The sequence below is a fragment of the Papilio polytes genome, unplaced genomic scaffold (assembly GCF_000836215.1).
Source record: "Papilio polytes unplaced genomic scaffold, Ppol_1.0 DF824146.1, whole genome shotgun sequence".
NCBI lineage: Eukaryota > Metazoa > Arthropoda > Insecta > Lepidoptera > Papilionidae > Papilio > Papilio polytes.
Window position 1 is genome coordinate 2089367 of NW_013525058.1, and position 70069 is coordinate 2159435.

Genomic DNA, 70069 nt, shown 5'->3' on the forward strand with positions numbered 1-70069 from the left:
CCAAGAGGGTTCGGGTACAAAATGCAATTTCCTTTGTAAAGGCCCTAAGGTTAAGGCGAAAGTACGCGCGATTGGAGCGTTTGGCCGACATGAGCACTTCAATGTATTCCTATTTCAATGTTATTTGCTTACCATTCGCAATATATTTTCAAGCATCCACTTCTTATATGGAATATACTTTCGTTTAACCTTTTGTGTACTGTAAAAAGTTAAATCTCTAGCTAACAAATTCATAATTATTTAGAAATTTTAATCTTAGTCTGTCAAGCCTCGGAAATTTTATACATCATCGCGTAGTGATTTAATGATTAAAGAGAAAACTTAAAATTAAAGCACTTAAACTGTTGAAATATTAATTATAAAATATGGGTAAATATCCATTTTAATTTTCAATTTCTAATTCAACATTAAAACATGCTTCTTATTCAATGGCTACTTTCACTTATTTACATAGAGAAAGCGTAAACTTACAATATTTTAAATTACGCGTTAGGTTAATGTAATGTTTGCAATTAGGTCTTCATTTGACGACAACCAGGTGAAGTCGTGGTTAAGCGTTAGTTTATGTTAAAAAAAGTTATAATATCATCCAGAATATGTAACTACAAAACTAAATTACTTTGTGTATATACGAAGCAGTTTATAGCTCGATTGAAATAATTCGTCACCTATCGGCAGGCAATCCCTCAATGAAGGCAATCAGCGGTTATTGAACCCTAGCGGAAGGGCTCTCTGATCAATATTTCGGCTTTTCATTGACAGACACCTATAGGTTAAGGGTCACATCTATTTACTATCTCCCTGCTTTATTTCTTAGTACGAGTACATAAAATTTGGTTTAAAATATTAAATAACATCAACGAATGCTGTTTTTTAAACTTATTGTCTATCGTATAATTATTAGGTAAAGATAGAAACGCGTTTCGAATTTACTAATTTTAATGAGATAAAAGAAATGTATGAATTTATTTATATGAAAAGACAACTGCTCTATTTGATAATTCTCAAGGTGAAAATGGGTTATTAACCATTTTGATTACAGAATTATCCATGTTTAAACATTTTTTATTATTAAAAAAGCTGCTAAAAGTATGATACAATGTTAATGAAATCCTGATAAATTATAATACGTACATAACCCATTGCTTTAAAATAATATAGTAGCATCAAGTTAACCTCTTTAAAGTTGTCAACTAAAACTAGGTAAGGAGTGTGAGTTTCGTGGAAGGAACTAAATCCGACTGTAGGATGTTGAACAAGTTAAAGGCGCGAACTAGTTACAAATGAAAAGTTCTGTTATAAAGGTAGAGAGCGAGAAACTGAATCTTTGAGGACTTTCTTGAATCGTTGAAAATATCAACGAAGAAATGTTTAGTACATTTAAAACAAATTGACATTTCTCGTTTTAAGTAGTGTTACATGTCTAAAAAATAAACCTTCGCAGAGTTACGAGGTTTGAAATTGAAATCTTAAGAAGCACATTCAATTTATAAAAATAAACCTAAGCACACTCTATCGAGCTAAGTACGTCCGCAAATATTGCCTTAACACACACTTTTCTCTTATACCAAACAAGTCTAGACATGACCATTTTATGTTGACCCTTACTTTTCATTATTTGTAGCCTTCAATTTACATTGCTAAAAGAATTTGACAAAAGTTAGAATGTCTCTCGTTGATGGTCGGATGGCGACAAGGGTGCATTCAGATTAACGCAGAGATCGACAAAGAAATGCAATTAAATGTAAAATAGGGGCTGTTTCACACGACTGTTGACACGGCGTGACGAATGGGGACTGGAAAGTCTGTCAACGGTTTTCCTGATTTTTAATCTGTTTTATTTAACTTCTCCATTTTGAATTAATTTATTTCGTCGGTTTGAAGAGACACTATTAGAGTTTTTTGGTTCGATGTAGTTACAGAGAAAAAAGTATATTTTGAGAAGAGCTAGAGTGTAAAAAGATGAAGGAATGTTTTACTATTTTTAGAATTATTGTAGTTATTTAAATATGAAAGTCTTAATACCATTTTCCTTTGCAACAGTAAAAGAACTAAGCTGCGATCTTGCATTTAAGACGTTTTCTAAGTTAGCCTATCGTCTGTGATTACCTATTCATAAAACGCAAAGTTAAACCCCCGGGGAATCCAGTTAGCGGATCGACTCAGCCGAGGAGATTTATGCATTTTAAATTACACCTGAAACACGCTGACAGCTCTCGTAACGATATACTACGGATGATAACGATACGAAATTTAAGCATAAATAAACAATAATATATTTAAGTGTGCTAAAACATACTATTCTAATATAATTTAAAATCTAAAAATATAAATACACACGACTACTTTTGGGCGTGACTTCGCCTTCATGGAATTAAAAAAAATATAGCCTATGTTACTCACTGATAAGGTAGCTGTACAGTGATAAAAAAATTTTGAAATCGGTTCAGTAGTTTTTGAGTTATTTCAATAAACACAAAAATCAAAAAATAAAAAGGGGGAAACTCTTTATAATGTTAGCATAGATAGATCTATAACAGAGATGATATTCTAGATTGCGTCTTCTAACGGTTTTATGTAATTTTAATAATAGACAAAATGGTTGAGACAGAGAATAATAAAATTTATTAGATAAAGAGGATTTTCTTACTTTTAATGAAATGTTAAAGTACAGAAGTATTTTTCTATAAAACTTTACGTATAGTAGTTAATCTTTACACAAGCGCTTTTTGTAATTCCTTATGCGAGCTGAGCTTTCAAGTTTAAGCTCCCTCTTGCATTCAAGACGACATCTGATATCACTAAGCAGTTAGTCTAGGAGTCCTATGTTCTTAGAATTTTGATTACGCGTCACACGCTTTTGAATGTAGTTTTGTAGTTTAGTTTAATAAAAATACACTGTATGCCATTTATTAATACCATAACAAACTTTGAATGTAAATCCATATAATATACTAGCTTTCATCCTCGACTCCGTCCGCGTGGTATACAAAAAGTGAGTAGCCTATGTGTTATTCCAGGCTATCCTCTACAACTACGACAAATTTCATTGAAATCCGTTCAGCCGTTTAGGCTAGATACTCTAACACCCATATATCTATCTAAAGTTTCGCAATTATAATATTAGTATGAAGTTTGATGGACAAATAACAAGAAGTACCACTTAAAATTGTTATACCCAAATTAAGTTACTAGAAGCAGCACATTTGGTTCCTTGTCCTCCACATAAGTTGAGATCTTGTTATAGTTTGGAGTACGCAATAAGCTAATGCGTGGTCTGATGGAAGATGTTCCGTGGCAAAGGCCACGTCTGCCGGCCGCGTCGCATCACTCTTGCGACGGCGACGTGTCATCAATCACTGGCCGCTTCACCGTCTTACATTATGTATGTCGGTACTTTGCTATACTTTTATTTACCTGTCGACTTCTACTGCGATTAATTTATTGCTGCTCGTAGTTTTATTATTTAATGAATTATAAAAGTAAAAGATTGTTAATTCTTTCGTGTTTTGTTACCTAATAGAATAAGTTTACATTATGGACTAGCTTTCACCCGCGATTCCGTCTTTGTGGAATAAAACAAAAAGTGAGTATGTGTTCTTACAGACTGTCCTCTACGTCTATGCAAAATTTTAGTCAAGATCCGATCATCCGTTTAGGCTATAAACTCTAACAAACATCCATCCATCCATCTAAACTTTCGCATTTATAATATTAAGAAGTATTGTTCCTTATACATAAATGTTTTAGAAAATTGGAATACGTCATCGATTTTTTTAAATTATGTACTCAAAAACCTTATAAAATGAACAAACATAAAACCTCAAAACGCCTTTTATTCCAATAAATAGATATTTGAATATTTTTCTTTGATTCAATTTTCTTTGAAGATCAATTTCAAGACGTTTTAGACGTGATCAAAAAGAAAGCAATTAAAATGCGAAATTTTAAGGTGTTCTTTACGAGGGGAAGTGATTTTCGTCTGTAGAAAAACAGCCCTCCTTCCCCCAGGTGCACCCCTTGTTCTGCAAGCTTGATATTAAGCGGAGTGAAACGGAGGAAATGTTAACATAATATGGATAAGACTTTACAGCTTTTTTTTTTTATTCATGTTTTAACATGATGCAACTTAGATTTTATTGATACTAATAAAAGTTATTTTGGTTTTCAAATTAACTTTCAAACTTAAGTCACAGCTTCTTACATGAATTATGCGATTATAAAAAAAGCTATCTTAGTACAGGGGTTAATTGAAAGGGTCTTTTAATTACTTATTCCGTTTATTAATTATAGAACCATTTTTGTATAATTTGAGTTACTGCGAACTAGGTTAAAAGCACATTTCTCCTGGTTAACTTTTCTTAATATTTTTTTGAGATTATCTTACCTATTCTTTCGTTATGTTTTCACGTAATGCGGCCAGAATGACAGTTTGATTCACTTAGCCAGTGTTACACAGTATAAACGCGCCATCAAACACCGGGCGGGGGTTGTTTCGTAAACGGGTTCGAGTTTCTTTTTAACTCTACGAGAACATGTCTTGGAGAATGTTGAATTTCTTAGCATAGCTACGGTACATTTTATATTTGGTAATTTTTTCTTTTGTAGAAACAACAGCATAGCGATGAAAATTATTTCTTAAATGTTGTTTTTGCTCGACAATAAACTAAATTGTATTATAAAAATAATTAATAATTATAAATCAATTCAGTTTTTCTTCTTTAAAAAAGTTATTATGAAAACTTAAATAGTGTTTCAAATACTTTTAGCCTAAACGTATCTCAACCCTTTCATACCGTGACTAGTGCCCGGTGCGAATTTGTCGTATTTAATTCATGTAATCGATATCATCACATATAGATGTATAGCTCAATGCATATTCTCACTAGTATATGTATCGTTAGCTAGCGTTCTCTATAAGTTGGACCACAATATTGCCACTGGCCGGTCGAGCGGTCGGGGCGCGTCGGCCGGCGTCGCGCGGTTTCGCAATTTCGCCCCAACAGTCCGCGCTGTCCGCAGGCGACGTGTTATATGTTCACTATTACGTATTGTGTATTTCTATGCTATGAAATAAATAATCTAAGTAGTGATAACTGATGTCTATTACGTATTATTACATACTTTCAATTGTCCAGGATCGCAGTGATTAGTACATTTAGCGTGACTTCTTATGTACAGATAACTTTGAAATGACCGAAATAAGATTATTTCAAAATGACGACGAGACGAGTATACATAAACTATGCTAATAATAAAAAGAGTAAAGAAATGTATTTTTTTTAACCGAATAAACACAAAAACTAATGAGTTAATTTCGAATATTCGCCATTAGAAGGTTACGTTATCTCTGCATAGGCTACACTTTCTTTGTTTTTTAAATCCCACGTGAAGTCACGAGCATGATCTGGTCAAAACATAAGTATAAAAAAGAAAATTGACCTAAATATTTAAATAGTTCATCATTACACGTAATGGGCATCTAGTCGGCGCGGCTGTCCGCAGGCGTGGATCGCTGAAATCCGTCAGCCGTGAAATCCTTTGGCTTAAAGCGCTTAAGCATCGCCTCATCGCGCGGCGCTGCCATCGCTTTTATCTGTTGCGCTTTTTTTTACCAATGCGTACCGAAATTAAATTTCTATTCAACCCTTTCGGGGGCAGCTCGCGTACAAATTAAATTAGAATTCGATTATTAACGTGACAATTGTTTTGTACTCGTTTGAACCTTTTTACCGGAAATTTTTTGGGTCGAATTTAATTAGATTAACGTTGGGAAATATTCGGAGTGTGAGAATTATTTCCTTTACAGTTTTAATTAATGATTTTGTTTAAAAATAACTCGAAAGGGATTTTTTCTCATTTAAAAATGACTTCTATTCGGTATATTTACTTAAGCTTTGTGTGAAATTAACAAAGTTAAAGTTTATTATCTTTCTTGTTACTGAAGGCTTGAAATTTTAGATTCGCTTCCAGAAACGCTTCGCCGTCTCACTTAAAATTTCTTAGACAAATTCACTAAGTGCCTGTAACGCATCAACTATAAGTTGCGGAGTCTTGAATTTCTTAACTCTCAGTAATTACTTAATGTGGAAGAAGTTTGTGAGAGCTCTTACGCGAGGCGGCGCTGGGATCTCGCATTCGAAATACTTTGAGCACGCCAATTAATATGGTAAATAACATATAAACAGAAAACGTATGTATGTTTATTCCGAATAAATTTTTAAATATCTTGTATCTTACTATAATATTATAAATGCGAAAGTTTAGATGGATGGATGTTTGTTAAGAGTTGCCGCCTAAGCGGATCTTGATGAAATTTGACACAGATGTATAGGATAGCCTGGAAGAACACATAGGCTAATTAGTTTGTTTATTTAATTCCACGCGGACGGAGTCGCGTGCGAAAACTAATTTATAATATTCTAATGTGCACATTTACACTTGATCCAAAACTTTTCAGCGATTTAGTTTTTTTTTTTTAATTTAGGTACTCTTTAATCATCGATACGTTACATTTTTTAATATCAAGATAGTTCAATGTTGCATGAATTAATACAATTGCTCCAAAAACGAATATGATATAAAAAAAATTGAAAATTACAGAAAATATATTTCACGTTAAGTATACGGTATTCGAGCGAATATTCCAACGATTGTCAAGGTATTTGAATAGAGTTAACCCTCTTCCGGAGCGTGATGGAACGATGATTGATTTCTGTTTGCACTGAGGGTGGCGTGCAATTTAATATCTCATTGTTAATCGCGAAGCAGCCGAATGTTGATTTAGACGTTGGAGTTTGAGTTACGGCTCCGATGTTAATTATTGTAACACAACAGATCTCGACCCATTCGAATTGTGTGATTACAATTAAACTTTGACGCCGATGGAAGTTAAATATTTCAGTATAACCTTGTAAGTGCGAGAAATGTAATTGAAACTATTGTTAAAATCAACAGTTATAAGATACCTACTTTTTTACAAATAAACATTAAGTTAAGTTTTTCAGAAATAAGAAAAATATGTTTTAATAAATTATTTCTTACATTAATTATGAATATTTGATATCAACAGTACCTATTAGTTTTAATTAAGTTTGTTTGCAAAACGATTTAATTACGAATTGAACGGCAAAGTGAAATTAATTGCAGCGCATATTAATGAGGAAATGTCGATGAAAATCCTCACGGAATATATAATCACGTAATGAAAGGTTTTGATTTTCACTCAATTTTTTTCATCGTAATTTTATTTTACTGATTAATTGCATATTTAATACAGTATTTAATATAAACGCTAAATTCATATTTATATATATACTATAATAGCTTTCGCTCGCGAATCCGTCCGCGTGGAAAACAAAAGTGAGTAGCCAATGTGTTCTTCCAGACTATCGTCTACATCTTTACCAATTTCATTGAAAACCGATCAGCTAGTTAAGGCTATAAACTCTAACAAACATCCATCCATCTAAACTTTCGCATTTATAATATTAGTAAGATTGAATAAAAATAATTTTTTCTAGATTAATATATTATAGCCGTAAAAAGGCATAAAATTGAGCCGAAACCTTTTTTGTTTCAACGGGAGTTCAAATGACTAAGGGTGAGTTGCACCATATCGCCGGTTACCGTTAAAGTTAAAATTATTTGTAACGGTAATATTTGGAATAACCTTAAAATTTACTAAGGGTGAGTTACATTAAATAAATATAAACCTTAACCAGCACATTCCCTATGGTTATGTCTATGGATGTTCATGATATTCGCTACACCAGTTTTGCGCTGGTCAAAATGACGTCATATTTGACACTAATCATAACCGCCCGATTTTGGGCGGTTATAGTTAGCGTTACGGTTAGTGTCAGTTCGGTAGTGTCAACTGTCACAAGCTCTTATCTTCAAAAGTACAAATAATGGAAAAAGAAAATCTCTACTATTATCCTATACGTAATCCAGAAGAATAAAGTCTTGCGTGCTCGGAAATAATGGATTTCCAAGATGGAACTCGAAATTTGGCCAAACATTCAGTTTGGAGAAATTTCGAGTGTCTAAGGCCATAAAAACAGCGCTTGTCCCTTATCTCTTATTTAAAAAAATGTCCTCCATAAAAGGACAATTTACAATATGCATTGAGAGGACAATTTATAATATGTAAAAATAAATAAGATGCATTTATATTTGTATAATTTTATTGCTTCATTTTTGCTACATATTTGAGTAGTAAAGTAAATACAGTTTCAATAATGGCCCAAACTAGTTTATTTTCACAAGAGTTTGCCATTTTCTCCATCTCCGTGGGCAAAAAGTTTGTCACTATAAAATACCATGCGTATAATACATAAATATATAATACGGCGAAACATGAATTTCCAAACATTTTAATTTACGTAAATGTCATTCTTGACACCAACTTGTCACTTTAGTGACATTCAGGTTTAAATGTTTCCATTGTAAAAACGAAAAACACATAAAACCTCTGTGAGAATATGTTTTTGCACTTGTAACCCTATTAACTATAACTATAACGTTTACGATAACCGGCGATTTGATGCAACTCACCCTAAATATAACAAATTACGGTACTTATAAATTCATGATCTCTTTTATCGAATAATTTGTTTAAAAGCTAACTAACTGAGAAGGATAATAACATAACCTAAAAAATTAACTAACTATTTATTTTTAAAGAAAAAATGATTTGCTTGTTAAGCAAATAATTTTTTCTTTGTTCATCAAAACTGATTTAAGACCATTTCCTAAGGTTTTCGTTCGAATTGCATTTAATTAGACTTTAAAATACCATTAACGGAACGTCATGAAAGTCATTAATCTTTGTTTCAATTATTATCAACGGTGGCAGATTTGATGCTCATCCGTAGGTCGCAAACTTTTCCATTTCTCTGACGTCTGTGACGCAAGGAAACTAATATTAAACGAGCCGATTCGTGTGTTATACTGTCGGAAATGTTGGATAGCAATTGCTTGTTGGGTGTAATAATTGCATCGGATTATGATTGAACAGTAGTTCATCGAATAAAAATATGTACTACGGCACCGTAAACGAATAAGAAACGTTTTTGATAAAAGTCTCATGAAATTAGATGCTACAATTATACCTAAATAAAGAATGATATATTTTATTACTTTCTTTTTAACAACCAAAATGTTCAAATTCGTTGATATTTTATGATAGGAAATTGCTTACTAATATTATAAATGCGAAGTTTAGAGGGATGTTTGTTAGAAGGTATTTTGGGAAAGGCGCAATGGACCGTGATAAATTTTTTCATAGGATTAGAACAAGAAGTAGAACACATAGCCTACTAACTTTTTAATCAAATTCCGCGTGGACAGAGTCGCGGGCAAAAGCTACTGTCATAATGTTTCTTTCCCACGAAGTCTTGTTTATTTAGTAATGAGATACGTTTGCGATGTTTGTGAATGTACTCAGCTGTGTGTGACGCGCGAAGAAATAATCACATTAGAGTAATTGCGATGCAAGGCGGAAAGTTTGTCCATTAGACTATTATTGATGGGTTTTAAATTGCATCCAGTCCATCGGGACTTAGCCCTACGCCAGGTTGATATTGACTGGGGTGACACGACTCATATTTTCTTGATTTTATAGTTGAACGTAACATCGAAAATACGACGATGATATTTATAACAGTTTGATTCGTATTTTATTCAAGGCTAGAGACTCCACCCGCGCGTAATTAAAAAACAAAACTTATTTAGTAGCCTATAAAGAACATAGTGTTCTTCCATACTACATTCCACACATCTGCCAAATTTTATCGAGATCTATTAAGCGAGATTTTGTAGTAACAAACATTCATCCATCCATACATTATTTCGCATTTATAATATTAATAGTATGATGTATATAGTTAATGGAATATGTTTTTCACAGACTAAAAAGAACAAACACATTAAAAGATTGAAGCATTGCAGTACCGGCTTAGTAAATTGAAGATGAAATTTTTAAAAAGCAAGCCGAAGCCTTTTTATTGAGATAAATCCTAGTCTATCTTTTGGATATTCGGACTCGACCTGCGGCCATATCATTTATATTTGAACCAGTGCCAAGCTCTGCAATCACAGTCGTAAATAGGCCAAGAGGCTGCAGTATCGGGCACGGTTACCATAAACAAAGCCGGTATGCGGCAATAACAATTTTCACTCTTTCGTACAGAAATTAGTATAACTACATCTCATCTTGTCAACACTGAGACTAGCTTTTTTATTAGGATATATCTATAAGTATCAATTGAAAACAGTTGCAATTTATATTATAAATCAATTTTCTATAAATTTTTCGCAATAAATGTTCAATGTAACACTCTGTTCTTTTTATCAAACATCAATAAAATGCAAGAATGAAAGTACGCTGTGGCAAAAGAAAATTCCGAGAGGGTCTTAGCGCGCCAAAGCCTTTTTTATTCTCATATTTGTCGGCAAACCTGTCTCGCCGATCAAACAACATATCCGATGGAATATTTGCTCGTGTCGTTCGACATTCTTGTTGAAGATTGGTGCAAGATATACGCTTTGAAATTCTATTTTAAAAAATAAGTGATTCGAAATTTTCACAATCAGTTAAATGGTAGTTAAAAGTTGGTTGCCGTTCCAGTCCCTTCGAAAGGTGGCTTTCTTCCATCATGGGACATTTGCATAGGAATGATGCTGAAATTTTCCAAACTTTTAGTCACTGTCTATTTAGTATATTTGTTCTGTAATTTTTTTAGTTAATAGCAGAGAAAAATGTAGGTATTAATTCCTACAAATTAGGAAGTAAACATAATTTTGTTTTTATAAAAATTGTCTATTGATATCGCTGTAATTACATAACTTGGAGCAACGCTTCAAGGATCGAGTGTAGTGTACAGAATGTTTTCACTTTTCTACGCCGTTGAACCGAATACCATGAATACATACGGAAAACTTAAAAAGTGGAAATCATTTCAGAGGCGAAGCTTTCAAATTTTAACATTGCACACAGCAAGCGAGCTTTCGAGACCAGTGAATATCCCGTGAGAATAACTCTGTCGAACGAGCAATAGTTGCAACTCTATATTATTGCTTATTCTTATTATTATTGCTCTGCGAAAATCATCCTGGAATAAGTTGGATGAACGCATGAAATTGTTTTTTTAACGTTTTAGACATCGATATACGACTTTGACTTGAATGCATTTGCACGACCTGAAAGTTTTTAATGTTTTAAAATTCTGTCTCTTCTTTAAATACTCTATAATTTCTATTTTTATTTATAAAAATTACATATTTTTAAATCCCCAAAAAGACAGCTAAGAATGTAAAAGTAATGTAGAAAATGTACAATCAAAGTAAGAGATTTATAATTATCTATAACTAGCTGTTGCTCGCGACTTAGGTCGCGTGAAATTAAATAAAAAAATTATCACATGTTACTGATAACGTAGCTTTTTAGTAATGAAAGAATTTTTAAAATTAGCCCAGTACTTTTTGAGTTATTTCAATACAAACAAAAATCCATAAATACAGATCTTTCGTCTTTATAATATTAATATAGATTGAAAACAATGTTGACGTCACGAAGTTGTAATAAAACTTATAAAAAGTTGTACGTAGCGACGCCGCGGACAGTATCTTTCCTTACGGACCAATTCTCACACTTTCCAATTAAAGAAGGGAAGAGGAAATCGCTACGCTTCGCACATAACAAAGGGTAGTTTCTCTCTATTCCAGCCACTTAGTCCCCGCTCACTTTGTACCGCATTTTAAAACGGCATATTGGCGACCTCTGTTACACCGGAGTATAACTAATCAATTGTAACTTGGTATTAAAATAATAAATAATACAGACGCCAATTTTCGTCTTTTTCAAATGAAGTGAATATTTTATGATGAGGAAAATAATTAAAAATCGTCCAATGGAGAGATCTTACCAATTTTAACATCGACTCTAAAATGCTCTAAGTTTAAACAAAGCTCTTAAATAATTTCAATAATCTTAATCGTTTTAAAAACTTGTTTTGAATTCATTTATCACAAAATTAATAACAAATGCTCGGTTTAAATAGGCATTTATTTTTTTAGACAAACTCAAAGTTCTTTGTTTATTCGCTTCGGTGTGAGAGGCAGACAAAACGGTAGAATGTGCAGTGGTGCGTCTCGACTCTAACAATTATTTTAGTTTAGACCTGGTGGAGTGGAAAACTTCATGGATTGGCAAAGTTTCAGTATCGTTTGAAGATGACGGGGCGTGGAATAGCTATATTATTTCGTTTGTGTAACTAAAGGACAGTCGTGAAACAACATTAATTTAACGACAAACATTATAGCTAATTCCATTTGTAATAGTCACAGAGATTCATAATGTCCGAACGAGAACATCCATCTGAAAAGCACTTTGATTTAGGACCAGACCAACCACTGGCTGATAGAAGCACAGGTAGCTTAAAAATGACCTCACTGTCAAATAAGGGAATAAAATCCGATATTTCCATCACAAATTTTACACGTTCGATTATTATTAGACAATTTACAATTTGGTGTGACAGGCCCTTAGTATTGTGTTTTCTTTTTAGCAATTAAATATTCCAAATGAAAGTAACTTTTCCATACGTGACTCGTGTCTACATTTGATACGAATATACCGGACGCTTGGGAAAAAAATGTCAAAAATATGATAAAGTCATAGTAACATTTGTGTGAATTATTTGTAAAATGTTATTAAATAACCAAGTATTAAGTTGAAGTACTGTAGAGCTTATGTTAGCACATCATGCTACGCTCTTTATTTGCATGACTGAACACCGTTTAATTCTGCTTCGTGTGGTCCAATTATAATTTTTTACAACTGAAACAAGCTTATATAAATTTGATTCCATTGTTGGTTGCATTTTACTAAGATTATCTGCGATATTACAAAAAACTTTAGGTTAATGTAGAAAATATATTGTGTCAACTCTCTTAAAAGAATAATTTTTACTTCACGTGTTTTTACAACTTTTGTATGTTATGCCATTAAATTTAGCCCCATTTTATGTAAATTTTTACTGTCTTCAGTCATTAGATGTATAAAAAATAGCACAATAATGTGTAAATGGTAGTTAATGCTGAGTTTAATATGTAGATAACATTTATTAAAATATTCTCAAAAAAAAAAACAGCAATACAATACATTACAAATATTTAAGACAGAAAGACTTACAATGGAACGTAACTTGTTATTTCCCTTATTGCTACGAATTGTCTACGCAAGGGTCTACGCGTTACGCTTAAGTTTTATTAAATGTACCACACGACCGCTACAATATTAAGTACCGCTTTCTAGGTTTACGACTTTATAACGACGCGCTAAACAGTGAATTATGTTGAAGTAAATGTGTCGCATGATTATTTTATTCCCAGTTTGTAAAACATAACATAGAAATATGCATATTATTGTTGGACTGTACGCATTACTATTCTACGGTGAAACTCCGAATTGTATTATTTTTAATTTTTTATTTAATTAAAGAGACGTAATTTTTAACGCTTTCAAACGTTGGCTCCACATACGTATTATACTGTTTTCTGCCTCGTTTTATCCCTGTATTAGATTTTAGTAATATATATTTTCAAAATGACTCGTTTTACACAATAATTTCAATTGGTATTCATACACATTACCAATATTATTAAAATTCAAAACATAATATATTTTTATTATCTATAGCACTATAATGTGCAATTTATTATCTGAATACAAAGCAGTTAATTACAAATATCGCTGTTAAAATAAATGAGCAAATAATTATAAACGGCATTTGATATTCTGTTAGGAGCGGGACGTTACCGCAAAATGCAATCTGAATTAGGAAACCGCTAGGTGTGGCGGTGACGGCCTCTTTACCGCGACCTGCCTGTCTGTGTTTACCAACGAAATTTACGATAAATCCCTGTATAATGTACAAAAAAAGATTGTAATATTTTTACTGTTTAGATTAATATCAACTATTACTTAAAATAAATTTAATAAATATAAGGATTGTTTATTCTAAGTCAGAATCAATTAAATTAGCAAAGTGCGAAAAACACAGAATACTGAAAATAATTGCACTTACAGTAATTTTATAAAACTAACAATGCAATACTTTCTAGCCACGGGAACATTATTGCCAAATCTTCAATTCAAATTTATCTAACCTGAATGACACTAGTTTATTCTCGTAGCGCATTTGAATACTGTTGAATTCTTTTATTCCACTTTCAACATAATCAAAGTTTACAGCAACTAGTAAACAAACCACAAATATAAATATTAAAACAAATATTTAAATATCATATCTTCAACGTACACTCCTCATAAGATCTTGAACTAAGACTCCCTTCACGAACGTAGGAAAGTTTCCTAACATTGAGTTAATCTGAGCCCGCAACAGTAGGAAGCTGCGATAGTTGACTCGGAACTTTGCATCGTAAAGTCGAAGTTGTCACGACCACTCGGGACCTGGTATCGGCGTTAAAGTGGACTTGTCGGATGCAGTTCCCGTGTTAAGGGAGGATATATCTTAAATTACGAACAATACGCGACTTCAAGTTGCATGAAAGTTGCAGCGGAAAGCTTTTGACCCAATTTAATTATCTTCTTACACTAGAAAGGTAATTCTCATTTATATTTATACGATTATCGCATTAATATATGATAATTAGCTGTTCCAGTGCGGCTTCATCCGCATGAAATTATGAAAATTTTATTTTATTGTTTATATTTATCAAATTATCAATAGCAAATGATGACATCACGTGACAACCTTGGCATTCTTGCTTTCTTGATGTTGGCATCAACTTATGGTCTCTTTCCTATATTAGGGTCTTTATCCAAAATATTTACCCTCTAAGTTTAATGGCGTGAAAATATATAGCCTAAAGCGTGACGTAAGTGTAGGGCTTTTTCTTCAAAAAAGAGATTTTCAAAAATATGCTGTAATTGCTGACATCTTAGGCAACAAAGAAGTGTGTGTTTACAATAGTATAGATTTTAGATTTTAGAGGCATATTTTTACGGAACCTGGTTTATTAACCTACATTAATATATTTAATTTTAATAAATAGAATACGGTTGATATGTACAATCGTACTTATTATCTTTAAATTACTTTATACGTCGAAATTTAAAAAAATGAAAATATAACGCAAGAGTTAAATATTGTTACAGCAAATGTATCACCACAGAAGATAAATTATATTCAAAATACTAAGTGATATGCGCAAAATTTAAGTCTCAGTTACAAAGTACGATCGAGTAGCGCGTTCACCCGGGAACTTGAGACTCGCGCTTAGTATCCGGGTAACAAGAGATTTGGGGCTTCAACGACCAATATTTACCCGGGCCTCGAAATATGAGATAATGTATTTGGTTTGCGATACCCGCGAATACGGATATTTACGCATCTAGGCGCCTCGATCGGAGAAAGTAAAGAGCACACGATGAGATGTAATTTAAAATATTTGTTTTGATTCCAAAAGGATTTAAAAATCTGCTACGTTTAGAAATCGAGGAAAGGATAGTAACGTTTTTAATAGCTTTATCCGATAACCTGAAAAATAATCGGATGAACTTTAACTAAAAGTGTCAAAAGATAAAATTTCTTAGTTATTCCGAATAGTTTCGTACATGTCTAAGAAAACATGAACATGAAGTCAAATGTTTCATTTGACTTTTCACTAAGCTGTTATCTAATGTTGGAAACATTTATTAACTAATATTACTTCCGGCACATACTAAATTAACTTTCACATAATCCACTATTAGTAAATATAACACTTGAACACACCGATTCGTCTGCGTCCCGAGATTATCATAAAACACCTTAGCAAACAACCCGTAGGTTATTGTTACAGATCGCTTAATGTTTGCTCGAACTGAACAGACGCCTCGAGCTTGTAAGTAAACCAAATCTCCGAGGATAGATGAATGGAAAACAAATGAATCACGATCGATATTCTTTTGTTTCAAGATAAACATTTCTTAAGCCCTACACACGCTCCTTTTTATCTTACAGTTTTCTCTGAATAGTCAAAACTGAAACTCAATGTTACCTACACATGTTCGATTTATCTGAACGATCGGACTGTTCGGATAAATCTGAGCGTATTTACAAAGCTGTTATGAGCGTGTTGTATTTTAAGAAATTACTTGAAAATGTTAACGGGTCTCAGATAGCAAATGGAGTACCGACAAAAATATATGGTACAGTTTTAGTTTGAAATTTGCACGTTAGTTGAATAAAGCCGAGAGATAATCCAGTTTGCAACGCCACTAATAGTTTGAGCGCTGTTTAAATTACACGGGCGCACATTTGCGACAGAGATTCGAGCAAATTCAACGATATACTCCGATTATTGTCCGAGAGAATAAAAAACTGCGTTCATATTGAACAAAACAAAGCCGCAAACCTGAGCAATTTGCTTTTGCAAACGCTACACCATGCAATATTGTGCTTGTTTCATTTTTGCGCACGCCGCGTCGACTCAAAATGTATTTCGCGCGTAGAAAATATTTGGATGTGAAATTGTGTTGTTTTTGGAAGTGGAAATGTGTGAATTGTTGACAGGCAAAGGTTATGTTTTCCAATAACACCGGGAAGCGGAAATTTATTATTTCCATATTTTGCACTATATGTACATGTTAACTTAGTACAATAGTAAATGAATCAGATAAAATTGTATGAAAGCGAAAAAAGAAAAGAACAACAAAGGTATAAAGAGGTCGTTTTAAAATTGGAATGAAATTTAAAAATTGCTGGCCGTTTTAAAACAATGAGTTTGAACGTCTGCGCCGTCACAACTTCATTATTCACTCGACATTCCTTTTTCAAAAATACGAGAGAAAAAAAGACGAGCAGAAAGTTCTCTACATAGCATACTGCATGCCTGCGTGAGTTTCTAGAATTTTCCACGAGAGCGCACTTTTGAATGCTCGTAGGTGCATCCTAGACGATGTCTGGGAATACATAATGCAAATGTGGATAATTATTATGCAGACAGTAGTAATATGTCTTATTTCAATGACGTTATTGCACTCTAGACGAGGAAATGAAAATATCTTAGGAGGCGTACTTATGATCAATAATAATAAATGGTCTTTAATCGATTTTTTCAGCACTTCATAGTAAGGTTTAGAGTCGTAATATAAGAGAAAACTAAATTTAAACCCTCAACAGTTCATAAAAGAGGATGTAATTGTATTAGCAGACCGTGGACTGGCCTAATGCAAAACGCCTCTCCCTTGAGACAAACTCAATTAATTCCTCTCACAACACAGGTCACCCTCGATGAAAGCCTTTTAATTTTTTAAGACATTTCTACTGAAAGAGCTTTTTACTACAGCAAGGCTAATTTACGTAGCAAATAAATTACGCCTTTGACTGGATTAGATTCTATTTGAAAAAAGAAATTGAAAGATATTTCAAGTACTGAATTTAAACTTGTGTGAATCGATTATTCAAAACGGTTCCCAGAGTCGTTTGATAACTACTTTATTGTTTTTTAGTAATTTAATCGACACTAAAGATACCCGTTCAGTAAACATTAAATTTTTATTAGATCATAATAATGTAGCATTTTATTCTAAATAAAAAATTAAATGTAATTATAGTACTAATTTTCTTCATAAAACTTAATTAATCGATGTTTATAAGTGTTTGGGTAAGATAAGGCGTAATTTTAGTGGTTTATTAATAAATTTGTCGTATAAAAAGTTAGTAGGGTTGGGGCGGAGTGCGCATGTCGGCGAGTAACTTGTTGGTCCGCGGCGTGTATCCGAACGGCAGTGCGGCGCGGAGACGCGGACCAGCCGCCCAGCGCGTGTCCCGCTATTTTCTAACCGCTACAGATTATCGAGAACGCGTTCCGATTTACAATCGCTCGTTTCAAATATAAACGGTTAAATCTTTCGTTCCTTATTTTTGTTATTTCATTGTGAATTTGATTTATTTTGTAGTTCCGTTGTCATTACTTAATTAGTTGTTTTTTTATAATCAATTAAAAGTTTTAGGTTAAGATTGTTAGTTTATAATTTTTTAAACATAATGTAATTTATTTTTTTCTGTAGTTTATAGTTAACAATAATTTTAATAGAAAATTTGTTCACACAATATGGATACGACATGATGATAGTTTATTTAAAATGTGAAGACAATGTACTGTAAAGTGAAATTTAAATGATTGGAGGTGAATTTCTGTTAGCGTGATGGCGACTAGAAGGTTTCTTATCGCTTGGACGATCTGGCTCGCGTTGCCATTGGCAACTGGCCATCTTAATGTGCTCATTAGTCAGGCGGAGGTGAAAAAGTTATTAGGTAAGATCTAGTTTTAAAAAGAGCGTTTGTTTTATGCTTGTACTTGTATTATATATGGATAAGCAATATCTTTCAAAGGCCTTGACCGTTACTGATTGAAAAATAAAAGAGTTCTTTGTTTGTTTGGTTCGATCTAAGATAATTATATATTTTACAAATGCTTTGTGTTATGATTTTTTACATGTCAGGATAACAAACTAAACATTATAAATTCTTGAAGAGTTTTAAAACATTTGCCATTGCTAGTAGATTAATACTCATCTATCAAGTTAGACTTAAAAATTAGAACCATAATAGAATAGAAGCATTTTTTTCACTTCAAGAGTATGTAAACCACTTAAGTTACGAGCGCTATGAAATTTCGACTTAATATCTTACTGTTTTAACATGCACAGCTAATGGTTTGTAATAATGGGTGTATTTTGACACTTAATTGTCTTTCACCCCATGTTTGGCCTACTTCCATACAAAATAATCGATTTCCAACAATGTATTAATCGGTGAATGTGAGAAAAATATATTGAAACTAGCTTGCTAATTTAAAAAAAAAAAAACAAAATTGAGTAGCCGATGTGTTCTTTCAGACTATTCTCTACATACCAAATTTCCTCGAAATCTGTTTAGCCGTTAAGGCCACAAACTCTAACAAACATCCATCCATCCATCTATGCATCTAAATATTGCATTTATAATATTAGTATGATATATCTGTCATTTTTTCTTTGTTAAAAATGTGAAAGAAACTCCTTTCTGGCCTTTAAAACTAGTAAAAATGAGGCCAAATGACAAAAATTTCATATTGTTCTAAAGGTCCTCGATCTTGTCACCTTTTACGAGTATCCTTTGTTTTTATCTGCTTTTTAACTGCAGTCGTGATTATTTTGTGATATACGTATGAATATGCTATATTTTTAATACTTTTCAAGTAAAGTATTTCCCAATACATACTCGTACATTATATTGATATTTGCATAAGGAATATATTACACGTGGAATTTATAACGATCTTTCGTTTACCGACGCTCGATCGACTCGTATATCGGTGAAATATGTTTTCGTAAAATCTACATGAAAATGTTATGTGATATTTTAACATTTTATTTATAAATATTAAAAGTACTATATTATAGTACCGATGAGACTAATATGAGATACCTGATCTGTTTTCATATTTTTACATATAAAAGTCATGTAACATTATTTTCGCTAATGTAACAATTGTCTCTTAAAATATTAAATATAGCTATTACTCGCAACTTCGTCTCCGTGAAATTAAAAAATTATATAGATACTCGTATAGCTTTAGTTACTCACAGATAAATTACCTTTCTAATCGTAAGAGTTTTTGAAATCGGCCCAGTAGTTTTTAAGTGCTTCACTACATACAAAAATACAAATCTTTCCTCTTTATAATATTAGTATAGACTATAAATTGAACTAAAAAATTTTCAATATTTAGGGACATTGCTTAACGATTAAAAAAATTGCAAATAAAAATGAAAAAACCATATGAAAATTTTTCTCTATTCAACCAGCGAAATGCTAATTTTTACCGTAATTAAATTTCCCGTTGTTATTTTGGTGTGATTGTTTTTTTGTTGCTATATTTCTATAGTCTAAATTAATTGTTTATATCCCAATTTATGTAGGAAGCATATCAAAGTTTTGTGTCCTCAAGAGACGTAACTTCAATTTCTGCTTAAACCTCAGCAAATTCGATAGAATGCGCAAGTAATTTTAAGTTTAAACGAGATATTGACAGACGAAATTTTAGATACGTTAATGCACACTTTCAGCGTAAAGAAAATTATAGAAGAAAAACAGACTAAGATAAGTCCTCATGTCCTTTAAAATCACATTTTAATTTGATTTGTAAGTACTATTCATGGATCGAACCAAATCGAAATAACGACAATATGTACAAAGGCTGAGAAAAAATATGAAAATACAAAAAGTATGTTGAACCTAAAACATAGAAAAGATACAAAACTTTTTTCAATCTATTTGGTAGGCAAAAAATTTATAAATGGCGTGGCTCACGCACTAATTTCTTCAAATGTTTTTTTGCATCAAATAACATTGAAAACCTTAATTCTGTTAACCAATTACTGGTTACTATAACTTTAATACTCACGTCAAACTTTTTACAATTAGATAAAAATTCATGTACCGCAAATTACTCGGTGCCTGTGACAAAAAGTTACCAAACGTTCCCATTGCCGAAACACCTATAACACTTTATTGTCATCTCGTTTACTCCTTTATAAAATAACAGAGATAACACTAGCTTTTCGTAGAGGTTGCACACACGACACATCGAAGTCTAACCGTCGCATCGACCCGTTTGATTTATGACTTTGTACCCTTAAGTTTTTTACTTACAAATAGTTCAACCCGCAGTTTTTGTACGGGCATAAATCTAACTGTACGACCTTTGTATTTTTTGCTGGCTTTTTTCCTATTGTGTGATAGATAAAAATTGTGTACTGTTGTTTTTGTTAATGTAAAAAAACAGTACCAATTTAAATATAGCTATACGAGAAAGTAAAAAAGCTGTATGTACATACTATGAAGCGCCAATAGCCTATTGGTTAATGGTACGGATTCCTTGGTTCGAATCCCGCCATTCGACTATTATTTATTATTTACTATTTATAGAAGTTACCACAAATCTGCTAAAAAAACAAGAAATATATCGATTTATTAAAAAAGTAAGATATTTTTTTTTGTTATTTGCAGGGATATAAAGAATATCTAATTTAAGCTTCTATTTTGTTGCTTTATTTACAATACTCTTATCTTTGACACTATCAAAACATGTCGAATACAAAGACCTTGCGCCTCCGCAGAATTGAAGTCATCCCCCGCTTCGAAGATCAAAAAAAAATGTAATTATCTACCCCTGATCTACCCTCAACCATTTATATTTGTTCTACAAATTCAACGTATTTCGTATACGCAATTGGACTTGTATCCATTGCACCATGACAAAATGACGGACAAATATTAATGACGTAAATAAATTATGGTAAGATGTATAAATTTTAAAAATAGCAATAAAAAGTATACAGCGTTTACAATAGCTACTAGGCATTTGAAATCAAGCAAGAATGTTTCTTATCTATTTAAGGTTGCACTAAACTAAGCTCACCTACTAAAACGATTTATGACTCAACCAAGAGTGTAGTTACTACTAAAGCGTACTTAAGGAAACTTAAACCAAGAAAGTTATTTATGGTTAAGTAGTTTAACGATAAAGGTCAAAGCGGTGCGGATTATCCTTAAAACTTTTTAACTGTATTTATGTAAGTTTACATATAAATTGTGTTTTTTAACATATTTGTCAATTTAGATATATGCATTTCTTTTTAGGATTTTATGTACTACTATTAGAAACTGTACATTATGAGTTGTTTTACTCTTAATAAATTTAAGAAAAAGGAGATATTAAATTATTAAGACGTCACATTTTCCGTATCGTATAACAATGGAAACAAAGTAAATCGCACATCAAGTAGTTTATTACTTTAGGGAGCACACGTCACAGCATAGCATTGGGATCTTATTCCAGATAAAGATAGTTACTATCTCGAAAAGCATACAGATGAATAGTATTACTTGTAAAGTAATTAATGGCGAGAAAAATAAATAAAATCTATTTATTTACTTATTTAATAAATAAAATGTAAGATCAAGCATTGTCTCACTGTTACTTACTAACTTATAACATACATGCGAACGTTTAGATAGATGGATGTTTGTTAGAGTTTGTAACCTAAACGGCTGAACAGATCTGGATGAAATTTAACATAGATGTAGGATGTCTAGAAGTACACATAGGCGACTTGTCTTTTTTTTAGTGACACGCGATCGCGTACGAAATCTAGTTAATATTAAAAAATTGTATCTTACTGTATTTTTATTTGTGGTTAGTAAATAAACGTTTTTTGTCAACTGTCAAGAAAAACTTACTGTATTATCTTCAAACCTACTACTAGTAATACTAATCTAAAGAAACATTTTTCAATTTTAATTTTATAAATCCTGTACTTTCTATACTAGGTCAAATTATTAAAATAAAGCGATTATACACACATTACAACATATAAATCATTTCTATAAACGACAATAGCGTGTGTCAGAAGTAATAGAGGAGTGATAGAAGCGACATCTGCCCGTAAGGGGAATTAATGATTGTTCAAACATCAATTTGGACGGTGTCTTATCGCCTCGCGCCATAGCGTGGGGCGGGAACTGGCAAAGGCAACTTAATGCCTGCATACGGCATGATAATTGTCAGCTTTTATATTTACTGTTTGCTGTAATTCGAAGCTAAAGTGATAAACCTTACAGTTGAAGATGATTTAATTTTTGAGAATAGTTTTTTTTTTGGTGATTATTAACTAGTTATTCTTAGATTTCTCTACTTTAACAACAATGTCACGGGTTTTATATAATTCAAATAATAATGTTGCCGAAATAATTAAATTTGTAATATAAACTGAGAAAATGAATATTTATTAAATTTACACTTATAAATGACTAGCTGCTGCTCGCGATTTCATCTGGGTGAAACTAAGAAATTATAAAAACATAGCCTATGTTACGCACTGAAAATGTAAATGTTAAAATATTTTTGAAATCGGTTCACTAGTTTTTGACTTATTCCAATACATACGAAAGTCCAAATATTTCCTCCGGAGATATTAAGATTCGTTTCAATATTTGTCTGTGAATGTCGTAAATCATCAATTTATAAATAATCATCCTTCAAAAGTTAAATGTTAAATGATTTAACATCGTGTTGTCATAAATACTGACAGACAACGAGTTAATGTTCGTCCATTTGGTTGGTATTGCGTTGCTTTTTAATTGGACAGATTGTGTCCCGTTATTTTTCAAACGTTAGCCCGCCATCGTTCATCACGACGTATGATTTAGTGGGTGCGTAGTGGATACAAATTGCCATCGGTGTTGGAGTTAGTTAACGTCTCGTGTGTTAATAACAAGGATCATGTTCTTATTGATGTGTGCTGGTTTTTGATACACAATTAGAATCGATGTGTTATATTAGTCTAGACCTAGCTAGCCACCTCCTAGACCTAGCCTAGTTATTTAGATAACAACGTCTAAACTTTGTCTTTCAAGTTTTTAAAAATGTAATATGGATTAACTATTTGAGACATCAGTATTTTTTCATATCATGAGATAGAAAACGAGCAAGCGGCCACCTGAAACCGCCGAAATGGCGAAACGACCGCTGCCCATAGACATTCGCAATAGCGGGTGCGTTGACTACCCGACGGAGGAAGAGACGCAGTTAAACAGGATTTTTCCTCTTCCTATACGTCTCCTCCACCTTCAAATCTACGTTGCCTTCCCATTCTTTTCTTATAAGAAAAAGGTGAGGAGGCAATAAACTAAAGTTCGTGATAAACAAATATCCATACAAAATGTCTATCCCAGTTGAATTGGATAACTAATAAAAAGGAGGCTAAGCAAACATGACACAGATTGAAAATAATTACGTTCGAATCCAATGGGGGCTACGTTTAGTGTTTTGTAATAAAACCTGCGCTACGTTCGTTATCATTTTTGGCTAGTGTTTGCATTCCTCGTATCGCGAGGGAGTCTTTTGATTGGATAGCTGTTATCGGAGTGTAAATCATATCTGGATTACGTAACATGTGAAATGAAAATAAAACAGGTGTGTTTTGTTTTGTCCTGATTTCTTTCTTTTCATTATCTTATAATTTCAACTTTCAGTTGTTGAGACTGTTTAATTGTTTTTGAGAGGCGTAATTCGTGTTCACGTAAAACATTTTTTTTTTACTAATTATTGCATGTTTATTAGAATGTTATATGAAGAAATTAAGAACAATAGCAACAAAAGATTAAAATTAAAGAGAAATTTTGTCGAGTAAGAAATTATTAAACTCGTTTCAAAGGCTTTATAACACTATTATTACGTAATAGTGTGACTGCAACTATTTATTACTTATTCATTGAACCAAAGGATATTGCGTACTTAAGACATTAATAGTATAATAGTCGAAGCCTAGTGTAATGGTGGGAAACATTAGGTGTTCAATGGAAATGGCTTCCAGCTTAGTAACCCTAGGTTATCATTAACTGTCGGCGAGACTGCAAATTAAATATCATGTTTGTTTCTAGCTTCTTTCTGTAATTACTGCATGCTATCTTAGAACAATAAATTGAAGCCTTACTTTAGTTGTGTGCAATAAAATAAAACATATGAAGTGTAATAAAAAAAACGCGATTGAATTATAATTATTAATCGCCATCTGCGCTCGGCCACCTCAAGCCTGGTGAATCTGTAAATGCCTCTTTAAGGCAAACAGTGGCCATTCAGTCACAAAAAAAATACAACTAACTTAATACGAAAAAAAAATAAAAAAACATGCAGACGAATCGAGTACCTTTTTTGGGAAGTCGGTCAAAAACGAATGCCGTCCACTTTAGTTCATTGTAGCCATATTCACAGCAATATTGCCTTTAAGAAAAGAGCGTATTTTTGACAGTGCAATCCTTACTCTTCATATCCTTACGCTCATTTAAAAAAATATTTAAATCATGTATAATACTAACGTGTATGTATGTAATTCGAACTTCGAGCTATAAACGATAATATTTTTAACGCTGACGTCAAGTTCCCAGTTCACAGAACTGAATCCCGATCCCGAGTAACACAGGTACCACTAAAGTCGGAAACTTCTTTTGTAACTTTTTTCGCAATTGAGTTTACAATCGGAATGTCTTAAATTCTTATATGACGTTGTTTAGAAACGTAAATTACTCTATGTAAATAATTAAGTTAGAAGTTACATCATAAATTCAATTGATAATAAAACTCTGAATTTAGATATAGAAAACAACATGGATGAATAAATCAAATTGAGTATCTACGGACTTATAAACAAGCAATAAGTCCGTCAAGCGAGAGCACTTCGGGACAACTAAAAGGTGCACTATTCACGCGGCGTACGGCCCGCACGGAACGTAAACATTTCGCGGTTCGTTTACTGTGTTATTCTTGCGAGGCCGAGATTGTTTGCCTAATGCCCGCCACTAATGTTCTCGAGTAGGGATGAAATTGTAGACAATCGCTCTTTGTTGTTTTCTTAAGGAATATGTAAGGTAATTTAAAGGTATAATTCTCATCACCACAAATACGAAAGTTTGGATGGATGGATGTTACAACGTATTTCCAAAATCGTTTTTTGATCTCGATGAAATTTGAAACTGATGAAGAATATACTTTATGGGAACACATAGAGTACTATTTCAGTTGCATTTTTTTATAATATACGAAAATATAAGCCAACAATGTGATAAATTGTAGATAACGAGAGGTTGACAAGTCAATTAAAAAAGTTATTTCAAAAGAGTCTTCAGACATATAATTTTCTTTTAAATCATGAATACAAGCAACGTAAAATTATATGAAGCAGATCGAATTATCCCAGTCAATCTTTCAATGTCAAGCCTGTTGACATTGTGGTTTGTTCGCTGTAATGAATTTATTCAGCTCTAGGGAATCGAATAAAGTTATTTCAGGGTTAACTAAAATTGCTATAAAATAATTGATACTGTTTTATTCAAGAATTTATTTACATAATTCTATAATTATAAAAATCATATACTTACGCTTTTAATTTAAAGAAATCTTTAAAGATTACCAATTGAGGTTAACAGACGTACATAGCTATTGGCCCAATAAGCTATGTTTAAGTTAGGATGGCCAAGTAATCTTCAATTGAACCTCTTTAGGTTAGCTCGAGGGCTTCACAAATGTACTGAGGATCTTCATTGGGCTATTTCATTAATGATATACAAAAAGAATTAAAAAGGATATCTAGCTAAAGTAGTCGTAGTTTTGCTACGAAATGAATAACAAAATCCAATCACGTGTAAGCTCTGTGCGTGCTCATTCATACCCGGCGACATTTAAACCGCAATATAAACTAAAGACATCATAAATAATTCAACGCCCTCTGAAACGTTTATGGTTGATTCAACGTTTAATTTATTTACCCGCAAACAATTCCATACTTAAGGCGACGTTCTAATACTGTTTTTGCTCGGTCACAAGATTTGACTAATGGTACGCTTGTCGGGAACACTCCCGGCTTCCCACGGGCTCTTTGTGCGCCGGCCCTGGAAGCAATTTAATGTGGCTACGTTGAAGCCTGTGTTACGCTTTTGAAGTACATCGCGGCTTTAATTTTATATTCGTGTCATTACATGTTGAATCGCTTCAAATTGGACTTATTACGAGGCTTGTCGCATAAATAAATTAACAGGACGTTTTCTATGCACGAGTTTCTTCGATGACATAATGAATATAAATTATGTTGACGTTATTCAGGACTAGCACGATTTACAGGTAAGTGAAAGTACTTTACGATGGATACGCTGTAAAATTCTAATGATAAAAAAGACAAATATTTTCAACGTAAATTTTCGTGCCGGGCCCTCAGGTCTTCAGACTATCCTTCTTGAACCTCTGCCACTTTTTTTTCTACAAATCATAATATAAATATTCTCTGTGTTCACTAATTCCCTTGTGCTAACTATAACTGAATTAAAAACATGTTTTAGTTTAAAAATTCTTTTAAATAAAACCGCGTAAAACAGTATCAAATGAAGGACTTAAAATGTTACGCGATGACTGTTTTAATATAATTATAATTTATGGAAATGTCTAAATAAACACGGACGTACGAAATTACATTTTCATGAGCATTAACTAATTACTTGCCAACGTGAAACGTAACCTGCCGCTCGGAAAATGATGAGTCATTTAAAAAATGAAAAAGAAAGCGTCAAATCCGGCGCGGTAACGAGTTTCCATGGAATATTCAAAAGAATGTCGACTGGCACGCGTCGAACTCAACACCTTGTCGGGTTTCCTGGCAGAATTAATGACAGCCCATGAATTTATTAAAGTATAACAAATTGGAAATCGCACATTCAACGATAAAAGGATGTATTTTTTTTTAAATATAGGGTGGCAAACGAGCACTCGGCCACCTGAATCCACCGAAATGGAAAGCGGCCGCTGCCCATAAGCATCCACAATTGCAGATGCGTTGCCTCCCCTAATTGACGGAGGAGGAGACGCACATAAAGAGTACATTTTCCCTTCCTACGCATCTCCTCCACCGTCAAATCCACTTTTCCTTCCCATACTTTTCCCTTAAGAAACAGGTGGAAAGGAAACCGACTAAAATTAGGCCTCCTCTTTATTATAAAAAACATGATTAAAATATTTGGAAAAAGTGTAGGCTGTAGTTTTTTTTACAATGTTTTACTCGTCACACTAAGGAGTATAATATTATTAGTCTTTGTTTATTTAGTTAAATTATTTATACTCGTATTTCCTTTAACTGCTAGTAATTTCGATTAAATAATATTTTAATACATGATAATTCATACGAGACAGTATACGCTAAAAAAGAAACGAATACCATTTAAAATTCTTAAAAGAGGCATTTGTGAAACAAAGCCGAGAACAGACTAGATAGTGTCTTTTTAATTGCCTTTGAAGCTTTGAGAACGGTCGAGCGCACTCCACTCGGAAGTACTATTTCACTACTGCATTCGCTACCGAAAATATTTTCGCGATGTATGCATTTTATGAAGTTGCCTTTAGAGAATGTACATCAGTTTTACTAGCCATTAATAAACATCATGGTTTGTCAACTTGATATTATAAGTTAGAAAAAGAAAATAAAAAAAATTGAGACACATTGTTCAAACCTTAACTTGTTAAATATTATTTTTATGTTTCAATGTCTTCAAACATGAAGTTAGTGATATTGAAACTTCATACACTTACAAAGACTGTAAATGAAAGAAATCTGACAAAATAAAAATACTTTTGAGAAAAAAATGAGAAATATCTGACAGAAGTCTAAACAAGGCTAACTCAATTAGGACGTTCATTACGTTTTTAAACTCGTCAAAGGAATTTTTTTCATAAGGAAAAAGTGATAATTGAAAAGAAACTTTAATGAGACCGTCGCTTTTAATTGTTTTCTTTTTCGTTACCTTTACAAAGAAATATTTTACAATTGAAATGAGAATTATAAGTGTATTCTTAGCACCTGTAGGGGTTTGTCGTATTTCTCAGTTAAAAGAAAACTGTTTCATTAACTATAACAAGAGGAAATAAATAATTCTAACACTTAATCTTTTATATATCTTTGTTTCTTATTTTATATGTAATATATTTTACATGATTTGTATAAAAAAATAAAACAAAACATGTTATGTAAAAAATAGAGCACCACCGGCTGCGGGATCCGATGACTCAAGCAACCAGTGGTGAGGGCTGCAGAGACAGGAACCTCCTCACAATACGTGCGGTTTCTAAAATTACTGCTTTTTTAATCGGGCCCTTAATCCAAATGTCTATCGAGAGCTTCTTGAGATGTTGGTCGAAGCTCTTCGCTATTAGCCCGTGTACCGAAACTAATTCTAACACTATTATTAACCTTACCTGTAAAGGTAATCTTTAATTCTAATCTGAATAAGGAAGAAGGCAGTAACCTTCGTTTTTCCTTTTTGGTCTTTGGTTTAGGAAGTTGTTGTCATTCCCGTTGCAACTTTAAAGCAACTTACACAAGGCTACAAAAATGTGTGATGCTAGTCTCTAGGCGAGTGTTCAATCTGACCCTGTACGAAACTCTATGAGATTATATTGCTAAGTCGCTAAGAGAATTGAATCGCAGATTTACGTAGTTTTGTATGGAAGGCCTAAGTCTTCAGGTGTCGATATATTGGCGATTAATTTAATATGCATTAACAGTTAGCAATAGTGTTATATTTATTATTGAAACAAAATAATCTTAAGTTAACTTTTCCCTTTGTTATCGTAACCGTACGCCGAACTTTATGCCTCGCACAATCGCGTTGGGGAACGGTCTGTCCTCGGCGGTATTTCCAAATCAGTACGACTTAGGCTCCTTCAAGAACCGATCCTTTAATTTCCTCAAGGGCCGGTAACGCATCTGTAGTTCCTTTGGTGTTGCGGATGTCCATGGGAGTCCTCAACCACATCTGTGTTTCCACCGGGCGTTTCCTTTTGTGTAGAGAGTAGATGTTGCTAAACTTAATGTAAATAATACATTTTCTTGAGCAGATTTTCGTTTCTTGTTCAATTAATAAAATAGACAAAGTTAAGGCGATAAAATTGATGTTCGTAGTAACTCTCAATTAAAGGCGAAACCATGAAGTTACCAGAATAAGTATTCTCTCTCGCGTGAAAACGAGGCCGCAAACAAATTCAAATTTATTGCGGCGATAACAGAACTTCGAGGAGGCGGCATAAATTTCAGCGGCTGGGTATAACATTTTCCCTTCTTAGTATTTCTAAATACACACAACTCGAACGGTTTGTTTTTAAGCAAATATTTTTAAAAAACAAATACGCTACCGTAATTTATTTGTGGAATTTGCATTTGTTCCGTGTTGTTTATAAATTAGTGTCTTCAAAAGACAGACTTTGACTATAATTTAATTTTCGGAATTGTGAACAAATTAAAAAACGGTGAACTAGGTCTTTTTTCATTGCATAACTGTATCCGATCAAGAGTTAACATAAGGGTTTAAAGTTTGCAGAGCAAAGCATTATAGACAAAAGCATACTTTGTCAATTATTAGCTCATATTTATTTGTAGAAAATATGACGAATATGACCAACCAACAGTTATCTTTAAGACATTTTAAAAAAACGACAATACGCTCTTTAAGGTCGTTTACATTGAGAATAATCTCAACAAATTTTTCAGTGGTTTTGTTTCCAAGTACCAAATCACTTGAATAATGTCGCTCGCGTGTTCGCGGTTAACGAGACAATAAATACGCTGCTATCACCATTTTAATAAATGCTCATGGAACCACCTCGGAATATAAACTAGCCGACGCGCAAAGTTTTATCTTGAGAATTTCCCTTGCGACGACCGGATGTGAAAGTCTTATGGGTTCTATTTGGCTTGTTAATTTACTACCTTTTGCATATTCATTGGAATTATTCGTAAAATACGCAAACCCGTATTTGTAACTTTGTATTTAAAAATATAATATTTAGCAATTATTATTGAATTATTATTTTCCCGTCAACTTAATATTGTTATATTTTAAATATCTAAACATATGAACATAAAGATTCAGACTTAAAAAACGGGAACATATAATTTTTTACAAAAAAATGTAGGTAATATAACCTAGCGCTCCTATAAATATTTCAGTGAAAGCTTCCAGTTATCAAAGCTGTGTACCTTCACTATCACTTCATGAAACTTTGACACCCTCCGCTATACAAAGGCTATGTCGCCATTGTTGGTTAGTGCCCTAACGAGACGGGTTCATATTAACTTCTTTGTGCGATTAATGCAAAGAAATAGCCCAAAGCATGGTTGAAACAAGTGAAGAGAAAATCCAATCTTGTGTCTCTTATTAATCTCTCTGTATTTGTGATAAAAGTTAAAAGAAAAAAAAATAAATAAATTTAAATAAAAAAATAATTTAAATAAATAAATAAATAAAAAGATGTTAGTCTTGGTATCACGGTTGTTAACTAAAGATTCATTTATTTGACGTTATTGAAATAAGTATTTATTTCACTATATGAACTAAGTTTTAAAAATATATATCGCGCTAAATCATTGTTAATTTTTTATTTTGAATGCTGGCAATTTTAGAAATTGTTTTGAATCGGTGTCGTAGTTTGAGTTTTTTAGGCGGACAACCCTGAATGGGTTGACAGATGTCATTGCGGTGATCAAATAACAAATGACAGTTGTGATAAAATGGTAAAATAATGCGCTTTAGATGTATGCACGTATAAAGTCAATTGGTTAATCTCTTTAAATATTCTTAATCCGTCATATTGTGTTCTGTAGTTTTCATTAAAGATTGAAGGGCTGTCTTTTTGGTATTACGTGATTGTTATTTCATTATCTCCAACACGCACACTCACACCTTTAGAATAAAGTTCTGCAAGCCGCTCGTCACTCCGACGTACATATAAACAAGAAAGAATATCATGGGACAAGTATGTTGAAAAAAAAAAACAGAGCGTCTTGCTAAAAGCAAGTGTACATGAACTTGAGAAGATAAAATATCGCGAGGCATTACGTACAAAGTAGCTCCGGGGCGATTTCTATAGGGTGTCTGAAGTGTAGGGGTGGCTACATACAGCTCGTACAAAGTAGGGGTAGTGATTCATCAATTGTGCAAAGTGCCACTTCATATTCAGTCCGTTTCACTGTCGCGTTCGCTTTGCCGCCTCCAAATGAACGCTGATTGGATGATCCGCCATTTTAATTTTAACTTTTTTTTATCACAGCCCGATAGGCTTTTAGTAATTTCGAAACGGATCCCGAGAGTTAATATTTCGACAAGTGCTTGCGTATTAAAACAGGATTTGTTTGATGAATTTTCATTCGTTTCGATTTTATTTTTTGGCAATCAAACGTTAGCCGTTTGTTTCGGTGTTAAAGGGATTATAAATTATTTTTATACGTTTATACAATGGTTGTATTTCGATTGCTTATAGCAAACAACAAAGCTTTTGATCCGCAATTTATTTGCAGTTATCTTGTTTAAAAAAAATATCAATTTAATTACCTATACGATTCCTTATTTCTATACAAAGAATGGAGTTCCGATATAATCAGCACGCTTTTGTTTAACAAACGATTGAAAAGATAAAAGTATCAATACCGTAGGTCGTAGTACATGTAAAAACACTCCTTTTTTGGCTAAGCAAATAGAGTTACTTGGATAATTTGACGTCGCGGCCCCGCCCCATGGGAACAGAACTAACATCTGGGGTGTACCCATCCATAAGGGCATTGTGCAAGCTCCCAACTGCAATTCGAATTAGAATAATAAGATTTTTCTTTCAAATGCACTTGAAATATTGATGGGGAAAATACTCAAAAAACGTAAAGTTCATTTGAAACAAACCTATAAAATGGAAAACTTTACCCCTTTTTTGCACAACACATTTTTAGTTAAAAAGTGCTCGGTTGTAGATTGTTTTGTGTTTACACACATTATAACAACAGACAACCGCTATTTAAAAAATCGCTTAGTAAATTAACAAAACACTTGATAAAATACTTCATATCAAACTTTTGTCGATTACAACTATTGAATAAACTATCTACAAAAAAGACCCTAGATAAAATTTAGACACGGCATTATTTTATTGTGTAACATTTATTTGCTTGTTGCAGGTCTAGACGCGGAGTTGTACTATGTTCGGGAGGGCGTGGTGAACACGTACGCTACTAGCTTCATAGTGCCCGTGCCAGCGCACATGACTGACTTGGAGTTCATGTGGCAGGCGCTGGGACGGAAACCGGTTAGTATACTATTGTTTACTGTTTTATGTTTTCATTCGGATAGAAAAGCTACCGCAGTTATTTGTTAAATGGCCTCCCATATCCAGTGTAAAAATCTACACTATTAGTGTAATAATTAATCTATATAAGAGTATTTCTTCTAAAGGATTCTTAGATGTTTTGGGTTAAATATAAAATAATAATAAAACACATTTAGAAATGGCTAAGAACTTTTACGAAAACTGCGATTAACTAAGCTTATTTATACCTACCTGCATTTTTTAATTCGTTGTCCATAGACACAAAAATTGTAATTTACAAAGCAATCATTATTTCACATGTTGTATAAAACGAAAAAGGTCTAAATATTTAACACACGTAACGCATTTAACTAAAACTTTATTTCGTTACTGGATAGTATCACAAAATCACGATGTTTTTAAATCGTACGGACCGTAACAAAACTAACGCGCGAGCTGTGTTGTCAAATTTGTTTTTATTCGACAAACAGCAGTTCAATTACTGAGGCGGTAATTGTATCTGTTGTCGTCCTCGTACTTTCCAATTTGGCTTCGAAGCGATTTAATTTCGCCAGACAAAAGAGCCGGGGATAAAGTCTTCATTTTTGAAGCGAAGCACTCTATTGTAATTATTAGTTATTCACGACTTATTTTAATTTAGTCCTAACAATGTAACAGTCGTAACAATTTCGCACACTACACACTTTATGGGATAGTTTAAGCACGACCCGTTCAAACCAACTTAACCAAAATCGGTATTATGTGACTGTAAAAAGTGTCCGATTATACTCTCAGCCGATTGAAAGTCTATGGTGTGCACGGAAACTATTTGTACATTTTGGCAAGTAGATATGAAACTTAAACTATTCGGTTTAATTTATTTGTGTATGTATGTGTAAAGAGCTGGATTTTATATGGTAACACTTTCTATGATTACATAATGTTACATGCGAAAGTTTTAATGGATGGATGTTTGTTACAGTTTGTTGTCTAAACTGCTGAAAGGATATCAATGAAATTTGATGTAGATGTAAAGAATAGTGTGGAAGAAGACATAGGCTGTTTACTTTTGTATTTTTTTTAATTCCACGCGCACGGAGGCGCGGGTGAAAGCCAATCACGCAATAAAACGTCAATTTTTTGTAAATCTGTTTTAACATTGAACGAATGGTAATCCAGGTGCCTTATTCATAGAGGTAATTAAGTTTCGTGAACTCGAGTTCCGAAACTCATTTAACATGTGCGCTGCTTGAATGTTTCCAACAAAAGCTGTGGCAATTTTTAAAGTCCGCCCGTCATGCTGCTAATGAAGTCGGTTCCCTTGTTCTATTGTTTTGGCAGCGGCGTTAAGCTGTTTGTCAATCTAATAGCTTATTAATCATAGCTTTTGTGGTGCTGTAGCGACTTTGTGCTGTTAAGATTTACATTTATTATGATTATAAATATTTTATGATCGTACGACATTCATCTTTTTATTACTTTTAACGTTTAAAGACTTATGCAAGATTCATTTGTTTTTAATTTCTGGAGCAACGACAAGATATGAATCTCTTTAGTCCCTTGTTATGCAAAATAGGGACTAAAATTATGCAAATTCCAACAGTGGTCGGTCATTAGCTCTTTGTATCCAAAAATTGTTATAAAACAAATTTTTATTAAGTGATTAATAATGTAAAATTATATAATTATACTAGCTTTTGCCCGCGTGGGATTAAAATAAAAACAAAAGCAAGTCGCCTATATGTTTTTCCTAACTATCCTTTATTCCATGCCAAATTTCACCGAGACCCGTTCAGCAGTTTATATAACAAATATCCATCCATCAAGGTTTTCGCATTTTTAATATTAATTAGATTAGATTATAGATACTTGTTTAGGATAGCACGCTATAATTTTTATCTAAATGGTCTGAAAAAGACAATTAAGTTGACGTTTGATTTACGACACAAGCTCACAAACTTTAAAGTGTGATTATGATAAAGGGCTGCATACATCTCAATCGTCACGAATACAATTTTGTGCACGCCTGTACCATTAAAACGTATTGCTGTACAGTCGGTATTAAATGACGTGTGGTATATTCACGCACTGCAGGATCGTGTAAGCGTTGTTTATTATTCCGCACAGTTGCCGTACGTGATGGGTATAGACTACGAGAGCCGCGGCGCCATGCTGCCGCCGCAGGTCAATATATCCGAGCGAGGATATGTGCCTACTACGCTACAGACGTTTAGGTAGGTCTAAACAGTTTTCTTACGCAATGTACTATTATTTATAGTGAATAGGTACATCCTTCACAGTCTCTTTATACTGTGTAGACAGATTTAATAGGTTTTAGTTAATTGCAATGTCTTTATCAATGAAAACGTTATCTCTATCGTATCTTGACAATGGTATAGCCCGCTTTAACGTCTTCGCACGAATGGGCCGACTCGCCCGGTGTAATACCACGACCACACAAAAAACAAGCGTGAAGTGGAAGCAATTCCGCGTTTCGTCTAATGAGTGTGGTACCGTAGGCCTAATTTCAGTCTCTTCCCCTTTCTTCCCTTTTCTTAAGAGGAAAGGATGGAAAGGAAAAGTGGATTTGGCAGTGGAGGAGACTGATAGGAAGGGGAAATGTCCTCTTTATGTGCGTCTCCTCTTCCACCAATTAAGGGCAGGCAACGCATCTACTCGTTTGCTACCTTATATTATAAAAAAAATCTTACTCAAGGAAGCTCAAAACATTTTCTTATACAGTTCTTACATTTCAGAGTACGCCTGCCGTGTACGGGAACTAGAAGTGCAGAAATACTGGTGACAATGCAACTTAACATCTCCGCGCCCGACCGTGCTCATAAAGACGTTAAATTGCTCTTTAAAAGAAATAAAATCTGCTTAAAAGGTTAGAATTATTAAATAATACACTACTAAACAACATATTAATAAACACAACTACGAAAAAAATAATCATAAGAAAATATTGCGTAATTTCTTTCAAGGAAATTTTCTTCCGTTCATGTTTAATTTTGTATAAATAAGTCTTTGTGAAAATAATATTCAAAAGCTCACAACTTCTTTAATACTTAATCTTTGTGCCTTTCTTAAGTTTTTCCACAATTTATCGCAACTTGCTACAATAAGCATTTGTACAACTTTGCTTAACAGTAAAAGCAAGAGTAGGAAATATCTGTTATGATATATTTTTCTTTTATACTACTTTAATACGTGGTTTGAAAACTTGCTTCTCTTTCAGGTGGAACGAGTTCTTTACTTAATATTACTCACACATAGAACTTAGAACTTTATCCCAAAGGCATTTCATATTTAAATAAGCCTGAAACCTGGCCAAGTTCCATCCCGACCCCTCGATAAATCACTTTCCAATAGGTATACTAAAATGGCATAAAGCAATAAAAAGACTAACTTCTCCGGCAAACACTTTGTCTGGCAATAATAATAACAATAAATTTCCCAAGCCCGCTGACTAACGTCGCCTGAATGAGGGTGTTTCTATCACTGAAACGCTCATTCTGAAAAGCTTACGACAGGCAAATCGTGTCATATCTGGATGGAATTATCTGATACCGCAATCGACATTGTTTTATTATTCGTGAGGTTGTATTTGAATAGAGATTGCTTTAGTAATGTCTATGTTATTTTCAGAACAAACATTTGTTACTTTTTCTTTTATACTTCGTGATGAGAGGAGAACTAACATGGTTACAAACTTTATGTCGTTCTTTTTAAATAGTTATTTCTATAATGACATTTAACCATTTCCAAAAAGGAGGAGGTCTTTTCCAAAAATCAATAACAATAATCAGCCATAGACATGATAGTACAAGAAAGAAAAGATTTCAGTCTTTTAAAGTTGAGTTTTATTGCAATTTTGTAACTCAAAATCAAATAAATTGATGATTCTAGGAGGTAATTGAATTCTAGGAAATAATAGGCGTTTTATTTTTAAATATTGATGTACGTAAGATTTTAATATATCGAATCTATCGATTGAGGTTCGAGTGAAATGCAAAACAATACACTACAGTGCACTTCAAAAGAGCAATCTTCAATCTCTACCGGAATGATCTTTTGTTCCTTTAAAATGAAGCTAAATTTCAGAACTGAAAGTATACTCGCAATTTTATTCACTCCACAAATCACTCCCTCGCATTCTTTATTAGCATGTAGACGTTTCCGTAGACGCAACAGGATATTTTGCGAGGGATGAAGACGCATTAGGAGGGGCGGCCGCGGAGTACACGGTCCCCTGTTTAATGTGTTTACAAGGAAGTATCGATTGTTCTATTGTACTTTTATTTGACTTGGAAATTTGGCGCTCCCTTTTGTAAGCGTCAGGTTTATTGTGGGACTTATCAAGATTTTGTATCGAATTGTAACTCAAATCTTCCGTAACTTTGATCTGAAATATACAAAGATGTATAACGCCTTTATATTTTACTGTTTACATTCGTAGAACTTACAGAAAACAGTTTGATTTAGTTACTTATGTAACTGAAGATATTTACACATAATAGATTTGTAATAATGTGATATAAAATATATAATTTTCTACATTATAAGTAAATCCATTCTTTATTATATTTATCTCCCTAGGGTTTTCATATACTCCTACGTATTTACTGTATTACAATATAACTTTGTATGAAATAATATTTCTTACAAAACTCGCAAACATTAATTAAAAGTTGTATTCATTCAAACGAATTTATTTCTCGACATCAAAGTTAATTACTTTAGCAATAGAAGACTAAATTATATTTCAAAACTTATTCACTTGAAACTTATGAAGGTTTGAAGTGTTCAGGAATAATGAAAACATTTTTAATTATTAAGATATGTCTAAAGTTTATTTAACTTAAATCGAAATAGATCAGGTCAGTACAAAATGTTGAATAAACCTGATCTTAACACGTAATATGATGTATTATGCCCAAATACAGTACACATTTATTAGTCGAGGCATTATCTCTTTTACTGTCTCATTTTTTTTATTTTGAAATTTAATTGGAATTCCGTTGATTAAATACAAACAGTAATTTTACACTTTTAATAAGTAATTAAATAGAATAATTAAAACTAATTACATTACGAATAAAATTATCACAAAAGACGCAATCAAGGTATACTGGGTACAATAAAATTTTTGTTTGACCAATCTGTCGTCTCGTAGCAACTCGTAATGGTTTCCGCATCAAGACACTTTAAAGCGATAGAGGGGTGGTATTTAATAAAACGTTGAATCCTGAGTGCGTACCTGGGTTTGCTATTATACAATCTCGTTCCCTCCGCATTCGCAGAAAGTTTTTTCTATTATCCCTAATATTTCATTTAGTGGGTTTCATCTAATATCATTACGTGTGGGGAGGCTTTCGACAAATACTTTAAAAGCTGCATTGTTATTACGCCCGGTAGGAGACGTGATGAATTTTTCAAACTGGATCGTTTTGTGTTCATTCATTCTTATTACGCCTGTCGCAGAATTATAGCAAGGGGAGGGATTTGAGGTTTCTTAAAGAGCTACCTGTAAACTTATTTAATACGCATGAAGGGATTACCATGCGCCAGAGTTACTGAACTTTAAGATATTTAGTAAAATTTAGGTATACTTTTGGTAATAATAAACTCTGTACTCTCTTTGGTAAAAATACAATTATGTGTCATGTTAATTATAATGCAAAGAGAAAAAGTGTAATAATTATGAACTAGAGGTGTGTCTAAAACTATTTATTATTACTTCTCAAGCATTCAACCTGAAACTATGAATTGTTAACACTTCATATTGAAATGAACATCGAGGAACTTTCATGCGAAAAGTGTATTCTGCATTCGATTTAGTAATGATTAATTAATTTATTTTAAAAAGAGCTAAAAAACATAACAACAGGATTATCAACCGTCGTAACGCACAACGAAACGGCTCGCCTAGCTGGAGACGCGACACGTAGTTCAGGCGGCGTGCTGTTCGCGGCGGGCGGGTGCGCGGCCGCGGCTTTGGCGCTGCTTGCGGGCGCGGCGGCCGCTGGGACGCTCTACCGCCGCGGTAACAAGGCGAGGCACCATGACTCCATACAGTAAGTACTAAAAAACAGTTAATGAAATTTTCTTATATAGCTATGGGACGTTATGTTATATTTTACCTCATCTTACTGATATTTTAAATGCGAAACTTTAGATGGATGGATGGATGTTTGTTTGAGTTTGTAACCTAAACAGCTAAACGGATCTCGACGTAATTTGGCATAGACGTATATGATAGTCTAGAAGAACACATAGGTTATTCGCTTTTATTTTTTTTAATTCCACCCGTACGGAGTCACGGGTGAAAGCTAGTAAAATATAATAGGAGTTATACATTAAGCTTTAATGAAAAGCATTACGTTTCTAAAGTAATTATGAATAATTGAACAGGGAAGGATTTAGGAGGAGGAAAGAAAAATTACAGTAATTGCACTTTGAAAGCTGAAATAGAGCTGTCGACGATAAAATTGTCCAAAAAGTTTCAACATTCGAGGTGTAATCTAACTTCTGTAAGTGATACAACGTGCCTTGTTGAAAGTAATCATTGAATCATGTGATCATCATCATCTCCCCTGCCTTATCCTACTCCCGTAGGGTCGGCGCACCGGGTTTTCGTCCTTCAAAGCATTCTATCATCCGTCATCTCAGTCATCACTCTCTTCTTGATCATGTCACCTTTTACGCAATCCATCCATCTATTTCCAGGTCTGCCTCAACCGATGTACCCCTCCACATTGAATCATGTGATAATTTTATGAATAACTAGCTGTTGCTCGTGACTTCGTCCACGTGAAATTTAAAAATATAGCCAAGTTTTCAGCGATAAAGTAGCTTTCTAATGGTGAAAAAAATTTTGAAATCGATGCAGTAGATTTTGAGTATTTTTTCTTTATAATATTAGTATAGATATCACAATATCGTAGACGTATTTTTAAATTCTTTCATATAACTTATTATTATTCAAAGTGAAACTTTGGGTTTTACTACTTTTATATTTTGATCATGCTCAAATAACATTAACCATGAGTTATGTTTGCTATAAAATGACTACTACGACTACTCGAATAGTGAATATTTCTCCTCAAAAAGTTTATGTAGGTTTCAGTGAGTTTTATTTATGTTGAATATAATTTGAACGACATACGATATCCAATTCTATCTTTTCTACAGGAAATATTTCAAAAAAGGGCAGTACTATAGTTCCATAGGAATAGTCTAGGAATCTAGGAATAGTCACATAGTCTTTATCTATACTACTATTCTAAAGAGGAAAGATTTGTATTTTTGTATGTTGGAATAACTCAAAAACTACTTGGCTGATTTTAATAATTCTTTCACAATTAAAAAGCTACGTTATCAGTGAGCAACATGTGCAATTACTATTTCCTAATTTCACGCGGACGAAGTCGTGAGCAACAGCTAGTATTTGCTAAATCGCTTCTCGTTCTTCTTAAGATAGTTTGTATAAAAGACTAGCTGTTCCCGTAAGGCTTTATCCCCATGAAATTATGAAAATTTTTACTTTATTGTTCACATTTGTCAAATTATCAATAGCAAATGTCAAAATGACATGACATGTCAAACCTTGGCAATCTTACTTTCTTGATGTTGGCAGCAACTTATTGTCTCTTTCCCACATTGGGATTTTTATCCAAAATATTTACCCCCTAAGTTTAATGGCGTGAAAATATAAAGCATGACGTAAGTGTACGGCTTTTTATTAAAAAAAAAAGAATTATTCAGAAATATGCCGTAATTGCTGACATCTTAGGCAACAAAGAAGTGTGTGTTTACGCTTTATTCTAATAGTATAGATAAGTAAATATTATCATCGTAATTCGACTACAAATTGCGTTATAAAGTTTATTATATTGAAGAATGGAAGTGGGCAAAGTATGTCACTTGCATGTTACAAAGTATATTGGAAGCTACCCTTGTCTCTGGCGTGGTTGATGGATGACCGCAGGGGAGGGTTTATCGATAGATAATAAATAACCCGGCGCGGTTTAATTGTCCGCCGCTTCTGGTGTTTTACAATAAAATATTGATGCTTTTGATACATTTGTAATGACCTTAATGTAAAGTTTTTTGTTTTAAATTATTGTTTTAAGTAAACGATATCGGTACATTGTCATCTAAACTATTAATCCAGTATGGAAATTGCCGTATACATATTTTTTTTCATTAGAAATAGATTTCCAGCTACAAATCGTACTTACACACGTACGTTTTAACAATCTACACTCGGAGTCTATTTTATTTCTATGAATCTACTTTTTAATTTTGATAACATTTGTTCTAGCACGTCATATACGACTGCAGCGTACGGAAGCCACCAGAATGTTCTATTAAGACTGGACACGCTGGGACGACCGCCTAGCTCTACTGGTTCTTATGCCACTATAGCCAGCTTGCATAAATTTCCATTCGGTAAGCCAATACTAGTCCAATTGTACTCAGAGTTGCTAACTAGTTATTAAAGGTGTCCCTTAGAGTAGGATTCTTAAATAAATAATAATACACTAAGAGACACCTTTCGTAACAAATTAACATCTCTGTTTGATATAAACTATGCAAGGGACGTGTAAAATAAATATCTTTATAAATCTAACCGTAGCTATCGAAGTTGAAACTTAAAGCCTGACACTTGATCCCTAAGTTAAAGTGCATAGGTATAAAGTTACAATAGACTCCCCTAGTAAAGTCTAGGTATAAAGACAATGTTACTTGAATAGTGATAACTATCTGTCTACCCCGTCTTTTTCAAAAGCATGAGAGCTCTTCTGATTCGTCAAGAGTTAAGCTTGAGAGTTGCTAACGTAGTAAATACTATAGACATTTAAATAACAAATATTAAATAATCTTGTAAAGCATGTACTTATAAGGTTACATGTGATTAATCCGACAATTGGTACCTAAACGTACATCAAATTTGTATATGTCATAAAAATACGTAATGTATAAAATTGATGGTCCACAAGATGGCCCTACCAGTACTCGGAGTTCGTTATTTTACTAAATTTTAGCACAAATGTAGTGCGATTGTCGATTGTTTCGCAGCCAATTCAACTGTTTAGTTGCACAAAAGAAAATTAATAGTGTGTTCCTCCATATAAGCGAATAGGAATCAAAGTGCGTTCACAGTTGTGCGATATTTTAATCAAAACTGAGCGCGCATAAGCCTACATATTCTTGTCAATGCTTACTTATTGGTTTGTTTATTCTCAGGCAGTCGACGTTCACCATCGCCATACGCTACAACACACATCGGAGAGCACGTGTACGCCAAGCCGGAGTCACGTGTCTCCTACTACGCTGCCTCGAACCTGACGCACGTTTCTCAGGTACGTTCAGAAACTGTGGTATGAATTGTAGAGGTTTACAATTAAGTCGGTTTAATTCTAAAAACTTAACATCTAATAGTTTTATGATTAGTCAGAAGAAAATGCGGATGGATTGTGTGAAAAAGGATATGCTTAAGCAGGGAGTGGATTCAGATATGACAGCTGATAGAGATGTATGGAAGAGCAGCATGTGCCCACTCTCCTTAGGGTTAAGAGCAACTCGATGATGATGTTGGTCAAATATTTGTTCGACAAATGTGTTTTTAAATATGTATGTAATTATATAGTGACCTTTGTTTATTTAAACTGTCGAGTTAAGTATTTTATAACCCTTCTACGATTTAACGTAGCGTGTAATATCTTTTTGGTTATAAAAATGACTTGAATCGTTTTATTAACATGTTAACATACCTAACGTACTTGAATTACATAGTTTTCTTTTAAAATAAAAATCTTCAGAGACTATTGAGATGCCTGCTATCGCTCCAGACAACTAAATCTTGCGTTCATAGCCCATATCGGACAAATTAGCTGCCATTACGTGGCTACCCTTGATCCCCGTAGCTATTCTATACATAGGTTCTACACGTATAGAATTTACTATCTGTATTAGCTAAAGCTGGATCTATGAAGTTACTACAAACTTTACTTGTATATAATTATGCATTATGAGGGGAATATCTTTTACTTACGAAAAACAAAATACAACATCAGATTAAAAAAAAAACTTTTTAATAATCTATTTAAGAAGAACTAATCTCGGAAATTTATTACAAAAGGGGGATTTGTTTATTTAAATTTCCTTGCCGGAGGTTGAATGCGCATGAAATGAGCCCTTTACCTCGTTAGAGATCCAATTTGAGCGGCCTGCAACGTGCCCACCTCCCTCCCCACCCCTCAGGTGATACAGAGGTAATGCAATTAGCAATCTCCTACGACACGCAGTAACAGCGCACTGTGAACCCTTGTGACGTCAATCGTTCTTGGAACTAGATAATTTAAAAAATACAGATGAATTGTAACCTTTTTTTTGGGAAGTCGTTAAAAAAAATGGTTCATAGTATCGATGATGGATTGATGTTTGTTAGAGTAAAATTTAACCTACATACCCTAAATTGCTGAACATATCTTGATGAAATTTGTCATAGATGTAGAGGATAGTTTTGAACAACACAGGCTACTCACTTTTGTTTTTTAATTGCACGCGTAGTGGGCGAAAGGTTTAACTGCATTCTGTGGAAGGTATTAAGTCCTATATCCAACAGTGGGCAGATAAAGACTGATGATGAAGACGACTATGATAAAGCAAATAAAATTTAGTTAACAACTATTCATCGTTGATATCCTAACACACGGAACAAAAAGCATTTAACTGATGTCATTATGGTTTCTGTCATAGGTATTTCCTTTCACAATCATCCAAGCACTTCAGACTTGCTTTTCAAACCTCTGGAAGCCTTACGAAATGTAATAGTAAACCTTTTTATTTCTAGATTTCGACGAGACGGTTAATTTTATTATACTTGGCACGGTCGAGTCTTTTTAATTGGTATTCTCCTTCAGTAAATAAATTTAGAAGATCTCTGCGTCGCGGAGAAAATATGAATTAGTCTTATTTAGTGAGGGAGACGCGCTAACGAAACCTAGTGAGGTGGTGTGAGAATCGTAACTAAGGGGGAGACATGAAGTGAACGAGGGTGCTTGTTGACTACGAGTAAACGAGCTACAAATGAATGACTTTATTTCTCAATGAATAGTTATTCATCTGTGAATTTTAATGTTATTGTTGTTTTAATTTGATAATAAAATTTATAATTTTATCATAAATAAAATAGTAATTTCCATTAAATTGTTCTCTCACTTGCTAAGAGGAAGTAAATGGGAAAATGAAAATATGATCAATTCTAATACTGTACTTTTTATAAATACGAAAATTCAGATTAACTTTAAAATACATACCGAAAATCGGATTTCTTTGATATTAAACAAGTAGCAGTTTTAAAAGGAAATCTTAATGTATTTTGCAGCGTTGCAAACGCTTCGATAACTTTGCTAGTTATGCCGTAAGCAAAGTTTGTGTTCCTTATTCAACGTCCAATATAAGTTAGAAACAAAATTTAGCTTCAGAACTCGATTAACGATATCGCTCTGCATCTCGCTACGACCGAATTGAATTAGATGCTCGCACCTGACTTAAATAAAAGCAAGTTCAATTCATAAGAGGCTTTTGCAAAATTGTTTACGCTTGTGATGGTTATCTCTCAGACAACACAATACTTTATTACTAAACTAGCTTTCACTCGTGACACCGTCCGCGTGGAATAAAAAAAAAAGTAGCCTTAAGTTCTTCCAGACTATCCTAAACATCTATGCCAAATTTCATGAAGATCTATCAGCAGTTTAGGCTACACGCTCTAACAAACATACGTCCATCTAAACTTTTGCATTTATAATATAAGTACGATTTTGACAAGTAATTATTCATGTAACCTGATACATAATCCATACATACTTTTCCCACTCTTTCTCTATATTAGTAACCATTGATTTATACCCATGATTTAAACACATTTGATCATCCTCTGCACATGTCCAGGTTAACCTGTTGCTCTTCAATGTACTGAAACAAAAGAACGTTTCTTGTTTTAACATTTACGCATTTTGTATTCTGATTAGCAAACAGCAAAGGATCGTATAACAGACCCGTCGGAGCAACTCCGCTACCTGTCGGCTCCCCGCTCCAATATTCGTCTGGAGATTTTAGTGCACGAGGGGACGTTTGGCAGAGTTTATAAAGGAGTCTACAAACGTGGTGACACTTATGAAGAGGTTATTGTCAAGACTGTAACAGGTATGTCAGTTTTTGGAGAATATTTGATTATAGAAAAGTATTTCAATATTTCTTTACTGCATATCTCGAAAAGTATGTCGTTACAATAAAAGTATCGTATATTTATTTGGTAAAAGCAGTCGCTTTTCGGCAATTAAGTGGCGTGTTCATTTAATTACCTGCAAATTTAATTTAAAATCCAGCTTTAAAAGATCCTTTTATTTCGAAATGTAAAGAGGAAGAGGATATTAATTAATTATTTGTCAGATAAAATATATTTTTAAATCGGCACTGAAACTGAGTACGAAAAATATTTAAATAAAACCATTATCATAATAATTGTACCAAGGTAGTGGTTCAAATTTTCTAAATCTTTTTTAGGAAAAAATACTGCTTCAGTTATTATATTTATATGTTTAACGAAAAACAATGTTCATTTTTTAAAACAATATTTCTTGTTATCTAGAAGCGGCATCAACGATGCAGGCGGCACTGTTCGTGGCTGAAGGTCTACGTCTCTGTGGTCTAGTTCATGCCAACGTGCTCGCCCCGATGGCCGCGTGCGCTGAAGAGGCTCGCAAACCACTTCTAGTTTACTGCTGTGTTTCACATTCTACTAATCTTAAGAGGTGAATTAATATTTATTGTTCTATTTTAAATAAGTAAATTAACTATTTACAGGTATTTTTTTCTTATGACTTTCTAAGTACGAAACAGAATTAAACATCTATTTTCGTGAATATTGCGATGCTGTAGACATACTGCCTTCACAATACCATTTGTCTTTTGACTTACGTACGATTGGACATTGAGTAAGATAAGTCCAAGGTTTGTGGATTTCTGACCATTATTGTTGTTTCTTAGATTCCTGACGTCATGCCGATTGGGCCAGCAGAGTACACCGGCGACGCGCGAGCTGGTGGAACTGGGCGCGCAGGCGGCGTGCGGCCTCGCCTACCTGCACGTGCAGCGGTTCATACACGCTGATATCGCCGCCAGGAATTGCATGTATAATGAATTTCCAAACAGTTACAAAAAGGAGGCTTCCACTGAACTATAGAAAACTCGAAAGAGTTCTACCTTTTAAGATACCGTGCATTATTTTTAACCCCTGTCTTCTAATTTATTTTGTGTTCTTTATCATTAAATTTTGTGATACTTTGTTCAGACTGGACGAGAAGTTGAGACTGAAAGTGACTGACAATGGTCTATCGAGGGACCTGTTCCCAGACGACTATCACTGTCTCGGAGACAACGAGAACAGACCGGTCAAGTGGATGGCGCCTGAATCACTGCTTCACAACCAGTACACCACAGCTTCAGATGTGGTAAGAGAGTATATTTATATACTTTCTTCTTGAGTTAAGTCTTTAGCAGTCTTTCGGTATTACACGTCCTTTATTCTCTTTCTCATAGTGGTCACTAGGCATAACACTATGGGAGCTAGCAACGCTTGGCGCGGCGCCGCTCGCCGAGCTGGACGCAGCGGACGTGGGCGCCTTCCTCAGCGGCGGCTACCGGCCCTCGCAGCCACACAACTGTCCTGACGAGTTGTGAGTATGATGTCTATAAAATTGATATAATCCATATGTGTTTTATTTAAATGCAAGGAAAGAGCATTACAGGTGCATTTTTTACGATGAATTAACCAGCGTTTGTTCTTGATTTCACCTGATATTAAGTGATTTTGTGTAGTCACCCAACTCATTTGTTCTTTGCACCATTACCTTCTAACTACATTCTACATAGTACTTTCCTTTCAAATTTCTCCATCCGTCAAATCTCATTTGTCATATATTGTCTTTGTCACAATACAACAGCACTTTCTTCATCCACGTTCATTTCAGTTGTAAACTTTTTCTGCATGAAATGATTGTAGGCGTTACTTTGTTAGACGAGGAATTGTTTTAACATTTTCTAAATTATAACCAGGTACGGACTTATGTCGTGGTGTTGGACCACACTACCTTCAGGTCGACCTACGGCGCCCCAACTCCTCGCCGCCCTACACGATTTTAGACAAGCTCTCAGCACTTACATATAATGAATTACTTTCCTCAATAACCTCTCCAAAATTCTTCTCTATTTTAAGAAAACTTTGTAGATTCTTTACTTATAATAAAACGAATTTAAATATAACTTCGACTTATGCGATATTGGAAATTAACTCTTAAATCGAGTAAACTTTTCAGAATATTCGATTATCTTTATCTGTAGCCGTTTCCACTTCATTTTCTTCTAATACCAAAGTGCCTGCGAAGATAACACGATAAATGGGTAATTTAAACTACAAGAGAATCGTTAGTAGACTTTGAACATTTTTTAAAATCCGATTATTAAAATTAGTAAATCATAATTTATAAACAAATCCTTAGTTAAATTAAATTGTCATTAAGAATTCATTAAAATGAAAATCATCTACATGATTAGTTTAATATTTTTAAAACAAAAAAAAAATTGCATGTTGGTGTATAGACTGTATATTTTTAAATTATTTATTAATGTGTGATAATGTAATAAGTGTGGAGATTTATAATTTTATTGAATTAATACTGTAATTTATATTTAACACGTAAAATGGGAGGGATCATAGGGTTTCGCACTAAAAAAAGCGAATTCATAGAATTCGCATTTATATGAACGTGAGTTGTCTGATCGCCGTGTAAATAATATTTATTAATATTTATTACACCTATTTTATATTCCGATAAGACAAAAATATTTATTTTATCTATTTAATTATTTAATTAATTACCTATAGTTTTTAAATGGAACGTTTTTGAACTTCTCAATTCGTTTTAAAAGCAAAAAAAGTCAGTAGCATTTGTAAACAAGGGAAAGTATACTTTATTATTTATTTAATGTATATAGTTACAATAAGAGGAAATAATTAATTCTATGCAATTGAAAATATGTCGTTTACAATGAATGTAATTTTATTAAGTCGATGTAATGGAATTAAATAATAGAAATAATAAATGTAATTAGTTTTAAAGTAAAAAGTAAGTATGTACGTTTAGAATAGAGTTCCTGAGGACATAAAAGTCCGTCCAGGCCACAAAAGGATCAACACCAAAACAGTAGCTAGTTGTGGGGTAAGACTGAAGCGACTTTGAAAAATCTTTGGCTTTCGACTCTTAGTCTGACTCTCTTTAGCGATATATTCAATAAAAGCACAGGTGACCATGGACTTCTACCAGAATTGTTTAAAAATTAAAAATATTGGCTCTGCTTTGCGATATCTTATCTTAAAAAGTCCAAGCCCAGACTACTTTGTTATAAATCGTCGACTAGTGAAATCGTCGTTGCTTGGTCGCTCGTTAACCCAGCAAGGATATTTAGTTACAAATAGATCGCTTTTAGACTTCCAAAGATTTATCAAACTAAGACTTCGGCAATTCCACGAATCAAATATGTCTATTCTAACATAAATTATTACGTAAACATAATATATACATATTATAATATTAAAATATGTTGTAAATATAAAACACAATATGACTACAATTAATATGGATGTTACTATAGTTAAAGCTTCATCGGTCTATGTTAACTTAATCCTTCTATTTTAAGTAATTTTCTATTTCAATGAAAATGTAAAGAATATTGCTGCTAACCTAAATGAGGAGTGTTTTAGGTAGTCTTTCTACACTTTTGTTCGTCTGAACAATGTTCACATTCTTACGTCTAAAATTATATTTTACTAATATAAACAAATGACTGTAGATAATTTAATTTTTGCACTCATACAATTTTCATCGAGCCTAAAAGCAAAAGGAATCAGAACAATAAACTGTGTGTTTTTAACTAGAATTGCACGATTTTTGAGAATTGGAGTTAAATGTACAAAACATTTGGTTAACATAAAAATACCCAATTCAGCACTTTTATAATCTTACTCTTACTAATATTATAAATGTGAACGTTTAGTTGGATGGATATTTGTTAGAGTTTGTAGCCTAAACGGTTGAACGGATTTCGATGCAATTTGGCATAGATGTAGAGGTTAATCTGGAAGAACACATAGGCTACTCAGTTTTGTTTTTTTTCGCAAACGGAGTCGTGCGCGAAAGCTAGTAGTGTAATATAATGACTATAGTAAGGTCATAATTTTCAATGAAAAAAATTGTGTCGATTAAACAACTTTTAGTAATAAGTAATTAAATTGATTGTGTAAATGTTTAATATAAGTGTCCATTTATGTCGTTTTATGTAGCCGATGTACATAAATTTGCTATAATATGAATGTATGAAGAGTTCAATCGGGTAACTAAAAACTCTATAACGGTTCTCATAAGCCTCTGTAAATGTTATTTACGAGGGAGCGATATTTTTATTCATAAAAGATTAACGAAAACAATCAACAAAAATGAATAAAAAGGTTTCATGTAGCCAGTTAAATATTGCTTTTCGCTTTACAAAATATCTTTTTTAATTTTTTTTATGAAGTGAAACTTTCTTGCCTAACGAAATACATAAGGGAAAGTGAGAAAATCTCCTATCGTCTTTTCAAAAAGAATACACGACCAATGCTTCTGGTCCAATTCGGAAAGTAAATTAGGTTTTGAAATTAGTAAAACGCATGTATATGCCATTAAAATTGATTGTATTTAAAGCGCGTTATGGATGAAACAGGGTGGTTACCTCTAGGCATTATAATGCATGTAGCGTTTTTATAAATTTGATTTGCAAATAATTTCAACGTTAGCTTGTAAGTTTTTTATTAATAATAAACAATCGAAGTACCTCTTACAGTTAATAATATTAATGATGTAATTCGCCGTACATAATAAAGCATGTAACACACAGACGTCGATATATTCGAAGCGAGATCGAAGCGATATTTCATGTCATTATTACATTTATGTAATGAAATAGATAGGTACCAAAAATACTAAGAAAAATACTTAATACGATTAAATGCTAAATTAAGATATGTGTATTAAAATGGTGTTTTGTTTTTTTTTTTAGTTTTCTGTTTATACGATATGGTATGTTCTTCAAATCGTCTGTGTGGAGCGGGCTTAAACTTTGTGCAATACATAGGTCGCTAGTTTGCTTGCAAATGGAAGGATTTTATTTTTATAAATACATTTGTATTGTAAGTCATTTCAAACTATTTATTAACCATGTAAATTAACATTTTTTTTTATTTGCACTAAGATATGGTAATTTTGTTAAAGTGTACCGAATAACTACCTGTATTTTTTTATGAATTAGTTAAATTGTTGTATTTTCTTTGGTATTTATTTGAAACTATTGCGGCCGAATATTGAAACGTAATATAAATATGTAAATCCACACTTAAATTCCATTAAAATATTATCGTCTGTCGTTTGTAAGCGGCGCTTACGAAGTATTTAAAATTCGTTTCAGCATTTGGCCATTAAACGTATTCGAAATTAAGGTCATTTTTGTAAGCATTATTTGATCAAACATTTGTCCAACCATTGGTAATAAGTAAGTAGGATGTTGGATGTGAATGGATACTTGAACCACGTCATAATGACTTTGTGTGCCAGATGTATGTGATTGTAATATATATGTTATTGATGTCTAAATAATAAATATTTGTTTGATGTAAGTGGATGTTTGTATGTAACCGTATATGGCTTCAGTGACGATTATAAAGAACGAAATAAAATGTTATTTTACAATACACAATCTTTCTCTTATTTGATACCCTTAATAACTACTTATGTATACTAATATTGGAAAGGTTAAGATTTCTATTTTTGTATATATTGAAGTAACTCAAAAACTACTGGGCCACTTTTAAAAATTCTTTCACCCTTATAAAGGTAATTTATCTGTGAGTAGGCTGATTTTTTACTATTTTTAAAATCACGAGGGCGAAGTCGTTTATTTATATAATTACTAGCTTTTTTTTCCGATTTTTTCCATGTGAATTAATAAAAAATATGCCCTAAGTTATTTAGCGATAACGTAGCTTTCTAATGGTGAAAGAATTTTTGAAATCAGTCAAATAGCTTTTGAGTTATTTCAATACATAATATAAATACAAATCTTTCCTATTTGTAATACTAGTATAGATTGATTATTTCACGTATAAGAAGTTAAATAAATTATATCTAAATGATTCTGCAGAAGGAAAACAATAGATTTTAAAATATAATTTATGGATATTTTTATTCAACGACCTGTAGGTAAAAATTGATAGAGTTAAAAAAAGTGGTCAAAATTACTGTTATTTTTCTAAGTATAAATATGTATCAAGTTAAAAAGAATACATAGAATAGCACAACTTAAGTCGCGACGGGGCGCTAAATAAAATTCTACTTAACTCGTTTCCCGACGCTACCCGCTGGACTGTCGTCGACTTAATAGCATTGGCGCCTCTGAGCTAATTTAACTGTATAGTAGAACGCCTTACTCTACTTATGACGTAAGCAGTTTTTGGCACATAGAGCAACTCAACGTATAGTTCAGAACGTAAAAATCCTTTTAAGAATATACTTAATGTTTTTTTTACGCAATGATATGTTGTTCGTAGTAGGAAGCAAGTACACTTTAATAAACGAAACAAAGAAATAACTCTTACTTTAGGAGTAAAAAGTGAAGTCGTATTTAGCAACAGGTTACATCTAACATGTACTAAATCAAGGTTCTCATTTAGAAAGGTTTTCGTATGAAAGTCAGGTAGAGTTTGTAATTAAAGACCTGTTCTTTCAAAAGCAATTAATAAGAGATAGAATTATTTTTAACTTTTTTCTTCATTCATTACAATCCTTTCATCATAAGAAACCTCCGATACAGCCCAGCTTGTAATTAAAGCAGTTATGAAAATTTTTCATTAAAACCTGAACAAACGAAGTTCGTTAACCCGCGGCAATTCGCTAAGCCCGAAAGCCATTTTCTTCGCTTTTGTGAAACTTTAAAAATTTTTCCAATAGGTATTCCGTAGCTAGAAAAATTGCAATTTCTCTCTGTACATAAATAGCCCGCGGGAGGCGGCGCGACAAAGTGGCAATATTCTATCTCGACGGGGATTCTCAAACAAGGGGACACGAGAGGGACATCAATATGCAATTCGAGTGTTGTAAAAAGGGGACAGTAAGCAGTTATTAATTGGAGCGAATTGACGGAAGTTCACGCGGAGCCGTGTTTTTGACAAATTTCGCTTTGATACAGCGATTACTCTCACCTCAACGCTTCGAGGGTCGACTCCTAAGTGAGTCGACATAAATAACGTCTCAGACGAACTCGGCACAAAAAATCTAGATGTTTATTCAACAGATTGAACGAAATCAGTGAACCAAACATGAAGATATTTTTAACAAGATAAGCAATCGAGTTCATGTTAGAATTATTCGTAATAAATAATATTTAATTTAAAATATAAATTATAGTACACTTTTAAAGTTTGTAAATTACTGATTAATATCTCATGCAACCACAATTAAGTAAAATGAGGTCAGTGCTTTTAAATTACTAGATTATTGTTCCTACATGAATACAAGTAATCTTACTAATATTATAAATGCGAAAGTTTAGATGGATGGATGGATGTTTGTTTGTTAGAGTTTGTAGACTAAACGGCAGAACGAATATCGATGAAATTTTGCATAGATGTAGAGAATAGTCTGGATGTACAAATACGCTACTTGCTTTTGTTTTTTTTTGATTCCGCGCGGACGGAGTCGCAGGCGAAAGCTAGTATCAAATACAGCTACAAACAGTTAGTTGTAATACAAACAATAAATTACCTATAATCATATTTATACGGTAAAAACAAATTGACAACGATTTATAATTAAATAAACGATCTCCGAAATGGGCAGTGCTTTGTTAATTAAAAATTCGTCAACCGTAAAAACGGATTAAGTCCCCGTAACCCGATGATTTGATGTGAATTTTTTTAATAAATAAATGAAATATATTCTCCACCATTTAGTTCACATGTGAATTTGAAAAACGAGACTTTTGAAATGTTCTTTCTTTAAGAAAATAAAAAAAAATATTCTGCCACCAAAACACGACATTTTTATGGTTATGCAAGAAAGTTAAATAATTATTTTAATGGCTTAAATATTATAAGATACAACATTATCGCAGCTGAACGCCCGGTCTGTAGTTTTTCCATAAACCAAGAAAACCATAAAGCTGCATAGACGAAGTAATTTTCAGCGTTTCGTGCAACAAAACCGCTCGTATTCAGGCTATTAAGCGAACTTTATGATACTGGCAACAGTGGACTTTATGACCCATAGTGGACTGCCGGAATTATTTGATAAGTTCCTAAAGAAAATCTTTACACAAAAATATTTTTATAAGCCGATAATAATTTTATATCTGACATCTTAGTGATAAAAATCGTACTTTATCTTGCCATGTGATGTACACTATCAGAAGTTTTTTTTCTAACAATACGTAGACCATCCTTAGCGCTTAGATCGTCAGTTAAGTTTACTAATTCCAGCATTTATCCATTTTGGAGCAGTTACTTAAGTTACAACGAAGAAGGTTCGCTATACATTAGGGTATGTTTCCTGCAGCAAAACAGACTTCCGACTCCCCATAAACAACCAGTGGCAGTATCGACAGTCTCTAAATATTCGATTTTACTTTCTTAAACGTCAGTCTTTTGTTTTTGCAACGATTTTTTTTGTTTTAATTTTCTAATGGACGAATCGTTATGTGCAAGAAACAGAGTATTTAATGATCCATTAAACCGGCTGAGGACGCTAACTTTCTGATTGATTAGTCCCATCGATAACATGATGGAAATGGGAACTTTGTAACTTGAGGGAAATATGTATCAATTTTGTTTATTCCATCATAGCAAATGTATCAATAGTCTTATGTTATGTTAACTACTAACTTATGTTAACAAGAATAGTGGTTTATCAATTACTAGCGATTGCTCGTAACTTCGTCCGCGTCTAATTAAAAAAGTAAGTAGGTATGTGTTCTTCCAGACTATGCCAAATTAATCAAAATCCGTCCATCCGCTTAGGCAGCAAACTAACAAACATTCGTCCATACAAATATCGAATTTGTGACATTGTTTAATTAATTATTAAGATTCTGTTTTGCCTAATCTATTTTACATGTCTACGTTACTGCAGAGTATAAAAACCACTCTATAAGATCTCATCTACACAATTAAATAAAATAAAATAGAAAAGGGAAATGTTAATTCACTATAAAGTTATAACGCTATAGCATTCATGATTCAGTTAAGAATGGGCATTGAAGATAACAGCAGCGGGAATCGAAATCCCGCTGTAACAAAGCGTCGGGCGGGCGTTCAGTTCGCAAACAATATTTCATTATAGCCTTCGAGTATAATTGTTACAGAACAAACACGACTCGCGCCGAAGTTGACAATTAAAATGTTGGAGTTAGGGAATTTGTTAGTCGACTTGTTTGTTTAGCTTGTTTCCTTTTATTTTGTTTCTGTTCGTTAAAATTCCAACCGTTAATTAATTAGTATCAGAAAATTTGGAAATACTACAATAAAATTATGTTTATCAATAAAAAGCAAAATTAAATATTAATTTTTTATCATAACATTTACTAAATTGATAAAAAATGAATGGCATTTGATAGATATGTATTTTTAAATGATTTGAATTTGAAAAATGTCAGCAATTACAGCATATTTTTGAATAATTCTTTTTTAATAAAAAGCCCTACATTTACGTCACGCTTCAGGCTTCATGTTTTCACGCCATTAAACTTAGGGGGTAAATATTATGGAAAAAAATCCTAATGTGGGAAAGAGACCATAAGTTGCTGCCAACATCAAGAGAGAAAGATTGCTAAGGTTTGTCATGTCATTATGGCATTTGCTATTGATAATTTGACAAATGTAAACAATAAAATAAGATTTTCATAATTTCATGCGGATGAAGCCGCACGGGAACAGCTAGTGCTAAATAAAAATCGATTTATATTATGGGTAAGTTAATATTTTTACTCTATGATCAGTAAATAACCATAGATGTTCATTCTGTTCTTTATTGATTTAAGGGATCAAATAAAAAGGGACATGGAACAAAAAACCCTTCGCGTTATCAGAGATATCGTGATTTTTGCTCACCTTCCTGTAACATATGCCGTAAATGTTCACTTTCTAATCGATGGCAAATCTCAGTACGAAATAATTCAATTGATCATACACTTTACCAACTTTGTATTAAGGTTGCTTTTCCTAACAACTAATTCAATAGATTACGATTTCGGGTAAAAATACTGTGAATTCCTTACGATAAATGGTTGGAATGATTCTACGCGCCCATTTCGTTATATTTGACGTATAATAAAAGATTAATAATGTTCCATTCTATCCCAGCTGCTCCTCCTGAATTATACTAAAATTTTCCTTAATATAAATATGAATTTTTATAATTACATTTTTTGACTTGATGTAACATAACAATTACGATCATATTTACAGATAAGAAATAAAAAAATTGTAATTTACGAAGTCCGTGTCTATTATTCTGAAACCTACGACAATTGTCCGAAAGAGGCACAGACACAAGTGCGTGCTACAAGAAAGACATGGAAAAATTATAAACCTGACTAGACTACGAGATGAAGAGTCAAAGAAGGAACCTTAGAGTGTGTTTTCATTGCCAGAATACATGTAAATATTGTCTTCACTTTAAACTTGAACTTTGATAAACTTTGTAAGTACTGGTATTTTATTTTTAAATTTTTTACACAACATAGGTGTGTGTGTTCATTCTTTAGAATAAAGACTGGTTTATACTAAGGCAAAATTACATCCAGTACAATTTATGTGTGTAGCCCCTTTTCACCGCTATCAATCTCGGTTAGCATCTAATAGGCAACTCATTGTGCATTTGTCACTGACTGCGTTATTACAGCCACCGCAGAATTACGAGTACAATGAAAAATAGTTGTCGGTGACAAGAAACCTTTAAAAATATACCAAGCAAATCTCAGTTATAAGTATTTTTTTAAATGTATTACGTATTATTAACATTTTTTTTTATCATCTAAATCTATGCAGGATTTAAAAATAGTTTAAGCCCATGTTACATTGTGATAACGTAACTTTTTAATGGTAAAGAGTTTTTAAAATCCGTCCAGTAGTTTTTGAGTTCTTTCACACAAAAATACAGTTTAGTTCTTTTTCAATTTTTTTTAGTATGGATTGAAATAAAATAAGCTTCCTTGATGCTCTTGGTAAGAATAAAGTGTGTCTATTGGATTTGTAACACGATTTATTTTCTTGATACTTGTAAAAGACAAGTAAAAGTGCCATGGGATAAAGTGATGTTATCCAATCAAATAGTACTATATATTCCCACGTTTGCGATTGCATGTGTAAAACGATATAAAAGTTGCATTACTAAAGTTAATATTAAAAGGCATTGCGAGTATAGGCGATGTATATTTAAACTTTTTGGTTGTGCAGCCGAGTTAAACTTTACTATCGGTCACAGTCGAGTCGGCGCTGGCGGCGTCGTAAAATGCAACTCACTGCGAAACTACGGCCATGAATTTAAAAACGCAACTGGACTTAAAAACGTTACGCTTACTAAAGTTTGTAATTCACAATATATGTCAGAAAAGCAACTATATATTGATTTGAATTTGTTTTATTCAGCGTAGTAGCCTAGAAGTAGGTATACAGCCAGTATTTTTTCTTATCGAAACACATGGTAAGTACTCTTTTGATAGACAAAAATCAATGATTGTGTCTGTTAAATGAGTTTTAAGTCCTAAAATACCAAACTGATCTTGTTGCACCCTGTTAAAGACATTCTGAGGACTCTACGACATTATTTAAAACAATTTACTTTTTTTTTATTTAGGCATTTTACTGTATTTTATCTGTCAACACATGCCAAAGTAGTATTCTCCCTAAATTTTCAATATGTACAAATTGAAGTTGACAATTACACTTACTCGTATGTCTCAAAGATCGTATCATGGAGAGTAACCGATGCGTTACTGACTCGGTATTGACGACACTTTAAACAAAGGACGTCTGGAGCTTTTAGGATGGGCCATGAAAAAAGCGGGTTAAAGTTACAACGAAAAACGGGTCTAATTTTTTTCACCAAATCAATATTGAAGATAAATATTCGATTATTAAACATTACGTTTTTGGTACCTAAACCAATACTAACATTAACCGTTGACATAAAAATCGTTAAGATTTTTCGATTTAAATATAATTACTTAAATAATGATGAACTAGCAAAATTTTTAACAGAAGAAATTAAACGTTAATCTAAAATTTTTTTCGGTAAAACAGTTAAAGTAAAAACATTTATTTTCGTGGCCCCAAAATCTCAACCTCCATTCAAGATGAGATCAAACGTTGCTAGGTCACCAGCCATTTCGCAACAGACACTCAACCGTCTCAAATTACATCACCGTTGTTCACAATAATAAAATTTGTCTCCCTACAAATATCTTGGAATTTCACAATAAGATATTATTACAATAGACATTGTTGTGTAATAAATATTCACTGGAATACTCTTTGAAATATTACTTGTTATTTTTTATCTATACTAATATAATAAAGCATAAACACACACTTCTTTGTGGCCTAAGATATCAGGAATTACAGCATATTTTTGAATAATTCTTTTTTAATGAAAAGCCCTACACTTACGTCACGCTTTAGGCTATATCTGTTCACGCCATTAAACTTAGGGGTAAAAAATATTTTAGATAAAAACCCTAATGTGCAAAAGAGACCATAAGTTGCTGCCAACGTCAAGGAAGCAATATTGCCAAGGTTGTCATGTAATGTCATTTTGACATTTGCTATTGATAATTTTAGTAAAGTGAAATTTTTATCATTTTATGCGGATGAAGTCGCATGGGAACAGCTAGTTCTATAATAAAGAAATAGAGACATTCGGCAATAAACTATATTATATTGGAAGCATTAGAAATACGCTTCAGGCCAATTTATAGTAAATATAATGTGCTACAATTTAGTAACTGTGCCTCGTTTAAAAAACAAAAAAAATGGTATGTCTCGTTTTTGCTTTTATAACCTTTTACTATTGATTTAATTTAATTAATTTTCCGCGTATATTTTCACTGTAGAATTTTATTTATATAATTGACAACACTGTTATACTACTATCAAATCAAAAATTAAATTCATAGACGAAGGGCGAATTGAAGCACCAAAAATTCCTTAACTCCCCGAAGGCATGTCAATTTAGTTGTTTGCCTAAATTCACCAATACAAAAGATTACTTGGTAATTGACGCAGTACAGTTTGCTAAGGTGAAATAAATCTTATGAACATAAACATGTAGCTTAAATTGGTTTGACAATATGATAATAGTGTTGTTTACGAGGAGTTGGTTAAAGTTTAATTGAATCTGGGGTAGAAGCAAACTAAGACTCGATGAAGATTTAACGACAATGCTATAAGGCTTGTTTACAAGTTTCATGAAATATTTCATTATTGCTTTTACTACTTTGTTAAAATATTATGCCAGAAATTATTCATGACTTGGTAGTTATTGACTTTTCGTATTTTTTATTCATAATAAAATTAAATTTGTCATCTGCAAAAATAGCTTCTACAAGTGTTGGAACTTCTCCAAGTTTCGCAAGTTGTCTAGTAACCTTGAACAAATCCTTAGACCATCTTATAAAAGAGTTGGTTCGTTTTAGAGAGTATTGAGGACATAAAAATTATCATTTAGAATTTTGAAGCGTCTTAGAATAGGTAAAGTTAGTATTTTATAATTTAAAGCACAAATTAGAATACCCTTGATGGAACTGCAATAAAAAAATCCTGTTTAAAATCATTTCAGATAGTCAAAATATGCACCAGAGTTTCATATTGTCAAAATGATTCTCGATAATATCTGTAATATAAATTTTATTGGGCGTTAATCGTTGTTAATGGATATTGAATTGGAAGCTATTAGCAGTACCGTAATGACGATTAAAATTGAAGTTATGAAAATAATAATTGCAATGTAGTACAGCTATATGCGATACTTATTTGTTCATGGATAAAAGATAATGTCATACCAACATAAAACAAAGAACTATATGGAGTTCAAAGTTGTTTGAACGGTTGGTAACGTAATTCCAAGCTGTAAACAAATTGCTCTATCCACGACGATTAACGTCTTAACAGAAAATTACATGCAAATTGTGTCCCGATCGAGAATCAAGTCGCTCTCAATGATGGATAAAACCGGATTTGAGCCGGTTTAAACCGGATTACACCGCACCGAGGAGGCGTTCATTTATTATGTAAATACGCGACAAATTAAATCCAATGGGTATTTCATTTGACAAACGGTTGGGTTGTTAAATATATTGCTCTGTTTGTAGTTTCCTTCTTATCGTTTCCGCCCCTATTCTGCCGATTCCAGTTTATTCCGAGTTCATATTTAAATCCACATGTAAATTAAAGACTGACTTTAAAAGAAATAAAACCTGTACATCTTCTTATCAAATGAGTTAGGTAGCTGTGTTTAAACTAATTGTAATCAATTCGTCATAGACTATTGTGTACATAACAAATACTGGGTTTCTGAAGTTACCATTTATTTCATCATTTCCATCATCATCATTATTAGGTTGAACTAATTTTTAACGGAGTAAAACTCAAGTTACGTAGTTCGGAAACGCATTTATGAAGTTATCGAACCAAACACTAACGAATAGTTAAATACCATATAGCTGGGAAACCAACCATGGGTCCAAGTCAGAGGAAGACCGAAGAAAGTATTGATGGATTATGTGAAAGAGGATATGCTTAAGAAAGGAGTAGATTCAAATATGACGGCTGATATATTTATGGAAGAGCAGCACATACTATGCCGACCTTCGGTCGGTCAACCATCGGCCCTATCTTTATAAATTAATCAATACAGAATTCGGAAGGCTGCAAATGGTACAAGTAAATTGATAGATAGTCTGTGTATTCCGAATACATGCGCGTTAAGTCGCGGTTCAATAGATTCAATTGAAATCAAATCAGAAATGTTTGTCATCGGGTCCGGCTGTATGCGTTTGTCCTCTCTGTTTCCCATTCGGAACTGTTTGTTCCTGTATGTACCAATCTACAGTTGTGCAAATAACTAACATACATAAATGACATAAACACTACATCTGTGAACCAAGTCCATCTTAAAAATTAGGAGATTTTACCTTTTCGTGTCATCTTTTTAAAATCACTGGATGAAAGTCGCAATTTAATTTTTGCAATAGTAATTAAATAAATTAATATAAATCTATCAATAAATGTAGCTCATGTTACTAAGTAATAAGATAGATTTCTAATAGTATGAGGTTATTGAAAATCGGTCCAGCATTTTATGAATTTACTAGGTTTCGCCCGCGATCCGATTGCGTGGAAATAAAAAAACAAAAGCAAGTGGCCTATGTGTTCTTCCAGAATATTCTCTATACCTATGCCAAATTTCATCGAGATTCCTTCAGCCGTTTAGGCTACAAACTCTAACAAACATTCATCTAGCATATCTAAACTTGCGCATTTATAACATTAGTAAGATTCTTTCGAAATAACACTTTCGCTAGTAAATTTATAAATATTGTTTTTGAGAAAGTTTACAGTCTAATTATCTTTGTTTAATCTCTTAAAACTAACTATTACAAAAATTCATATGTTAGTTATCATACTTGAACTGTATAATTAAGTGAGTTAGAACTATCGTACTAACAATGTTCTGAATAATTCAAGTTAGCAGCGCTCGTGTAATGCGTGAGGAACTTTAAACTTTAGTTTAATGGACTTGTCGAGTTGTGTCACCGAACGATTAAAGTGCCCGCACTGATGAAGCTTACAAATATTCATAGCAAACTTTGACAATGTGGTTTACACAAAATGTTTGTGTATATTCTCTTGATAACAGTAATCTTTGACACTGAAATATGTATATAATGGTATAAGAAAATAATACATACTTTTATGTTCATTTTAGATATTTAAGACACAAGCATTTAAACTTTTAATATGTCAAACATTTGAAAAAAAAACATTTGGGAAGTTTTTTTTATCTTAAGCATTGTCTCAAATAGAACCTTGTCTATACTTATATTATAAAGAGGAAATATTTATGTATTTGTCTGTATTGTAATAACTCAAAAACTAATGTTCCGATTTCAAAAATTCAAGATTAAAAAGCTACATACATACATCAGCAGTGAGTAACATAGGCCACACTTTTTGTTATTCTTTAATTTCACTCAGACGATGTCATGAGCACCACCTAGTCTATTATTAAGTTGCAAAAACCAAAGATGTTTGTGGTTTATCTATATAACAACTGGAATATACTTTCTTAATAAACTTTGAAATCCAAGATTCTCGTAAATAAACTGTATCGGTATCACATAGGAAGGCTTCACATATATATGTACTTGTACATCTCGTCTGCAAGCATGATACGCCTTCAGTACGCGCTGCGCCCCGCAGACTTACCCAATGTCTGTGTTTCAATTAAGCGTACTACCGTACACCTCCGGGGTCCATTCTATCCAATTAGGATTAAAGGTATGGTGCCACTGCAAGCGGATCAATTTCTAATACTAAACAGGAAAACAAATAAATAAATATGAATTATTTACATTAATATTTTAGTGCTTTATCGTAGATACATGTCTTTCATTGATTTGATACATATTCAATTATAAATCATTCAAATAAATGAGACACAGTCACTAACAAAACGAATAAAAATGTATCAAATTAACTTCCTTGCAGAGGTTTTAACCGAATATATGATAAACTCCAAACGATGACGAAATCATGTATAATTAATTATATTCCTCAAAAAGTTATAATACGTTCCGCTCCGCTTTATAACTAGAACCCCACCTTACTAGGATCTGATCAAGGGAATAATGCCTTGTATTAGTGGGCGGCTTTTTGAAAGGTGTCCGTGATGGGTTTTTAATTATTTATCGACGGAAGTTGCGTGAGTCGATTTAAGAAATGAGCATTTATTTATTCTTTGTAATGTTAGCTAAGTAATTGCTACGTTCCGGAGGGTACTTCTAAGGGATACGTGAGGTTAAGATGGAGTAGGTTGTTAGTAATTTGGAAGTTTAAGTTGTAACTAAGAGTTTTACTTGCCTATGGCAAGACGCTCGCTTTAGAAATTTGGCAGGTTAGTAAAGTTTTGCGACGTGCGAATTCAAGTCTAGCGAACTATTTGAAGACTAAACGTATAAAAAATATTACGGCAAAAAATTCTTAACACGTTAAAATTTTATCAGTGACTAGACAGTAGAAACTTATAAAATCAACCTTCACTTCCAACGATTTCTATGAGAATGGAGACAAAAATCGAACCATTCAAGTGTACTTTTCTTGGATAGTTTTATTCATTTCAGTAGATTTCACGGGTGATCGGCTCGCAAATTGCACCTCTCGCTCCCAACACGGGCCGTAATCGATTGTGCTGCCATCTGTTGGCAAAATAATGACTCCGTCTGGTATGCTTCTCCTTTATTTGTGAACAGACTAACGAAAAAAGTCACATAAATCTAATTTGTAACTTAAAAATATATACAATTCTAAAATTTATAATATGCATAATTTCTTCAGATTTAAAGAAGAGAGGCATATAAAGATCTTGTTGTGATTTAATTATCAAAAATAAAAGTCACGTAAGAAATATTTAAACGTAAGGGAACAATAATTATGTTGGAAAAAAGACCAAGTTGTCTCGAAAGACTTTCGTATTGTTATGTATAGTAAAATCCGTTCATGTAAATAAATCACGGTAAAAAAAATGCAGAATGTGATTTTTATATGTACTATAAGAAAAACCTCGTAGCACACCAAAAGCCGGCCATAATGAAACTATTTATCTCCGAAAGCACTGATCGGGAGCGCGCGGGCGAGCGGGCCCGATACAAAATACACAAACAGCCTCCCATTATATTGACACCTTGAGGAAATTTCACCCTATCACTCTAGAATTCAGGAATTAATGGAAAAGCTCTATTGTTTTCACCCCAAGAAGCAATTATTGTTAACATTTCTCTTATTTAAGAAATTAAATTTGATTACAGTAATACAACACTGAAAGTAACATTAATGAAATTTATTTTGAAACGGAAACAAAATTGGTGTATTTAGAAAAAATAACAATTGTATAAGCGTTTAACACGATTCTAACCGCTACGTTTTTGTATAAAAACCAACATAACAAGCGCTGTGGCATTGAGTGTATTGAAGAAAGCTTGTATATTTACGTAGCGTGTCTCTTCAATAACAGGATAACCCCAAATGTTATAGCGACGCTATATAAAGTAATGATTGCCGTTTGCCGTTTGCCAAACCGTTAAACAGGCGCCGTTCCCCCGACGACGGGCCGCGAAAAGCTCTGACCCCGAAAACATCAAAGCGCTTTGATCTCACAGCGACAGGAATCAAGCAATGAGTTAATTAAACATCAATTTGACAACCTTCCTCGCTACAAACGTATTTGATTTAGACGTAAATTTGTCAAGGGAGTGTTAAACGTAGTACTTGCGGTGGTATGGGGATGTAGGGTCTACACAACAAACACAAATTGATTCGTTCCATATTTAAATTCTTTTCCTCAACGTTTTTTTTCATCTTTAAGAGATTGTTTTAATATAATGTAGTTTTTTAAATTATACTCTACCTTTAATATTGCGATGAACTTTGAAAAAACATCTGAAACTCGTTAAATTTTCAAAAGGGACTAAAAATTCTTCTTCCTGATTATCACTAATTACAGCAGGGCGTCGCTCGTTTGTTAAAATTTCAGGGGGTCGCGATACGGTTCAATAAACTTAAATAGGCCGACCAGGGATGGGGGATGACTGCGATACTTTTTACGAAATATGACGAGGGTGTATTTTATATTCATATTTTTTACTTATTTTCTCAAAGTTTTTTTTAGGTCAACAATCTTCTAATGTAACTTCCTTATTTGAATAATGATTTAGTGTTTTATAATCTTTTATGTAAATATTATTGATGTTTTTAATAATGGCATTTTTATTGTTGTACATTTTAATGTCCATTATGTGAAGATCACAGCCATTTAACACCAATTTACTCCTACGGGGCCTACGTTAGAATTCGACACATAATTATTGCATTAGCACCCCTCCGTATCTAGTGTCAGTACAAATATACTGCCGTAGTATCCAAGGGGTGCCAAAACGATACATCATAGCACACACCTATTAGAGCTACACTGTACATCTATATTAATTGAGTTATAGGAAACAGGCGGCAACACATTCACCATAGTTGACGTAGTCTGACGGTTATTGCTACGTACAGACTTTTCCAAAGTATAGAACTTGTAGAACATATAAAACAAATTAATACCCTTTGATTAGCTACTCATAAATCGTAGCAAAGGTTGAATTTTGTGTTTTTTTTTACAACCTCAAATTTAACCAAAAATACATTTAAGCCCTAAAGATGACGGTGTGCACTAAAACTAATTTCTACACAGTACTTGTATATAACTTCAAAGAATCTTTAATTATATTAACATTAATGATACTGATAACGTAAATACTAATGAACACAACAGTTTGTATGCTGTAATTTTCCTTTTGAAACCAGAACAGTTTGTTATCCACAGTAGACTTCGTAGCTTGTTTTTAATATCGTATATTCGTCTCCGCTCTGGACACGAGCTCCCTCTCGGCTTTGAATATGTAATGGAGCTTGCAACATCGCTACGTGACTCAAATGCAGATACTTACTTATCATATGCCCTTGAATTATTTCCCAACATTCAACGAGCTTAGTTTAAGTTTGTCCAGTTCTGAGATAAAGTTCGCAGATGAGCACGTGCTGTGGAATTTTAAACTGTAAGAAAGCTTTAAGAATGCCGATAGAAGCAATACTACACCCAGCTGAAGTATGGTAAGACTCCACTTATGAAAAATATTTCAAAAGCGTTACAATTTCTTTTTTAATCTACAAAACCTTTTAAAATAAAACTGAACAATTTTAAATTGATAACATCGTCCTTCAAGATGTTGAATATAAAAATACTTCTTTTAGCACGCGACTCCTACCGGAATAATAAAAAAAAACAACGTAAATAGGTAGGTAGTAACGTTAAGTATGTGAAATTTCATCGAGATTCGTTCAACAATTTATTCTAACAATCATCAATCCATCCATCTAAACTTTCACATTTATTATATTAATAAGATTTTCTAACATCTGTATGGTAAATACTCCAAATAGATTTCTTCAGTTTTAACAGATTTATTGAAACAAAGTATACTAAAATATCTCCGACATAAAATGTACAACATATACAAAGTAAATAGATTGGCAGTGACAAATTAAAACCACATTCAAAGTGCTTTTGTTGATATAACGTAATTATATTTACTGACGATGTTTGTTTGAAACGCAAACATAGCACCGTTAAAATAAGGAATACAGAGTTTAAACTCAATGAAATAAAGTTCAAATTGTAATAAAGTGATTAGTATAATTCTAACCATAACTGCATTGCGCTTTTGTGTTAAGATTTTCGTGGAAAACAAATTCCAATTCAGTATAAATTGAAGGTTCTAACAAAGTTTTAAATAACCAAAAAAAATAAGTTAACTAAAAAAATTTTGTTTAATTGGCAAAAAAGAGCAAGTCTTACTATGGTTCATTGTTTTAATTGAAATATGTAATGGAATTACGAAAGTAACACTTAAATTAGCCCCGGGGGGCTTCATCTCAATGAAATTATAAACACTTTGTTTAAGTGTTTACATTTGTCAAATTCTCAATTGCAAATGTCAAAATTACCGTTACCATAATAACCTTGCTTCCTTAATGTTAGCAGCTTGTAGTTTATGGTCACTTTCCCACATAAACCAATGTATTTGCCTTTAATATCGTGAAAATGTACATCCTAAAACGTGTCGTAAGTATAGGGCTTTTTAAAAAAGAATTAATTATTCAAAAAAATGCTATGATTACTGACATCCTACGCCATGAAGTAGAGTGTGTTCAAGCTTTATTACAATAGTAGATAAAAGTTTTTATAGTTCAATTTAAAGAATTTAATTGCATATTTTCTATCCGTATATCACAGTGGATTCCCACTTTAGAGAGCCTGAGGTCCGTTATTTATTAAAACTGAGGGTCGCCTCGCCGTCGTCTTGCCCTCAGATTGCAATTTCAGTGATAGCCTCGAGGCAATCCCTTTTCTTTTGAAGACTGATGTAGAAAATATGATGATATTGATATTGTTCCTTACAAAGTAGGTAAAATTCCCGCTTAATCTTACCTTGATGGGACAGGAAGTCTATTACGTCGACGTTGTTTACATTTCTCTCAACTCCAATCCCTTTACAAGTAAATAAAGCAAACAAGCAATTATGTTGCATCTTTCACTTGTCTTTTTAATAAAATTGAATGGTTAATACTTTAGTTAAATTATCATAAATTTATCACGAACAAACAACAAGAGAAATATTACTGATAACTAGAACTAGAGGAACTAAAAATATTATTTACTAATTGTTGCTCGCGACCTCGTCCGCTTGAAATTATAAAATAATAATAAATGTTTAGACTACAATATTTTTAAATAAATATATCTGTAGATATTAAAATAAAGACTCCCGATTCCTTGCGCATCTACACTACGGCTTTGACAATAGCCTCAGGGCATTGATTTCCTTCAACAAGATTGAAATAAAATTGGAAATTTTTATTGGAACAAAGAGATATCCCCTCCGTTCCTATCGCAATTCCAACCGTCTCTCATATTACTGAGTTTATCAAATAAAGAATGTGACTAAGCAGAAAATTGATATCGCAACTCCTGAACAACATGTTTTTAAAGATATTTCAGGCTACAAAGATTGAAATAAGGGAAGCAGTGCGTACTATAATTAATTCCATCACAATCGAAGCTTTAACTATCAGTGTATTAAAAATGTTAAAGATATTTTTAGCATAATTTCTATATCTTACTTCAGCGGTTCTTGTGGTCTGTGGTAATAAAAACACTCTCGTTTGTTAAGGTGATACTTTCACTTGATTTACAATTTACACAGCGTGGTATTCCGCATTGCGGCTCGCCAGTCGGCTGGCCGTTTGCCATCAAATAAAGGTGTATTTAACGCGTACATCTTACGCTGGATTCTAAGCTCCTATTCAATATCTCTAATGGACAAATGCTATGAAACATTTTGATATAAAGTGACCATAATGGTTATGATGTTTACGGTCATTAAGTTTAAATTGAGTGCGTATCCTTCGCATAATAAATTTTGATACGAATTTATAATGCTCCATGTCGTAGACGCTAGTTGTAGCCAATCCGTAGCTACCGCGTAGCTAGTCGTAGCAATACTGTAGGAGATAGTAAATTTTAATTTTTAGGCAACTCTTGGATAGTAAAGAAGCTTTTCGTGGTAGTTAGTAGTTACCGATCTTTTAGCTGGTGATTTAGTTACTTTACGATAGATTTAACTCATTAGTACGAGTATACCAATTAGTAAATAGCAGTATAGTCACTGCTACCATATACTTTTGTAATTATTCAATCAAAATAAATTGTTCCATTTTACGTATTAATTAATGTACATTTCGGTGACTACGAAAGTTAGGTTAGTATTTGAAGTTTTTGGGTATAATCAAAGACTGTTGTTTAGCAAATCGGAAATAGTTATTCAAGTTTCGCCTTCGTCAAAGCGTCGTGGCTACGTCAAGAACCTTTAAAGTTAAATTGAGTTGTATATTTCAATAACCGTTCTCACTAACTTGAAATTAAAATTAAATTATTTTGTAACTAGCTCTCGCCCGCGACTCCGTCTACGTTGAATTAAAAAAAAACAAAAGCGAGTAACCTATGTGTTCCTTCAGACTATCTTCTACAACTATGACAAATTTCATGGATGTCTGTTCAGCAGTTTAGGCTACAAACTCTAACAAACATCCATCCATCCATCTATATAAACTTTCGCATTTATAATATTAGTATGAAGTATAATAAAACATTAAGATATTAATTTATGAACAGACGCAAATTCTATAATGGTCTTACTTGACATAAAACATCGTTTATTTGAGGATCCAAAATAAAAGTCTTTAGTAAGTTTATCTTAAAGAAGAAATTGTATAAAATAATTTTATTTTCGATGCCATCGGATATGTTGACTTTTTTTTTAATTAGAACAGTAAATGTTATCTTAGTTTAGTATGCAAGTTAATAACTAATACGTATTATAATTGTAGATTCCATGTAAATTCAATATCCAACAGTTAGCATAATGTTAAATGAGATTTAGAAGTGATTCAAACTGTATTTTAATTCAGAGGAACATAGTTAAAGCGCGTTACCTTGCAGCCGGGCGCGTGATCCGCCTCACAACGCCGCACAATTCGAGTGCATGTGACGTTCATACTATCGCTATGTTTTAATCTACATTTATTCAGTTATACATATCTATAAATGTAACTCAGATACCTATATATATGTTTTAATAAGTTATAGAAATGGTAGCAGACATATTAAAATTTGTACAATTTCATTGTAATAGAAAATTCACGCAGCAAAAAACCGATAAATCGATAAATGGTTCTGAAAAATTATCATCATCACCAGCTCACTATACGTCCCCAACAAGGGGCTCGGAGCCTACCATAAATTAGGGTGATTACCCTAAAAATTATAATAAAACTAAACGTGCCAAGGGGTTTGAAGACTACCAATGTTTTTTATATATGGTAGAAGCGTAATATCTGGCAATTATTTAACATTTGTTTAATAACTGCAATGTCCTATAGTTATTGAGTGCTTAAAATTAATTATAATGTGTTATTTTCTGCCAGTATATCATTTGTGCAATTTAGCAAAGCAGTATTGCCAAATCCCGAGTGGACATGTGTGCCAAACAATTGACGATGACGTCGACAAGTTCCGTGCCAAGTGTTCATGTATTGACACTAATGAGATTTGTTCTCACTTAATTTGGCACTTTAATTTATTTTTATTAATTTTGAAATAAACTGATTAAATCACCTTGATAGTTGGAATGACTAAATATCTAAAAAATTAAAAATCTTACTAATATTGTAAATGCAAAAGTTAGATGAATGTTTGTTAGAGCCTAAATTGCTAAATGGATCACAATGAAATTTGGCATAGATATACACAGTCTGATAGAAGACATAAGCTACTTAATTTTGTTTATTTTTATTCCACGCGGACGGAATCGCAGGCGAAAGCTAGTGTTTTCAATTCCTTTGGAATTTTACAAGGTCTTGGTTGGACTTTGAATATTGTCTTGGTTCATGAAATTTAGTTAAAAAACAATAAGGATTCTGAAAGCACGCCATTGAGATAATAATTCCACCAAATGAAATGAAAATAAAAGGTCAGCTACAAATCTCAAAATCCCTTCGACGGTAAATTGGGCACGCCTTCGCATTTATGAACCACAGATTGTTGTCTAAGCAAGCAATATTGAACTCTAACGAACTTACTGTTAAAGGTCAATTTTCATCATTTAAAGTAGCATCAATGCACCTTATTTCAGAAGTGTCGACAGTGTCTTGGGATTTTAAAATAATTGGGTTTTATAGACGATCCGTGAGCGTATTGTTATGTCATCTATAATCGCATACGTTCCAAAAACAATTTAAAAATGTACTCCAATTGAAGTTTGTTATTTTTTTATAATTTATACCATTCCTATTTACTTCTATTTTGTATTGTACTGAAGTAATAATTTTGTTCAACTCGTTGACATTAACTGGCTATTCAACTCAATTATCTGACAGTTAATTTTGAAGCATTAATTAAAATAATTCTAATTAATATTTCATGATAACAAGCAACTGAGAGCGAAGTTTGTTCAAACAAATTTGTTAACCGTTCAAGGGTTTCGTTTGAATAATTTATTTAATGAAATTAGTCAACTTTGAATCCCGATTAAAGTTTTCGCTCGTTAAATATAATTTCTTTTTGAAACAGTATTTCTAATGTAACAATAAAACACAATATCTTGTTTAGTTTTAAACGTAATATTCAATTTACTTATGTAACCATACTAAGATATCTGCAATATTCTTTTTTGACCGACTTCCCAAAAGAAGGAGGTACTCAATTCGTCTGTATGTTTTTTTTTTTTTTTTTTTTTTTTTTTTTTTTTT

The 70069-nt window shown here is 32.8% G+C and overlaps 1 protein-coding gene across 1 annotated transcript; it reads left to right on the top strand.

The window, feature by feature from the left end:
• Positions 1–18223: 18223 nt before the first annotated feature.
• LOC106111835 (tyrosine-protein kinase Dnt-like) lies at positions 18224–46972 on the top strand. Its single transcript, XM_013293992.1, has 13 exons — positions 18224–18332; positions 32603–32730; positions 34858–34964; positions 35487–35617; positions 38621–38807; positions 41057–41184; positions 41983–42098; positions 44775–44949; positions 45395–45557; positions 45793–45936; positions 46097–46256; positions 46345–46481; positions 46861–46972. Exons 1-13 carry the CDS (start codon positions 18224–18226, stop codon positions 46970–46972), a joined length of 1797 nt encoding a protein of 598 aa, XP_013149446.1.
• Positions 46973–70069: the final 23097 nt, after the last annotated feature.

Excerpts from the sequence above, each read along its gene's own strand:
- LOC106111835 (XM_013293992.1), top strand. The coding sequence starts at position 18,224 with ATGGCGACTAGAAGGTTTCTTATCGCTTGGACGATCTGGCTCGCGTTG. Across the intron at positions 34,965-35,486 it reads ACTACGCTACAGACGTTTAG|AGTACGCCTGCCGTGTACGG; the intron begins GTAGGTCTAAAC and ends CTTACATTTCAG. Across the intron at positions 38,808-41,056 it reads AGGCACCATGACTCCATACA|CACGTCATATACGACTGCAG; the intron begins GTAAGTACTAAA and ends CATTTGTTCTAG.